The 72,089-nt window shown below is 46.5% G+C and overlaps 1 protein-coding gene across 1 annotated transcript; it reads right to left on the reverse strand.

The window, feature by feature from the left end:
* Positions 1–5,517: 5,517 nt before the first annotated feature.
* LOC147689119 (uncharacterized) lies at positions 5,518–27,514 on the reverse strand. The gene is made up of 2 exons (XM_086939870.1): positions 25,985–27,514; positions 5,518–5,715 (listed from the first exon to the last, which is right to left on the reverse strand). The coding sequence occupies exons 1-2, from the start codon at positions 27,512–27,514 to the stop codon at positions 5,518–5,520; spliced, it is 1,728 nt and encodes a 575-aa protein (XP_086795996.1).
* Between the last annotated feature and the right edge of the window lie 44,575 nt (positions 27,515–72,089).

Raw genomic sequence — 72,089 nt, forward strand, 5'->3', positions numbered from 1 at the left:
TGCTGTGGCAGGCCTGAGAAACCATTTTAGGTCTACTCATGTGGGTGGCACAATCAGTGCTGCAGGCCCACTAGTAGCATTTGAATCACCAGCCCTGGCACACTCAGTGCACTTTACTAGGGATTTCTTGGTAATACAAATATGCCAATCATGGATAACCAATCACAATAACAATTTACACAGAGAGCATATGCACTTTAGCACTGATCAGCAGTTGTAAAGGGCTCAGAGTCCTATTGCCAGCAACCACAGATCAGGAAAAATAAGGGAGGAAGAAGCAACAAGTTTGGGGATAACCCAGCAAAAAAGGACCATTACCATAATTGTCAACTTGAGTTTAAAATTAAGTCCCAAAATAGTAGAAGCAAAGACATTACTGCAAATGTAGAGAAGGGTTTGCCTGCTAAACTGGAGCTGTGCGACATTAAAATGTTGGCTATTAAGCCAAAATTTGTGGAATTCATATAGAAGCGGGCCCAAACTACCTAACAATAGCCCAAAACTGACATGACTGAGCTCGCACAAAGCACTTCTGTTCTCATTTGCCTTCTCCCTTTAGAATTGTCTCTAAATATAGCCTAAGGACCTGATTTAGAACTCGACAGATGGGTTGCGCCATCATCACAACGGTGATGATTATCCAGTCCGCCGAAATCTAAATTCCATTACATGCTATGAGAGTTAGATTTTGGTGAACGGAATACCTATGACTGTTGTAACGGAGTTACCAATCGCAAGTTCTGAATCCGTCCCTTAGTCTTTTTGGAAGGACATTGTACCCTTTGGCCTGATTATTTTTTATATTTCTCCAAGAAGAAGTCACGTGAATACTACTTGGGAGAGTTGAGCCCGCTTTCTAGACTAATGTGGCCCTCTGGTTTCAACAATACTGTACCCTTAATCCCACTTAAAAAGGCTGGACAGCACTGCATTAGGCGATTCATACAGGGCTGTCAGGAAACTTGGGGAGAGGATGTGGCATAACAGCTAGAGCTGTCGACCTCGAAGCTGGGGAACCAGGTTCGAGTCTCGACAAAACGCTCAACATCTTGTGATTCTGGCCAAATCACTTAATATCTCTGTGCCTAAAAAAAATGAATGTGTCTATCAGTAATGAAACTGGTGCTCATGTAAAGCGCTCTGATACCTGATATCTTCAGGTCAAGTTTGTGCTATTCGAAACTCTAAAAAAAACCCTAGGGACATCAGCATGTTGCAATTGCATTGCCATGACAAAGTCCAAAACTATATTGCCATTTACCTATAGTGCTTTTGCTGTACCTATAACTAAGGGAAAAATATCACTAGCCCTGGGGTAAGACTTCTGGGGTAGTGGCTGCAATTAGGCCTGAATAAAGCTGGTGCCTTCATCTACAACTAAACAAAGGCATGAGAACCTTAAGAAGGAAAAAGGGGGAAGGTAGAAAGTAAGAGAAGAAGAAAGGAAGAGAAAATGAGAGTATAAGTAAGTCATAGAGTTATGTTTGTACTTAACATGAAGGACAGAAATATGGTTCTACAATATCAATACCAAGGACTAAATGTGAAGAACAGAAATATTGTGAAGGTAAGTTTATCTAGGGAAGCATATACTTACTATTCTTATCTCTCTACCCATCTACCATGAATATATATGTATATATATTCACTGCAAAACAGAGGTTAAAGTAATGTTAAAGTTAGGTGTTGAAATGAGGTAAAAACGCTTAATAATTAAAGAAATACACGGAAATTTGCCAGTTATAGTTCAGTGAACTAACTACAACTTGCACCCTAGCCATGCACTGATATGGTCTTACATATATCAGACATACCATGTTAATTGAAACAATTGATGACATCCCTGATGACATCATCCAAGCTACTGTTCATCAAATTACTCTATAGATCGTTTGATCATTTTAGAGAAGAAAGTAAGAAGTAAAGGGCCACAGTTTCTCATGCCAGCTCCCCCTGTCACAGTTCTCCTGTCCAGCTTTCCTGCAGTACGTTACACTCTGCTGCTTGTCTACCTGCTGCCTTTTGTTTGTGCCTCCTCTGCATTTTTCTTGCTATGTTTTGCCTTTTTCAGTTCGTTTTCTGCCCTCTGTTTGCCCTGTCTGCTTGTTTTTCTGCCCTCTATTATTCTTTTGCCTCTCGTTTCCTCCCTTTTACAACAATTTCCCTCCTTCTTCCACCCAGCGCCCAGCCCGCCCTACCCGAGGATCTACTTAATGGAAGACGCTGCTCGTCTTCATTGAGCAGGTCTTCGTGCCAGCTCCCCCTGCAACAGTTCTCCTTTCCAGCGTACCCGCTTGCTTCCCCTGCCAGCCTCCTGCTCCTGTCGCCCTCCTCTCTACCCTGCTTTCTCTCTGTGTGTGTGCCTCTGCCCCATCCCTTCTGTCCTCCGAGGTCTGTTGTGCTGCCCCTGCTGGCCTTTCCTCCCTGGTCAGCTTTCTGCTTCTGCACCTCTCCATACTGCCTTTCGTTGTCCATATACATGCCCCTGCCCCCTCCCTCCTGCTCTCCATGGTCCATTGTGTTGCTACTGTCCCTCCCACCTGAGTGGTCAGCCTGCTATCCAAGCCCCCCTCCCCGTCCTCTGTTGTCTATGTGTGTGCCTCTACCGCTCCCTCCGCCCTTCTTGGTCCATTGTGCTGCCACTGCCCTTCTGCTTGTCTTGTGTGGTCTATTGTGCAGTCAATATCCAGCAGATGGACCTTTGAGGTCAGGTTGCTGTCTCTGCCACCTACTTCCTGCCCTCCATTTTCAAAGTCTGTGAAGCTACCCCATCTAACATCAGTACGTTGTGTTGTCACTGTCCTCCTTCCTGCTCTCCATGGTTCGTTGTGCTAACACAGCCTCTCTCCTGCGTGATTTGCTTGCTGCCCTTGCCCCCTCGCCCCTGTCCACCATGTTCCATTTTTCTGCCACTTCTCCTCCCTCTTGCTGTGTGTGGTTCATTGTGCTACGACTATCCTTCCAACCTGCACAGCATGATCAGTTTTCTGCCTCTGCTCTTTGTCCCCTACATTCTATTCTCTGAGTCCAGGCCCTTTTGGCTTCCTTTAAAGTGTTCTAATGAACAATTAGAGTGCTAACATTATGTATTTATGACAAAAATGTGGCACACCTGAAGTCATCTTGGGAACCAAAACAATAAAACCTAAAACATTTCCTCAAGAAATTAGAAACATAAGGGGGTTTATTCTCTCACAGAAATTATGGCTAGCACTGTAGAAAGCTAAAATGAGGACATATATTCTGTGTTTACAAATAGCGACAAAGGGCTTTGAAACGAGTTGCTTTTTTTTGTTTCTATCTGATTGATCACTTGAATTTTTTTTTATATATGTATTTATGGGTTTTTACACTTCTATCATCAGGCTGCATTTGGGTGGTATTTTACTACATTTTGAATCCTTATTTCGGTGGCCATCTTGAGAGACTTCAAGTCTTATCAAGTTCTCTCATTTCTTCACTTAGTGCAGTATTTTCCGTAGGAAATACTTTCAGTTTTACAGCTTTGACTCCACCAAGATAGTGTTCAAGTATGCCACACTTTTATCCTAAATACAGAATGTTAGCACTTTCGTAGTTTATTAGAACACTGTGGAAAATCTGCAATAGATCACCAGGGAGTTACCTGGCAGTCTGCTGCTGTTGTTGAAAGAACATGTCTGTCTGCCTGCCAGAATATTTTACTGAAATGGATGAGGAAGATATTTGTGAACTGACAGTAAATGTTTCCTAATTTTGCATGCTAGAGCCTAACCATATTTTCTATGACAAAACAAATGTCCTCATTTTGTTAATTTCTCAAGGAAATGTTCTAAGCTTTACAACCTTGATTCAATCAAGATGGCTTCAGGTGCTCCACACCTTTGTCATAAACAGGAATATTAGGTCTCTAGTTGATAAATGTAACACTGTGGGAGCTACATGGGCAACATTTTTCCCATTTGTGCGGGAAATTACTCCCCAGGCAGGATGCACAAATTTGGGCTTTATTTGCCCATTTGTGTGCAAAATACTTGAATGCAGAATGGCTTCCAGGGAAAACGTTCCTCGGGTCACTTTACGTAGTTTGGCAGTGCCGTCAATCATTGACAGCGCGAAAGCGCTACCTATGACGGCACTGCAGAGTGTGTGGCCAATGTGGTCATGAGGGGCAGGCTTATTTTTCATTTTTTGGTTAGGATTGGCCCAGCTATGGTCTGGGTAGGAAAGCCCACGAGGCACGCCACCGTGACTGTGCTTGGGATCGAGAGGAAGCAAAGCAAGCGGCCTACTGCTGCTTGGAGAACAGCTAGCTGGGCGATGACGCAGGCGTGGAATGTGTCGCACACATGCAAAGTTCTCAATTTGCTTTTGTGTGCATTTGTATGCTTCAGTTGGTGTATGTGTGACATTTCAGTTCCTTTTGTGTAACACTTTGTGTGAGATTTTACTGAGGGTAAAACAAAGCTACCATTTCTATATTTCCTTCACAAGATTGTGGACGAGAAAGTGCCTTAAAACAGCGCCAAGAATCCATTTCCATGTTGGGTGTATACTTTTTCCAGCTTTCATTTGAGATCATGTTAATATTTGGAGGATGAAATAGACAGGTGTTGAACTGTTTGTTAGCTGCAAAATATATGTGCAATCTCCAAATGTGGTGGTCCATAATCCCATAATCTTACTGATGGGAGGGGCGACTTCTGACAAGAATTACTTTAGACTTGTGAATGGTCAATGCCTCACCTTTGACAGTTACTTCTTGCTAAAGTACATGCTTGTAGCTCCTCGAGGTGTTAGGGCATACTGTGTGCACAACAGGAAGAGTATGCTATATTTATCCATGTCATAAAGGAGATTGACCACACTAGTTTATTTAGGAATATGTATTAAAAAGACATCAATAAAGGGATCTCATTGAACCACGCCTGTAACCCCCACTATCCACCCCCTAACCCCCAATGATTTTCTCTACAGTGCTATAATGGTATCTTAATGTAGAATAATCCAGAACATGATGGAAGAAGTAGCCTGCATGGAAGAAGAAGGAGAATGTGGGTGTTAGAGAGAGGGATTTTTCCATAAAGATTGGGAAACGTCCATAAAAGATGGGGCACTGGTTGAGTGGGACATGTCGCCCGGAAGAATATATAACAACAGGGGACTAAGCTTTCACTAACTTGCTGACACCTGTGCAACATAGTGAGCTCCGAGTGTCCTGCTCTCACTTTTACAGACAAAGCATGAGCGCTTCTTGGCAGGTCCCACTGGGCCAGGACCAAACCAAATGTGTACCTGCTGGTTAATAACAGACGGGGGTAGATTTACAAGCCCCTTGGCCACTTTTGTGTCACTTTCAACATGGGAAAAGTGACGCAAAAGTGGAGCAAGGGGCTTGTAAATCTGCCCCACAATGTGCTTTTTTATTTGCAGTTTGTTTTACTTAATGTATGAAGAGCCAGCTCAGAGGACACCAATGCTCCAAAAAAATGAGCATCAAGGCACAACTCGAGGAATGATTGGAGAGCCCCTCTCTGCTTATCTCGTTTTCAGCAAAGGAAAACTGAAATCTACAAACTGACCATGACTGGAGCTCAGAATGGGGCTTCTTTCTGCTGCACAACCTTTCAGCCTTTTTCTACCAGTCTCCAGATTGAGACGATCAACTCGAGCCAAATTCTGTTTTCTGAAGGCTACAGCATCTGCCAGCATTCGTAGCTGGAGCCCTGCTTGTGACTGCAGGTGGTAACACAGATCTACTAGGAACAGTACAGGTGGGGACTAGAGCGTAACAGAGTAACTGTAACCCCTGACAACCGCTTTTCTTCGAGTCCAAGAAAGCTACAGCAGCAGCTGAAGTCTGTCAGAGCACTGAGCATCAGCGCCAGGCTCTGGGAATTGACCTATGCTGACAAATCACGAGGGACCAGGCGCGGCTCCTACGCAAGGGTGGAGGTGTGTTGACCCAGTGCTCCGAGGCAGCAGATTATAATGATAAACAATTTTATTATCATTTTATTTTTCTCTGACTACTGAATCGATGCTTGTCTAGGGCACGGCGGGGCAGGTCATGGCAGGGAGGAGGAGTGGTGGGCACTGCTAGTGCGCATGTCAGTTTGGCCGGCAATCTTAGGATGGCCAAACCAACATGCACACTTTTATATGCTAATTCAGAAGCGGCTCCCCCACTAATGCAGAGGAGCATCACCCCACTGCTTTCAGAGCAGGGAAACAATCTGCGGGGCTGGGTTAGGGCGGGCGGGCCAGAGGTCACAGGGGGAGGAGTGGGGGGCGTACTCTAAGTGCCATTACTTTTTGCCCGGCCATCTTGGGACGGCCAAACAGCCATGCGTACACTGCATGTTCCCCATCAGGCTCTAATGCACAGCCTGGTGAGAAACATGCCCGGCCTCCCAGCCCCTGTGTGAGCGCTGAACCACAGCACTCAGACTAATCACAGCGTTGTGATTGGCTTAGGGGATTCTGGGAGGCTGTGTGCTTCCTCCTTCCAGGACTCGCCAGGAAGAGGAGCAACAGAGGAGTGACGACTGCCGTCAAAAGTTTTTTTTTATTAATATTTTTTTGACCCACCCTCTCCCCCTTCATGCTCGTCCCTGCCCTGCCATCCCCGTTCCCTGCCAGCCGCCACTGTACTAAGTAGCAGTCACGGATCATTAAGCCAGCTCTACAATACATTTTAAAGTGCTTTCTTGTAATATTTACGGTTTAAAGTATGTACGGACGAGGGAAGGTTTTGGCGATTGTGTACCAGCTGCAACCTCAAAATACTGCCCATGCCAGTAAAAATCAGGCCAGGCGGCAATCCTACATGTTACATGCAGATTTGTATTTTATGTAAATCGCTTAAGTCGGTTACTGCTTTTGTCAAACAGATCCTTATATTACTTAAATGTAATACAGCTCATTGAGCTAGAACCGGCATCACGGAGCCTCATGCAAACTGCAAGCCATATGATTAGAACCTTGCTTTTTTCAAGCTTTCGTTATTTCCAGGTTGCTAAAAAAAAAAAAATGTGGGTAGCAAAATGTCTTATTAGCACAAGCATCAACTGCTTTATGTTTTAGATCCAGACTTTGTTTCTCAAGAACAGGTGCTTTTCACATATAAGGTCTGCTATTTATGGATGCTATGTGGCTTCTACATCTCCTACCGCTCACTGTTTTATGTAAAAATCCCGTAAACATTGATTTATGCACTTGTATGATTTATTGTCTCTGTAGAATATTTTTGTAATATAAAGCGCTCTGAACCCCTACAATAGGACAAATAGCGTTACAAAAGAAATTAAATAAAAAAGTAAATTAGTATGTGGTATGTACATTAACAGTGTAATAACTCACACATACATACAACCCTCCTTACATTGTACATATACTGCCAGATTCATCATGCTTAATTGCGCTCGCAAAGGGCCAGAATCTGAGAATCTGGCCCTTTGCGAGTGCAATTTTTGCATTTGGGATTCATCATCCCAAATGCAAAAATCGCAAATAAAGAATTCGCACATTTGCGAGGAAGTGCATTTAAGGAATCTCTGTTTGAGATTCCTTAAATGCAATTCATGTACCTTTTTAAAATTGCGAATTCGCAATTTTGGGCCGCTATTTACCGCGAGGTGAAACCTCGTGGTAAATAGCGAAAACTTAGAAAAAGCATTTAAATGCATTTTTCTAAGTTGCTTGTTACACTCACACACATGTCCTTTGGACATGTGTGTGCGCAACACCAATGTAGATTACATTTCAGGGGTGGTACAGGGTGTCCTTTAGACACCCCTGGCACTCTTGAAATCGCATCCTTATTTGCGATTAGCAAATTGCTAATCGCAAATAAGGAATAACTCCCCATTCATTCCTATGGGCTTTCGGCCCATAGGAATGAATGGGGAGTTATTCCTTATTTGCGATTAGCAATTTGCTAATCGCAAATAAGGATTGTGTAGGAATCGTAATTTATTTAGCGATTCCTACATGAATCCCGTTTTGCAAGTCCTTAATAGTGATTCCTTAATAATCGCTATTAAGGACTCGCAAAACGGGACTATGATGAATCTGGCCGATAGCTACTAAGAAAGTTAAACAGACAAATTATCCAGGGACAAATTCAACATATTGCACTGATGCAGGCCCCGATCCAGCTCAATAATAGCTTTCTTATTCTCTCATTTCCTGCACTGATTAAAGGAAATATGTACAGAAGGAGAGGATGGAAATTGGTGCTGAACAGGAACGAGGGGACATGAAGTATGCAAATGGCAGATTTAAAAAAGATGTGGGGATGAAAGGGGCCTACAGCCCTGGCATCAGTTGCCCAGATGGGCATGCACAACTGATATGACCCAGCTTCCTGCAGCACACGTGCAGTACCTCTTTCATTAACAATTGGCATATATGTGACTATCACTCTGTGTGCTCTGCACAGAGGCCCAGGATTGCATGTACGTTTAGTCTGAACTCCTTAAAGATCCACTGGCAGGCACAGTGAGAAACTCGTACTGCTTTCAGCCTTAGGGCTCTCATTCATGCCCATCATAAATGCCCACCCGTAATTTGAGCTCACCCAGACACCAAAAGGCGACTCAGTTCACAATATTTACTATACAAGTCACGTTGCATTAAAATAAAAATACAGAAACACAACATCTGGAAAAAACAATTGAAGGACTTTGGAGTGGAGGGAAGGGAAGCGAATTCATCACAAAAAATTACTTTCTTTTCTGGCATCTTTTTAACGGGTGCTATTTACATGTGGCCGCCTTTCTGTGTGCTTTGCAGAGATGGCAAGGATAGGAAGTAGTCCAAATCCCTTAATGGCACACTGGCAAGCAATGTGAGAAACTCATACTGCTTTCAGCCGCAGGACTCAGTTGTGTTCCATGATATACACCGAACCACAATCGGAACTCACCTAGACACCTGGAGGTGAGCCAGTTCACAATGTGTACTATACAAGAGTCATATGTTACATAAAAATAAAACGCCATATATGCATCTAAAAAAAAAAAAGCAAATACTCAGGAAATAAAGGATGAAATGAAAATTAAGGTAAACTGAAAGCAGGGACTGCTTTGTTGACATGGATTATATTATGGTTTTGTACATGCACTACTTAGAAATAAATCCATGCTTTTGCCTTAAAATAAGTATCTGTGCACAGGCTCCCTTAGGGACCCATTTTAAAGTTAGTTTTACGACCTGCCCCACTTAAAACCCAAGATGGCTGATAGCTGTAAATGAGCTGTGTAGCCTAATGAGACTGTACAGGTCAGTGGTAAAAAGTGAGTGGAACAGTACTAATGAGGAAGGGGAATGGAGTGGGATGGGACAAGTGGAGTGATGATGGTGTCAGCAGAATTGAGGGAGTATTAGTGTTGAGATGTCGGGGGAGGGTATTACTAAATGTGTTGAGAAAGGGGTCTTTTTCCTTTCAGCTGCCGGGAATTACAACGCGGTCGTTACAATGACCTTTTTGTAACCAAGGATACCATTATTTCGCAAGTTGGGACAACGACTTGCAGAGGGGCAGAAGGTGTTGGTTTTAAAATCCAACACCTTCCCTACTGTTGCACATGCTGGAGTTGGAATAGTAAATTAAACTATTCCAACATCCAGCGCCCCCCTCCGCAAGTCGCTGTTATGACTTACGGGCTAATGGTATGTGGGGTTACAACGTGGTCGTTGTAACAACCGCGTTGTAATTCCCTGCGGGGGAAAAGAATGTGTTAAAAAGATGTATATTCCTTCAAAAGCCTTGCTTTCATTTGGTCGCCGAACAAACCCATCAGCTTTGTTCCATCACTTGAAGCTTTAGTCTGTGCTGAAACACAAAGTCACTAACAAGGGTCCTGTTAAATAGTAGTGTCAGAGTTAAGTGGTCACAGTGAAGAACTTTGGAGTGGAGGGCAGGGGACTCATCAGAGTAAGTGACTATATCCTTTCTGGCCTTCTTACATATTAACTGGAAGGGATGGGTGTCTTATCATACTGCGATGACCCTTTCAGCTTGCCCAACCAGTTGTGTGGAATTGCGTTAACCCCAGGGTGGTTTCTTTATATGTGTACCATTATGAGGTGTTAATCCTGCAAGATCCATTATATATACTGGTTAAACATACTGCTTAAGGAGCCACATTACTTAAAGAGTTTCAACATTTCTGCACTTGGCCTTAATTAAGATGGGTTATAGTCTGCTCTTGTAAAGTACAGAGACGGAATTTGGTGCTCACTGACAGGAGCCGTCACTGCAGTCAATTTTATCTAGTTAGTAGCAGGTGATATACATTCTCATATGAATGACAGACAAGGGCAGAAGTTTCAAAATTGTATATAATGAGTTATAGGCAGGTTTCAGAGCATGTGCCATAAGTAAAATTAGCTATAAAGTACATAATCATAAACTCGAAGAACTCAGTACGGTTCTAAGCAAAGTACGGCACAGATTTGCCCTCTAAGAGTAGGGAAAGGGATCTCCTCTACATAGAATTCTACACATCCTTTTATAGGATGTCCAGCAAAGACATTCATACAGTCCACATGAGTACAGAGTTCTCAGGATATGCACCAACAGAGAACAATCTAGAAGAAACATTTCTCTACAGAAGACATTCAAGGTTTGTATCATGGCATTTATAAAGGTAGCCTGAGACGGAGTGTCCTTGGTATAATTAAAACCCTCCAGTGGGCCTCTTAAAATTATGTGCAAGAAATATGTACAAGCTGACCTGCTGTTCCCCACAATTCAGATCCGCTTGATTCAGAGCCAAAGCGGACCCACAGTGTTACTCCTGTGGTGGTGCAGTCTTGAGCAGCAGGACCGCCGTAATATCTCATTACGAGTTCATCCAAAAACCAAAGGTGCACTCCTCAGCAGGTTCCAATATTTATTTTAGCAGGAGGTCTGGCATTCCATTTATAATAAATAACAGTTTGGCAACACACACCCACTCATGGGTAATAATTGACTTTTGTGGCACTATGATTCCCAACATGCCGTGCAACATGTACACTTATCAGAAAGGCCCACAGAGGGCAACAATGACATTGAGCCTGCTGAAAAGAGTACCAGAGAAGGAAAGTGTCAGAGCCACACTGAAGCCTGTGATCAAGGACCGGGAAGGACCAAAACGCCTTAAGCAGGAAGAAAAGTTGTTTTTTAAAGGAAATGCCAGACCTCCTGCTAAAATAAATATTGGAACCTGCTGAGGAGGGCATCTTGTTTTTTTGGACAAACGTGGAGTGTGATATATATATGTATATATAATTCACTGAAAAAACCAAAGGTTTCAGGGACGTCATAGTTAGTTGGACATTTCACTCATACAAAACCAGAGAAATTCCGCCGTTATAGTTAGTTCAGCTAACTATAACTCGCGCCCTCACAATGCCCTGCTGATGATGTCACATATTACATCACTTCATGACATCTCAAATGACATCACTGATGACATCTCAAATGACATCACTGATGACATCATTCACGTGATAATCTGATGCATCTTCTCATACCCTAATATAACCTTTGATACACCCACTCTCAATTACAGAGTGCCATTCTCAAAACCATAGACACTCCAACACCAACAACTGCAAACCCACTCACTGATCCTTAGGTCTACACATACATCCACTCATTCACCCATACAGTCACTCATACTTTTGGTCACTCATCAGTACAGGACTATCATATGCACTCATACACCTATATAGACACTCACACACCACCACTCATCCATAGAGTTACTCACACACCTAGTCAGTCGTGCAAATAATTAATCATACTCCCATTTACTCACCTATACTGTTATACACACAACACCTCACTTACACATACAGCTGCACATACTTATGATCTTATACAATCACTGATACAAGCACACACTCATCCATACAACCAATCTCATAATAACTCACTCTCACATATAGCCATTTATATACTCCAACACTCATATATACTGTCTTTCACATATGTAGTTACTCACACATATACCACTGAGACATCCATTCACTCACCAACACACCAATACACACACTCACCTACCCATACAGCCCTTCACAGACGCACTCTTGAATCCATACAGCCAGTGAATCACTCACTCACACATCTATGCACAGTCACACACCCCCTGCCACACAAACACTCAGGCACCCATACAGATACTCAGACAACCAATCAATAACCCATATAGACACTCATGTAGTTATTCACCAACCCATGCAGCCGCTTACACACAAACAGACAGACTGATAAAGACATTCACACAGTTTAATCATTAACCCATGTATTCAATAAAATACATGGAATCACTCACTTATAGAGTCCGTCACGCACCTACTAAATCATCCATTCAGACACTCATACACCCACTCATTTCTCAATACACCTTGGCCTATATTTATTAAACATATTTAAACTTTACAGAAACACACAGTCACTTGATGATATCATCAGTGATGTCATCAGTGATGTCATTTGAGATGTCATGAGTGATGTCATCAGTGATGTCACTGACCATGTCATGAGTGATGTAATATGTGATGTCATCAGCAGTGCATTGCGGGGGCGCGAGTTACAGTTAGCTGAACTAACTATAATATTTTGCTTCTTTAAATACAAAGCAACTCAGATCTTGACATTATTTGTATCATATATTTGATTAATGTATTTGTGGATTAAGTCATCAGTGTATTGGTATACACCCTTAATCTAATTGTACAAATTCTTGCTCAAGATATATTCTAAAGATGTATTGCTCTTTCCTTGCTCTTGTCAAGCTACCTCTTTGCAGGGGAACCCTTTGTTCTTTCAAATATCTAGGCTGTTATGTCCACAAGAGTCTTGACAGACTCTCACGAGAGCACCAACTTCAATATAGAGCATTCTGATTGGACCAGAGAGCTTTATTTCACTTGGGCCATCACGCTCCCATTAGAGTCAGACTCTTACAAGAGCAAGCATTCTGATTGGCTGCCAGCAACATGAGAAAAATGTTGTTGGGAGTCATTACAGGTCTTGGGGACTTAGTTTCCTGTCCTGTAGTCATACAAAAATTAAGATATAAGGGGGTACGGTAGGGGTACTCTGAACCGCTAGGCCATGTAGGGGGAACCCCCAAACCTCAGGTGACACTCTAGGCCCTGTGTAGGGACTCAGTGGGGGAACCCCATTCCTTGGGCCTAAAATACCTTATATGGGGAGGGGTGACTCCTGCCCCCCCACCTCTGCAAGCCTGCAGAGGCCCTGGGGAGCCCACCCCTGGGCTGAAATTCCTTTATATTGGGAAGGGAACTGCACAACCCCTCCCGTAGCCTCCAGAGTCCCCGGGAAGCCTACCCTAAAGGCGCGCACGTCTTTACATGGAGGGCAGGGGTCACACGCCCCAAGCCTTTAAAGATCTGGGGGGCCCATATCTGGGGCTTAAATTTAACAAAAAGAGGAGGGGGCTGCACGGCCCTCCTCCCTAAGCCGCAAAAGGCCCCATGGATCACACCCCTGGAGGTGGATCGTGGGCTATGTCTTGAGGAGCCCACCCCTGGGACATATTGGTTTCACTGCCCACAGCGATGTGCGCAGGAAAACCTGTGTTTTCTCTCAATCGGCGGGAGCACTATCAAAACTTCTGACAAGCGGGAGCCAACACCAAATCCGCTCCCGGTCAGCTAGAACTTCAAAAATGTTCTCGCTGGCTGAGAGTGAACTTTTGATCTGTCTCCCTTTCTGCAGTGATGCAGGCAAAAAAATGATCAAAATATTGCTCCCACCCACAAGAAGCAGCATTAGGAGCTACTCCATGTGGGTGGAAGCAATGGTGACTCCCGCTGAATGTGAGGAGCTAGACCCCAACAAGGGGTATATGGGGATGGGCCCCATGGTGCCAAAATTGACTTGGGGAGGGTGGCTATGTGCCACCCTCCCCCTATAAATGGTGCTAGATGGGGTGTGGCTGAACGCCGAAGAAGATGGCCACCAACAGAGCAGTTCTGTCGAAGCATCCACCTAAACACCCTAAATATCCGACCAACTGATTCGACAGTGGGGAACCAGAGCCATCAGTGTAACCAGAATTAGCACCTGAATCACCTCACGTTAATCGTGACCGCTGGGAGACCGTGTTTCCAATCTGGGAGCGGCAATAGGAACAGCCAAGGGCAGTGGGCCTTCCCAGCAAAAGGAGCCAGTGACTAGCATGGGGAGTGAAAGCAGAGCGCCGGCCTGAGTAAGGGGGTGGAGGAGACGAATCGTGAGGCGTGAAGAGAGTGACTCGCAGAACACAAAGCCTTGTCCTCCTTCACAATTCCTCCAAACGATGAAGCGAACAAAGGTAGCTGAAAGAGAGCAGGTGGGCCCCCAGAGCGGACAGTGGGGAAGAGAAGAATTGGATGTGCGGAACACGGAAGACGAGCCCAGAAACCGCAATCACCATGCAGCGAAAAATATACCGGAGAACACGATACAGGTACCTCACTCCTGACTGAGGAAGCTGATCACTGACCAGGCGCAGCACCCAAAAGAACAGGGCGAGGGGGTGAGGGAATGGAGAAGGCAAGTCATGAGACGGGGGGAGAAAGACATGCTGGGTGTGGCGCATCGCCCTCCTCTGTATGCCTCCCCCAAGGGCGACAGAGAAGACTAGGAGAGGCCCCGAGCAGGCCATGAATGTGAAGCCACTTTGTTCAAAGGGGCGAGCCTAGAGACTACAACCACTACCACCATGTAACGCAGAGATATACCCAAGGCCAGTGGGAAGAAAAGACATGCTCCAATCCTTGGACTCTGGTAAGAGGGTGTTGAATGCCGCAACCCCGCCCACACCCAATAAAACATAGCTTTCAGACAGTAAAACATGAATAAACCATAAAGTGCCTGGGAAGGCCCATCAACTTGGAGTAACATTGGGTGAAAGAACTGAAATAGTCCCACCCTAATAGTAAGAACGTGAGGGTGAGCTTTGACGCAAAATATACCCCCGGGTGGTCACAGCCATAATCAGCGGCAGCCCAGAGGCATGCTATATGATATGGGGAGTACAGCAAACTAAAAGGAAATTACCAAGGGCAGGGTTGGACTCCAAAGAAGAGTGATAAACTTGAGCTCTCTCTACAGAAATAGAAGTAACAAGATGTCTGCCACTTATTACAAGCCGAAAGGCGAGGGTGAGCTGACTCACAGCACAGTGTAAGTCCCCCTTGCCCCTAATTACTAACTTAAACAACAAGTGACCAGAAAAATAGCGTCCACCGGTTGGTAAAAGCCAACACCACGTTCAGGTCCTAGGGAATTCCCCCTAATTTAAGGTGACTCGCTGGAGAGGATTGTAATGTCGATCAAGACTTGAGAACGAGAGAAACCCGACAGGCAGAGAGGAGAGTATTCCTCCACAGGCAGGCGACAGGAAGTATCCCCCATACTGCTAAAACCTTGTGAGTCAACAAACTCTGTTTAGTTACCGGAGATGATGGTGCGAGAGGACCAAAAGTGATTAATAGACTAAACTTGACAAATTTACGACAAATAGAAGCCACACAGTGGAAACAGAGATATCACCATTGCTTACTCCACCTGCCTAGCCACACTCCGAGACTGATGAACCCTCCCTCTAGGATATTATGAAAGCAATTATGACAGCCCTAGAGCAAAGAATAGGCACAGTCACAAATGAAGTCTCCTTGCTCAGAGCAGACCTGGGAAAAATAAGAGATAAAGTAACCACGATGGAGACCATGGTGACCGGACATCAGAGCGATTCAAAAACTACACAGCACCAAGGTAATGAACTCCAAACCACCTTGTGATCTAGAAGCAACGTTGGACGACTATGAGGGAAGATCATGCCATAATAACATTTGGATTATTGGAGTACCAGAGCGCGCAGAAGGGCAGGTGTAAGAAATGGGGTTACCAAATCTCCAAGGGGGTAGCACGGAACCAAGCGGGCAGGCCAAACTTCGGAGGACATGTGAAGAATTCACGCAGTACCCACAGACGACACACCAGGCACGACACAAAAGAGGCAGGACACCAGTTTGAGTTGGAAAATTAGTAAGTAATTTAGTATATCTCCAACCTGCAAGGCAAAAATGCATAAACAGTGGTATCACAACACGGCGCCAACTGGCACCAGAGCTAAGTGTATCAGGGGGGATTATTTACATGGAAAGTAGGGCTGAGTCTGTAAGTCCGTGGCTGAAATAAAGAAGGTGATTAAACTTGTCATTTAACCGGGGGTCACTATGGCGGGGCCAACTCAGGCTCTCATCCTTAGCAGTAGACTGTAACTACAAAGTACAACTCTAACATCAGGACACCCCATGCAGTATAACTCCAACCCGACCCCTGTAAAGGAAAACTTCATGGCATCACAGCAAATCCCAACAGACGGGAGCACCTGTAATAAAGCAGCAGGTTTTCTCATAAACATGGGATGTAAACCGGGGCCTTGAATGACACGTCAGGCCAGCACAGGGGCAGGACACCTGCAGTAAAAGGGCACATCAATATCAGATATTGGTCTCATCACCTTAGGCTAGGGGGATGACCATCTCATCAGGGTAGTAGGCACCTTGTGTGCAATAGAACCTTAGGCATACGCATTACGCTGTGACATTAGGCATTTAACCATAAGCATATCAACACTGGCGCATTATTCCTGAGCAATACCCTGGGCATCCAACACATTGCGCACCTCACCAGTGCGTACTTTCGGCTCACTTAGGCAGGTAAATAACATCCGCAGGGGCCCACAACCTTATTTGTATAACTACCTGGAATCAGCGTAGGATCACCTAGCAGGCGTGACACATCAACATACATTGGCATCAGTAACGGAAATACCCGGTCACAACCAATCAAACGTTTCCTATGACCTGGTCACTGGGCAGGAATAAACATTTCATTAGGGCAACCCTAAATATCTTCTCGGGCGACTAACACTTCCCTAGAGGGGCAGTCGGCCTCAGCAGTATAACGCATGGGGATGCCCACCATTGACAGGGGCATTAACACTAGGCCATAAGCACACTGGGCGTGAAACCATCGGCCCGAACATCAACCCAGCATTAACATAAGTCCTGGCCCTAGCTCTTGGGGCTTTAATAACTCCTTGGGGGACCCAGGGGCAAAGCATTGACATCCAGCCTACACCAGTTCGCACTTCAGGCCGTCGCCCAGTTCAGGGTATGTTTACCATCCAAGTAGGCCCAACTGGGGGGGGGCCTCACACTTTGGCCTCAATCCCAAGGTCTTTAATATTCCTAGTCATGGGGGGGCGGACACCGACCCTGTGCCCCGTTGCCCTCTACCCTCCTCACAGTCTGACCAAGGCCCCACTTACCGGCTGCACTTGGTTCTCAGCTCCTCAATCCTGCGCAGGCCACTCGGGCCACACAGCTTTCAGGGCCCTGGGGCTCAATGGGCCAGCAGCATTTCCCCAGCGCTTTGAAGTTATAGCGCTTAACAGGCAGCTCCTCACAGCACAGCTCCTTGGGAGTACAATCCTCCCCATACAGCCCTTCTGCAGCACAGCGCTTTCCAGATTATAGCGCTTGGCAGGCAATCAGCAGGGCAGTCTTGGTCACAGCACTCTGGGGACACAAGCAGTCTTCTGCAGGCCAGCGCTTCCAGGCCCACAGCGCAAGGGGGGGCGGACAGTCCCAGTAACACGTCCAGGGGTCCCAGGGTAACTCTTCTCACCTCCTGGGGGGTCCAGTCCACACCACTCCTTCCCTTCTCTGTGCTTCTTGGCGCAGCGCTTGCGTAGCGCAGGGTCTCAGCAGCTCCAGGGACCTAGGGGGGCCCTCTTTCCTCAGGGGCCCAGGGGACAGAGCAGTAGCACTACTGGGCCATGTCAGCAGGTAGTGGGGGCATCATCAAAGCAGGGTGGTAGGCTTTTACCATCACCACTGCAGCGTGGCCCTCCTCCCACAAGTCAGCCTGAACTCCTGAAGTGGGGCTTTACAAGCCCTGGGGACAGTAGAGGGGTTTTAGATGGGTGCAGTGTCCAGCACACAGGCCCAAGTGGCGGTATCCCCTTGCAGCAGGTCCCTTCACATTCCTGTCCTAGCTCTGTCTCTGCTCATCACATCTCTACTGCTCTCCCTGTACCAGAAAGGCTGGAAGCTTCTAGATGGTCCCTTCAAATGCTGGGATTGCTGGGTACCAGACAAGTAGACCGTCACCCACCTCAGACAGGTGAACTAGTTCTAACTGGCTCAGAGGGAGGAGTAGAGCACCCTGGGTGCCAGGCTTTCCCTTCAAATGCAGGGGTGGCTGGGTGCCTAACAACTAGACTGCTAACCTCCTGCAGTCAGGTGGCACGATGCACAGCCATGGCAGCCATTTTAAAAACACAACATTTTACCAGGGTACATTTTACAATGGGGGAAATTGACAAGTGCTCACACCATTGCATGACATTACATATTAACAAGGTGTCTCACACCACACATGGCCTATACAGGTTTATTACCATGGGGGAGACATTTCAAATCAGGGGTGGCAAAAAGCGAAAAAGTTTGGGGGAAAAGGGCCACGTCCAACACAACTCCCCCCCAGCCAAAAGCCAGGGTAGACCAATCAATGCCTTGATGGGTTTCCCTGCTTGGGGCGGAAAAAGGTGGACGCAGGCCCGTAACTACAGGAGCACCTGCAGTTTCTTCTCCACTCTGGAACCCAATGGTTCACTCTCGCAACCCTCCCTTCACCAACCAAACCACCCCACTGGTGTTCCCTAGTGGGATGTGGCCAGGACTGGCCTCTAGACCATCCAGAAGTCTCTGGCCCTCGTTCTCTCACAGAGTGGGAGGTTTTAGCCTCAGGCCCGTAGTACCCTTTGGCCACTCTCCTCCTACCAAACTGCCACTGGTCCTCCCACCTAGAGTCTGAACCCTCAGGCTGACCAGCCACCAAGGGCGAGGTTCTCCTCCCCCTACCTCTCCTTCTGGGGTTCCGCCCTCTCCTCCTATGCGGGACACCCTCAGAACACCACTCTCTCCCCAACCTGGAGTCGAAACCCTCAGGCTGAACCGGTGACAGGGGCGAGTCCTCCCTCCCCCTGCACCCCCTCCCAGAGTTCCGCACCCTCCTAACTGGAGTAGTACCCCTGAGAGTCAAATCTAGGGGGACTCTGATCACAGATGTCCCACCCGCCAGGTCCGGCAAACCCTCAACCTGGCCACCCAACCCGGGATCTGCGCCCTGTGGCTGAGCCGGTGACAGAAGAGAGACCTTCCTCTCTCTGCACCCCCTCCCAGAGTTCCGCACCCTCCCACCGAGAGAAGTACCTGTGGGAGTCAAATTGGTAGGGACCTGAATTACAGGTACCCCATCCTCCAGGTCAGGCAACCCCTGAACCTGGAACCCCAGTCAAGGATCTAAACCCTGTGACTGGTCAGACCCCCGAACCACTGATGCTCCGGGTTCTCCTGACATAAGGGGATTCCTTCCTATGGATGGCACATCAGGACAGCCTCGGCTCCCAACCTGGAGTTCCCTAAAAGAACTCTCCAGGCCCTGTGACTGCGGTTGGGGCAACTCGGGACACCTCCCTGTCTCACTCCCTCCTATAGATGGGATGTGAGGCCCTACAACCCTCTCACTATCCTGGGACCTAGCTGGGCCATTCCTCACCTCCTCCGCCTCGCTGGGTCGGAAGATCCCTGCACCACTCCCTTCAGGATCACTCCCCTCAGCCTTCCCAGATGCTCTGGCACATACCCAGAGGTCTGCCTCCCGTGCAAGTTCCCTGGGGTCTGAGAACCCGCACTGCAACAGATGGTGACGCAGACTTGGGAAACAACTCCTCAACATGTGCTCTCTGATGACTGCATGGCACAGCCCTTCCCAATCCTCCACTGCTGTCCTCACCACCCAATCCTCCAGTGCAGTCCAACACTCCTCCTCAAACTCTCCCCAGGACTGGTGGGACAGCTTTCCCCTGCCCCTAAACACCAACCCGTTCCCCTCTTCCTGGGAATCAGGCACCGTCTCCTGGGCTTCTGGAGTGGGACTCCTTGCACTGGACCTACACTCGCTGCCACCACTGGATCCCACCCTCACTGGTGTATCCAGACTCCTAAAACCACTCTCAGGGAACAACCTACCCACCTGAGCTACTCTCTCTCTGGCATAGGCCCTCTCCGCCTCTGCCATCCTCTCCTGGGCTAGGACCAGTTCTGTCTCTAGCCTCTGCTCCTGAATCCTCAGCTGCGCTAACTCCATGGCCTGCTCAACCCTGAGCTTCTCCAGCGCTAGCTGATGCTCCCTTTCTTCCCTCCTATCTACCCACTCTTCCGGGAACAGGGAAAGGGATGGGGCAGTGCCCCTGGGACTGGACCCAGTGTGCGACTCCCCCATATCTCTGGTGTATGCATTAGCTTCTGGCGTCTCTGCCCTGTCAAACTCTTCCTCCTCTCCATCCAGGTAATTACCCTCCAGGGATATGGATTGGGAGCCCTCCGACTGGCTTCTACCGAATCCACCCTTCAAATACTTGGGGGGGGTAATCAGACAGGTCCCCACCGATCTTTTAGGGCTCCCCCCTCTTGAGGGCCTCATAAAGAAACAACTTTCTCCTAATATTTCCTACTGGGGGTATCCCTCTCTCCTTGAGGAAGTCTAACACTTCCTGTTCGGTGTACTCCATCAGTTCCACCTCATCATAAACCGACCCCATCGTGGTGAGGTTTCCCGGGACACACCCACAGTGGAACAAGGGGACACAATTCAAAACCCTTTTTCGGAGGAAGCAATACAGGAAACACAGTATTCAGCCAACAATAATCCCCACAACCAGGCTGTAAATACTCTCAAAGCTCTACTTGTGGTGTAACCTGTGGCCGCTGTGGTACTGCGCAAACACAAGTCCTATCCCACCGCTTGACACCAATGTACGAAATGGGGTTACCAAATCTCCAAGGGGTAGCACGGAACCAAGCGGGCAGGCCAAACTTCGGAGGACATGTGAAGCAATCCCGCAGTACCCACAGACGACACACCAGGCACGACAAAAAACAGGCAGAACACCAGTTTGAGTTGGAAAATTAGTAAGTAATTTAGTATATCTCCAACCTGCAAGGCAAAAATGCATAAACAGTGGTATCACAACACGGCGCCAACTGGCACCAGAGCCAAGTGTATCAGGGGGGATTATTTACATGGGAAGTAAGGGCTGAGTCTGTAAGTCTGTGGCTGAAATAAAGAAGGTGATTAAACTTGTCATTTAACCGGGGGTCACTATGGCGGGGCCAACTCAGGCTCTCATCCTTAGCAGTAGACTGTAACTACAAAGTACAACTTTAGCATCAGGACACCCCATGCAGTATAACTCCAACCCGACCCCTGTAAAGGAAAACTTCATGGTATCACAGCAATCCCAACAGACAGGAGCACCTGTAATAAAGCAGCAGGTTTTCTCATAAACATGGGATGTAAACTGGGGCCTGGAATGACACGTCAGGCCAGCACAGGGGCAGGACACCTGCAGTAAAAGGGCACATCAACATTAGATATCGGTCTCATCACCTTAGGCCAGGGGGATGACCATCTCATCAGGGTAGTAGGCACCTTGTATGCAATAGAACCTTAGGCATACGCATTAAGCTGTGACATTAGGCTTTTAACCATAAGCATATCAACACTGGTGCATTATTCCTGAGCAATACCCTGGGCATCCAACACATTGCGCACTTCACCAGTGCGTACTTTCGGCTCACTTAGGCAGGTAAATAACATCCGCAGGGGCCCACAACCTTATTTGTATATCTGCCTGGAATCAGCGTAGGATCACCTAGCAGGCGTGACACATCAACATACATTGACATCAGTAACGGAAATACCCGGTCACAACCAATCAAACGTTTCCTATGACCTGGTCACTGGGCAGGAATAAACATTTCATTAGGGCAACCCTAAATATCTTCTCGGGCGACAAACACTTCCCTAGAGGGGCAGTCGGCCTCAGCAGTATAACGCATGGGGATGCCCACCATTGACAGGGGCATTAACACTAGGCCATAAGCACATTGGGCGCGAAACCATCGGCCTGAACATCAACCCAGCATTAACATAAGTCCTGGCCCTAGCTCTTGGGGCTTTAATAACTCCTTGGGGGACCCAGGGGCAAAGCATTGACATCCAGCCTACACCAGTTCGCACTTCAGGCCGTTGCCCTTTTCAGGGTATGTTTACCATCCAAGCAGGGCCAACTGGGGGGGGCCCTCACACTTTGGGCTCCATCCCAAGGTCTCTTATATTCCAAGTCATGGGAGGGCGGACACCGACCCTGTGCCCCGTTGCCCTCTACCCTCCTCACAGTCTGACCAACGCCCCACTCACCGGCTGCTCTTGGTTCTCAGCTCCTCAATCCTGCGCAGGCCACTCGAGCCACACAGCTTTCAGGGCCCTGGGGCTCAAAGGGCCAGCAGCACTTCTCCAGCGCTTTGAAGTTATAGCGCTTAACAGGCAGCTCCTCACAGCACAGCTCCTTGGGGGTACAATCCTCCCCATACAGCGCTTCTGCAGCACAGCGCTTTCCAGATTATAGCGCTTGGCAGGCAATCAGCAGGGCAGTCTTGGTCACAGCACTCTGGGGACACAAGCAGTCTTCTGCAGGCCAGCGCTTCCAGGCACACAGCGCAAGGGGGGGCGGACAGTCCCAGTAACACGTCCAGGGGTCCCAGGGTAACTCTTCTCACCTCCTGGGGGGTCCAGTCCACAACACTCCTTCCCTTCTCGGTGCTTCTTGGCGCAGCGCTTGCATAGTGCAGGGTCCCGGCAGCTCCAGGGACCTAGGGGGGCCCTCCTTCCTCAGGGACCCGGGGGACAGAGCAGTAGCACTACTGGGCCAGGTCAGCAGGTAGTGGGGGCATCATCAAAGCAGGGTGGTAGGCTTTCACCATCCCCACTGCAGTGTGGCCCTCCTCCCACACGGCAGCCTGAGCTCCTGAAGTGGGGCTTTACGAGCCCTGGGGACAGTAGAGGGGTTTTAGATGGGTGCAGGGTCCAGCACACAGGTCCAAGTGGCGGTATCCCCTTGCAGCAGGTCCCCTCACATTCCTGTCCCAGCTCTGTCTCTGCTCATCACATCTCTACTGCTCTTCCTGTACCAGAAAGGCTGGAAGGTTCTAGAAGGTCCCTTCAAATGCTGGGATTGCTGGGTACCAGACAACTTGACCGCTAACCCACCTCAGACAGGCAAACTAGTTCTAACTGGCTCAGAGGGAGGAGTAGAGCACCCTGGGTGCCAGGCTTTCCCTTCAAATGCAGGGGTGGCTGGGTACCTAACAACTAGACTGCTAACCTCCTGCAGTCAGGTGGCACAACGCACAGCCATGGCAGCAATTTTAAAAACACAACATTTTACCAAGGTACATTTTACAATGGGGGAAATTGACAAGTGCTCACACCATTGCATGACATTACATATTAACAAGGTGTCTCACACCACACATGGCCTATACAGGTTTATTACCATGGGGGAGACATTTCAAATTAGGGGGGGGTAAAAAGCGAAAAAGTTTGGGGGAAAAGGGCCAAGTCCAACAGCAGGCAACAGACCTATTTGTAGAATACCTCATGTTGGACCAGGCCCTTTTGGCAGGTTCACCCCGAGACTTTTTTTTGCTTTTTCCTAGCCGGTTTCTGGTACCTGGTGTTGGTGATTTTAGGCTTCTGCGCACTTTTTCACTGTGGTACAGTGTAAAGTGATTGAGCTCTCTGTGTATGTGTGGTGAGTGACCTGCCCTCTCATAGGAATGAATGGGGAATATGTATGCCCATGGTAGTTCCTGATGTGTGGGGAGTGCAGGGTCGTGTTTGGTATGTGCGAACTCGGGAGATTGAATGCTGCGTAATGATATATGCGGCATGAATGTGTCTAGTGTAGAAGTGCCACTTTTAGAAGTTGGCATGTTTGTGTAATTTGTGTCTGGTGTGTGATTGGCTGGTGAGCCTGGCTCCAAGAGTCTAGGAGGGTCTGCCCCGGTGGTGGATGGAGTGTTTAGCATGCTGATGTGAGGGGAGGAGTGAGCCTGGACCTGCTTGTGGATTGACCGTCTGGTTGAGGGTCCTGAATGAGGCTGGGTTTTCCCCACACAATGCTGGCTCCACCCCTTGGGGTGCGTCTGATGTCCCTAGCCTGTGAAAGGAATTCCCTATAACCAGTTCTAGCTGGTTCTCACACTGCCTGCACCCTTTAGACAAAGGATTTTGGGTATAAAAAGGGTGCTGTGACACTCTAAAATGTTCTTGTTTCTGACTTGAAACCTGCCAGGGGCGTGCTGCTGCTTGGGCCCAGGGGAATCCCTGGGCCCTGCCCAGCCCCTGGATATATGAGGGACTGCTGATGTCCTGGACTCTGGAGACCTTTTACTAGGTCCCCTTTGCTTCCCTTTGTTATGTTATGTTATGTTATGTTATGTTAGTAGTATTTCTAAGGCACGCAGCTGCCCCAGCCAAGGGGCGTCCCGGCGCCTGATCAGGTACCACAACACAACAAATCGATGCTGGGAAGGAGAAGAGGAATCAGTCAGCAATTGGGAACAAAAAAGTTTTTATGGCACGCCTAAAGGAAGTGAGGCTGTTCAAGGCTCGAATATGGACAGGGAGAGAATTCCATAGTCCTGCCGCTAGTACTCGAAAGGAGCGACCTCCCATCCTACTCAGTCTAAACCGCGTACTAACCACCAGATGGAGAAATTCCGATCTAAGAGACAGCGTAGGAACATAGGAGGTAACAAGCTTAGCAAGGGTTGGGGGAGAAGAGAGCTTCAAGATTTTAAATGTCAGGCAGAGAGCCTTAAATTTAATTCTCTGTCTGACCGGCAGCCAGTGGAGCGAGGTCAAAACTGCAGAGACAGAGCACTGTCTAGGAAGGCCGACGATGGCACGCGCCGCGGCATTCTGCACCCTTTGCAGTCTAGTAGCCTCCGCCTGATTCACTCCGAGCAGCAGCGCACTCCCATAGTCCAGCCGAGAGAGAATGGAGGCTTGGACCACCAGTTGCCGAGTAGGGGGGTCGAAGAATTTGAGGACCGGTCTCAGCCCTCGCAGAATACCATAGCAGGTAGCTGCAACCTTCTTTGTGTGACTGGTGAAGGAGAGTGTAGGATCCAGCCAGACCCCCAAGTTCTTAACTTCGGCAGCTGGGATGGGAGTCACCCCCAGTTCTGGAGGCCACCACTGGTCTCCCCAAAGCTCCGCCTGCTTTCCTAAAATCAGGACTTCGGTTTTTTTAGCATTTAACTGCAGACAGTTAGTTCGCATCCAATTTGCCACGGCTATGAGTCCTGCACGGAATCTGGGAGCGTTCACCTCGGGATCACCGCTGAGTGTCACTGCCAGCTGCGTGTCGTCGGCATACGATGTCATGGTAAGGCCACATTGTCTGACGACTGCAGCCAGCGGCTTCACATATAGGTTGAACAAAGTGGGGCTCAACGCAGAGCCCTGCGGAACCCCCAGCCCCAGTGGATGGAAAGAGGACTGACCAGGTGAAATAGCCACTTTAAAAAACCTGTCCGAGAGGAAAGAGCGAAACCATTGGAGAGCAGTCCCCTCAATTCCCACTTCCTCCAAACGCCGTATCAGAATGTCATGAGACACCGTGTCAAACGCGGCGCTCAGATCTAACAGAAGGAGCGCCGCTGTCTGCCCAGCATCTAGCACCGTTCGCAAGTGCTCGGTCATAAAGAGCAGTGCAGTTTCAGTGCTACGTTGTGCACGAAAACCATTCTGGCTCTCGTCTAGAATGTTGTTTCGAGAAAGGTGGGCGGACAAGATGGAATTTACGTGTGCCTCAGTAACCTTAGCGGTCCAGGGCAGGAGGGAGATGGGACGGTAGTTTTCTGGTAATAGGGGGTCAAGGTTAGGCTTCTTTAAGATTGGGCTGACCACTGCCTGCTTCCAGGAAGAAGGGACCACACCCGAAGTGAGCGATAAATTGATCAGATCCAGGATAGGCTTACGACATAGGGGAGGAAGAAGTCTGAGTACCTCTGGCTTCAGCGGATCTAATGGAGAACCAGATTTAATTTTGAGGCTCAGAGTATCAAAAATCTCGTCAGACATTACTGGCAGGGAGGATAGGGTTTCATGAACCGTAGCCATCACACCAGTTTGCTCAGTACCGGGCACAGATGACGTAAATCCTCGGTAGATTGCCTGCACTTTCTCCACGAAAAAGGATGCCAGACTTTCACAGTGAGAGTCCGTGCAGATTTCCACCGAGGTGGCCCGTTTCCCCATAAGGTCTTTGAGAACCTTAAAGATTAATTTAGGTGGGTTGGGGCTATTCTGAAACTCAAAAGCATAGTGTGCGGCCCGGGTTTGACAGATTGCCCTGTGATAGATCTTAAGCTGGGCAAAATACAAAGATTTCAAAGTGGGATCAAAGGATTTCCTCCAAGCCCTCTCAGCTTGCCGGCACGTTCTCTTAAGCTCGGCAAGAGTATCATTATACCATGGGCTGGGAACTTTAGCATGGCATTTCAACCAGCGCATCGGTATAAGAGAGTCAAGGGCGGCCAGGACCCAGTTACGAAACTGCTCATATCCTTGTTCCACATTCAGCAGATTGCCCAGGGGATGTGCCTCCAAGATCTTAAAAAACTCCTCCAGTTTGAGCTTATGCCAATTTCTTTTAAGGATCAGTCTGTCCACGGGTTTAAATTGTGGGTCATCTATAGGACATGAAACTTTAACCAACAGATGATCAGTCCAACCTGCCACCATCGGGTCAGAGACCCTAGCCCGCTCCAGTGTGGTAAAGAAGGGGTCAAGGATACGACCTCCAATGTGGGTAGGGGAGGTAACTAGTTGGTTCATTTGCATGGCTTCAAGGTCCGCTAGCAAGGTATTGATAGGTGCTGATGGCCTCTGATCAAAATGAATATTGAGGTCACCTACGATGTTAAAATTGGCACATCTTGGAGCTAAAGAGCTGACCACGTCAACCAGAGCGGCCTTGAAGACAGTGTCGTTCCCTGGCGGGCGGTGGATAAGCATACAGCTAAGAGTAAACTGATGACTGAAGGCTACCTTAAAAGAAGCGCTCTCACACGCTGGTAAATCAAGAGCTTTCCATTCAGCCGGGAAGCAAGATTTTAACACCATAGCTATGCCACCCCCTCTAGAGGTGCGGTTAAGAGTGAACACTGTGTAGTTGGAAGGGAATGCCAGATTGATTATTGCAGTATCCGCATCCTGAAGCCAAGTCTCAGTGAGGAAAATGAGGTCAGTAGAGTCCTTTTCGATCATGTCACGTAAGGACTGATGGTGCTTGACCAACGATCTCACGTTCAGACTCCATATGCTAAGTACACGCTCAGAGATATTAATACGTGTACTTGGGGCATCCCTTTCCCCAGAGCGCACCCCAGAGGGGGTATCAAGTGACAAACTGCCACAGGCACAGTCATAATGACCCGACAACGGGTGCACAGGTTCATGAACACACACCAAAAGCCTCTGTCTAATAGAGAGAAGGGCGGCGCGATTGTACCTGAGCGTCAAGGTATTCTGCATGATGGTATAATGACTATATGCCAGAGTCCAGGCCCCGCTCACGCTTCCTCGACGCGGACGAGCGCAGACGGGCAGGACTCTGGCACAACTGCGGCTAAGCGACGGCGTCCCACTGCGCGTTCCCGCTGCGCGGTAGAGGATGACTTTAAGTAGGCGTCGCAATGAACAGCTCGAGCGTTGGGACGCTCCAAGATGGCGCCCGCCTAAATGTCCACTCACCCAAGCCAAGATGGCGCCCACAAGAGTCCAACCCCGGGACCCGGACCCGCCAAACGGCGGTGCATTTTCCGAAAATTAAGTGCAGGTAAGGGGACGAGTGCCCTTTGCTGAAGGACCTTGCTGGACTTGTGGACCTTTACTTGTCCCTAGCGCTGGGAGTGCTTTGCTTTCACCCCTAGCGCCGCTTTATCTCTGGTTTAAGCACAGGGGTCGCTTTAAATTTCCTTTAGCGCTTGAGAGTGCTTTATTCTGCCCCTAAGCGCTGGGTAGCGCTTTGCTAGCTGTGCAGGTGCCCACCCTGCTGGGGGTGCCATGGCGAGTGCTTCCCTCGCTTATTTTTTTATGATTTGGTCTCCTGGCAGGGGCTCACCCCGCCAGGGGCCTGGCCGCTATTTTTATATTTGTAATTTAACTCGAGGGAGCCCACCCCTCGGTTAATTATCCCCCAGCCTAAAAGTGCCTGAAACGGGCCGCCGCGCTGCCCGCGACGACCCGGAAGTGGTTGGCCGGCCGGCCAATGGCAGCACGGCCCGGCCATAAGTCCCGCCCCCGCAGCCCAAGAAGGAGAGAAGAAGGCACCCGGGAGATGGTGGCCGGTGCCGCCGGTGCGGGGCTCCCATTGCTGAGGGAGAGGGCGGAGGGGGCCCGGGGCACATTGCCGATGCCTTCACCCTGGGCGGCCCCACTTGATAGTGGGCCGCTCCAACATGGGGAGAGTTGTTCCTGAAGAGCCCTGAGAGGCTCCATGCCCGCAATATTGTTTTAGAGCCCTGTGAGGGCTCCGGGGGCATTTGTTCTTTTGAGTCCCCCGGGGGGAGGCTCCACCGAAGGCACCAACATTTGCTGTAGAGCCCTGAGAAGGCTCTGGGGGCCATTTTTAGTTAGAAGGGGGCGTCGGGGCACATTGCCGGTGCCCGCCCCCTCCTGCCTGCGAGATATTTGTGCAGAGCTCGAGAGGCTCCATCCTATATTGTTTTAAGAGTCTGTGGGGCACTTGGGGGACACAAGTGATGTCCAGGGCCCGTGTGGCTCCAACGTGCGCAGTTCAGAGCATGTGTGGCTCCAGCAGTGGGCGCAGTTTGCGCCTAAGGGTCAGTGAGGACCCTGTCGCAGTTTTGACTCACAGCTGCCCAGCAATCAGTAGGCAGCTGCACCGTTTAGGTCTTGTGGTGTTCCCAGGGGCCCAGCAAGTAGTGGGCACCTGCAACGTTTAGGTTTTGCGCCAGTGGCGCACCCCTGACTGGCGCTGCAAGGCAGCGCGCCCTGACATTCTGGACACAGGGCTCTTTAGTCCCTTTATTAGATGGGTGCTGGTATGTGATTTTATTTAGGCGCAATGTGATTATCTATGTGATGGTAATTGCCTAATGTGTTTTTGTGCTATTGAGTTATGTCCTGGCACCTCTGAAAGTTTTTATGCATCATGTGTCTTCCTTGATTTTACACCTCTGAATGTGTTGGTTTATGCATCATGTGTTTTTCTTTCCTTACACCTCTGAATGTTTATGCATCATGTGTTTTTCCTTCCCTGCACCTCTGAATGTGTTTTTGATGCATCATGTGCCTTGTTATGACCCCGCTGAATGTATGTTTTATGCATCATGTGTTTTCCTTTCCCTACACCTCTGAATGTTGGTTTTGCATCATGTGTAATGTGTTCTTACCTATACCCCTAAAATGTATTTTATTCTTTGGTGGTTGTTCTTTCTAATACAGGTGGTCCTAGTGAAGTCCTGGTTCCCTGCGTGACATTCTCCTAAGGTGTTTGGGGTTGCGTAGGTGGTACTTACCTGTTCCCAGTAGTTACTGGTTGTGATTTATAACTGTCATTTTGTGCTATACTTATTCTAATTTCTACTAAGTGCTGATTCTGACAGTGGCCCATGTGGCCCTGTCCTGGTGTAAATAATCCCTTGTGAATATTGCCCGTGCCAGTTGGCACAATGTACATGTGTGATTTCTATCTGATGTGTTTTGACAATACAGAAGTTATTTTTATATAACCATGTGCTGTGTATGTTTGTTTAGATGGACGTGCTCTCCCACAGCACCTCCCACTTCCGACTTCACCTCGCCGGGAAGCCGCAATCAGCAATGCAGCTGCACCACCACAAGGAACGCCGTAAGGAAACTCCGCACGTAAGAAGCCTCGGTCTTCATGAACACAGCGGAAAGCGCTGAGACGCGTTAAACTTAACATATATTGCCAAGGGTTGTGAAGGTGTGTGTGGCCAGTGGAGAAGTAACGCGTGAAGGGCGAGCCGTGAGCCCGGTCTCGGGTGGAGCGGGAGGCGCGGGCCGCGAGCTGCAGTTTGGCCAGTTGGCAGCCTGTGGCAGCCTGTGGAGAGCTGATGTTTCTGGAGCTGAGCTGAGTTACGTGCTGCGAAGGGGCACTGTGTTGGTGGAGGAAAAGAGAAGCGCCCTATGAGGAGCTAACCAATGCATTGAAGGCTCTGTGTGCAATATATAGCTGCTGTAAGCCCCAGGTGGTAGAGTGGCTGACTAAAACGTCTGGAGACAGACCAGAGTATGGATTAAGTGAAGTAGTGGCTGATAAGAGGTGGAGGTGAGAGCGAGTGTCCGCGGAACAGAGCGGCCGGGCTTGGCTCCGCCATTCCACTGCAGTTACCGACCGGCCGGGCTTGGCTCCGCCGGCCGGACCACATCCCCCAGCATCCTTTGGGGCCAGCAACGACGCCTGTAACCAGCGCGCCAGGAGGCGCATAAAGCACCCGCAGGGGCTGAGTCCCCTGTCTTTCTTCTACTCACGCTTGCTGTTTCCTGTTCTTCCTGCACAGCGGCCGGGCTTGGCTCCGCCATTCCACTGCAGTTACCGACCGGCCGGGCTTGGCTCCGCCGGCCGGACCACATCCCCCAGCATCCTTTGGGGCCAGCGACGACGCCTGTAACCAGTGCGCCAGGAGGCGCATAAAGCACCCGCAGGGGCTGAGTCCCCTGTCTTTCTTCTACTCACGGTTGCTGTTTCCTGTTCTTCCTGCACAGCGGCCGGGCTTGGCTCCACCATTCCACTGCAGTTACCGACGGGTCGGGCTTGGCTCCGCCGGCCAGACCACATCCCCCAGCATCCTTTGGGGCCAGCGACGACGCCTGTAACCAACGCGCCAGGAGGCGCATAAAGCACCCGCAGGACCTTCGTCCCGCGAGGACGCGCGCGGGGTCGCGCCGGACGAAGCCCGGACTAAGGGCGGACAGTCTAAGACAGTCCAAGACAGCCAGAGACTGGGCTGGGCCTGTTACTCTGCCCAAAAAACTTTGAGGTGAGACTTTGACATTGTCGTGGGTTATTCTGGTCAATATCATTACTGTTCCTATCCAATTGTGGACAAGTTGTACTGAGGGCTTGTAACTTTTCCTCCCGACGCACCCATAGAAGGCTTTTTTGGGTAGGCACTGCTCACTGGTTTAACGTGTGTTATGTCTTGTAAAAAGATATCCCCTGTTAAAAACACTATGGACAACTACTTAGTCCAGGTAGTTGCTAAAATCAACAGTGAAAGGAGATCCTCACATGGGCTGGGTGTATCACCTACATCAACTACACCGATTGTGCCGTTACCAGACCTGGCCCAATTTCCTGAGCTAGTCAACACTAGTAGTAATGCAGCTGTTATACCTGACCAGGCTGATAACGTCGCAACGATCCAGTTAGACTGTGTAGCATTAGACAGTGATAACGATGAGGAGGTTGAACAGCATTTATCTGAGGAAAAAGCCCCCACTCCAGTGCCTGCGCCACGTACCACTAGAGGTGCCAGAAAGGGACAGCCCAAGCGTGGAAGGTTAAGATCAAGCCGGAAAAAGCCTGCTTCCTTTCCCAGTAAGTCCTTGGTGGAGGATGATGGATTAATTGATGACGATGTTTGTATGTCTATAACTAATGATCAATTTAAGGATCTGTTGGACATGATAGTGACCAAGATACAGGGAATTGTAAAGCCGTTGGTAGGTAAAATAGAGAAGGTCACTAAAGAGGTCAATCGTTTAGGGGTTTTACTGAATAACACCTTAGCTGAAGTAGGTAAACTGCCCGATGAAGTTGCAAACAAGGTCGAGCAAAAGAAGGGCCCCTCTATACTGGTGGGTGGTGGGGTCTTCCCTATATTTGATCACCCAGTGGCTCCCCTGGTATCCACATTGGATGGTGTGCAAGAGAAAGCTGTCCCCCAAGTTGTAGCTTCTGCTCCAGAACCTGTGAACGGCTCGGTTGAGCTGATAGTCGAGGCCTCTCCTTTGGTCTTGGTACTAGCTAACGTCCCCAAATTGGCCGAAGGCCAGGATTAAACTACTTCATCTTTGTGGTCTAAAGCCCTACATTGGCTGACAAACAATATGGTAATAACTCCCTGGGGTAAGCAACAGTTGGCAGAAGAACTAGTCAAGGCCAGGAGGGTCGAGTGGATAGGAATTAGTGTAAAAAGATTCCGGGGTGATTGTGTTGTTTTACATTTCTCAGAACCAGAGGTATTATCCAACATACTGCCCAATCTCCTACCCCCACAGCGAAGATCCACTGAGATCGTCCCACTCACCTTAGATTTCTTTTACCATCGCAGTGGGAGGTTTTCATAATCATGTGTGGAGTTCCTTTTGTGGTGTGCCTTGTAATTTGTTGCTGTTGTGTGCTGGCGCAAATGCTTTACACATTGCCTCCGAGTTTAGCCTTACTGCTCGTGCCAAGCTACCAGGGGGTGAGCAGGGGTTATCTTGGCGTGTGACTCACTTGCCCTGAATAGAATGGTGGTTTCTGCCTAGCTTTGGCGTCAGCCTTAGCCAACCAGAAATAGCCAGTTCTAACACCTCATAACTACACAAATGTAACCACAAGATCTCTCAATCTTTTTCCCGGTAGAGAGGGCACGCTGGGTCCCAGGAGGTAGGTCCAAACCCAGAGCCTCACTGAGACCTTTCCTGGCCTAAGTGTTCAGCTTTCGAGACAAGGATGTTTTTCCACAGGCAGCAAGGAATGGACCACCAGTTCACTTTGAGAACAGCGAGATAACCTTCTTCCCTGACTTCACTGTCAGAGACCAGCAACAGCATCAGTCCTTCAATGAGATCAAGTAGGAATTGTGCAGTCATGGAACGAAGTATTCCATGATATTCCGAGCGAAATTAAGGATTGAGGCAGAGTGCAGAAAATGGCTCTTCGAGACACTGGTGTTGGCAAAGGAGTGGCTGGAGGGATGGATGGTGGTAGCAGGCAGGAGCCTGAAAGACCGGCAGGAGAAACACAGACAACCTCTACAGGAGCCTAAGGAACAGATGCAGCAGGTCACTGGAAACTGCCGGACTCCAGAGGAGGATCATTAAAGAGGGCCTACACGGTCTAGGAAAACAATAAGGGCACAGCTGAGTATGTGGTTATCAGGTGAGCCAGGCATCTCAAAACGAAGGAACATTAAGGCAGAGACAAATGGACATAGACTTCAACCTAGTAAAGAATCATTTCAACTGGTACCCCAGTGATATAAGTGTCGGATGGTGGATACAGGGAATAGGACCAAATCCCCCTGCCCGATGACATAGAATGGGAAAGGGCAAAGGCACACTGCATAGTTGGAACTTGGGCAGTTTGAAGCCCAGATTGCAGGGAGGGGGGGCATTTTATATATTGTGTTAAATTGTGTTTTTGTTTATAGAAGGGAGGGTATGGGAAGGTATGGGAAGAATAGCAACTCCAGGTTAGTTGACAGGAATTCTCAGTTTGACAGGAAGAATACAATGTGTTAGACAGGTTAAACCAGTTACAGAAAAATGAAACATGGGTGACCCAACACATCGCAAGAGTAGGATACAATCACATTAGAGGGCAGAGGGGAGAAAGAAGGGTAAACTCCACAATAAAAATGTTCGATACATATAATGGCTCGCGACTGAGACTTCTCTCCTGGAACATAAATGGGCTGTGAGATAGAATCAAGAGAGGAATAGTACTCTAATACATTAAGTGCACTCCCCTCACATAGATTTACTTCAGGAAACACGCTTGATCAGTAACTCCTATAAAGCTCTAGACTGTTTGGGGTACAAATTGATAATACATGCAAGCTTTAGTACTGGTTCAAGAGGGGTGGGGATACTGCAGAGGAAGACATTTCTGTTGGCCATGGACCGAAACTGGGTGGACGCCCTGGCAAGGTATGCGGCAGTGTCAGGGACATAGAGGGGGAGACCAGTAAACATTATGTTGGTCTATGTCCCCAAAACCTGCACACACAAGCATTCTAAGACATAGGTGACATACTGTTAAATTTTCCTGTGGGGGAACTGTTGATTGGGAAGACTTCAATACTGCTCTGTCAGCTCAGCCAGCTAGATATCCACCGCGGACAACACAACAAGCTAATTCACGACTACTTGACTTCCTGAAAGCTTTGGGGCTGGTGGATACGTGGCAAACTCATAATCCAACAACACACTAGTACACGTTTCACTCTGGAGCACACAATAGTCTCTCCACAATCGACCACATAATTACACTGTTGGGCCTGGTGGGGAAGTTGTGGAAAATACACCACCCGACAAAGGGAATATTGGACCACTCACCACTTTGGGCGGTCTATTCGGAGGGGGTACTCCGGAAGGGGGAAGGACAAAAATTGCCCCAAGGTGGCTCAAAATCCCGAAGATAAAAAAAGGACTGCTTCAAGTGATGAAAAACTAATTTACAGAAAACGTGGGGTCAGTCCAATCCGGACAGACATTATGGAAGGCATACAAACCTGTGATAAGAGGGCAATCCATTTCCTCGGTAGCAAGACACAGAAAAGAGAAAAAGTAGCGATCGAAAAACTCCAGTGTGAACTCCTGCAGATCGAGGAAGCCCTTACTAACAGTAACACAGATGAGACCAGACACATCCTAAATCTAAAAAAAATAAAAGAATACTGTGAACCGGTTACAGACGCAGCAAGGGCCCACTATATGGAGACCAGACACAAAATATATGAATTGGGAGACAAGACAGGGAAACTGCTCGCCTGGTTTGACCGGCATCAACAAGTCAATAGACAAATAATCTCAAGAGAAGTAGAGAAGCTTAGAGACCCACAACAAATTTCAGATGCATTCACTGCATATTATAGTGAGGGATACTGACCCTCAGGGGAATCAACAACAGAGGAAGCCAGGGAACTGCTTGCAGACATTCTCCTCCCCACTCTCAATACAGAGGCTTTGACAAAAACAGAGGGTGAAATAACAGAGGAAGAGGTAATGCAAGCGATCCGAAACATATGATCGGGTAGAGCATCAGGCCCATTTGCCTTCTGATTGAGCTAAATAAACTTGCAACAACCACAATAGTCCCCACCTGAAAACATTTACCTGGAAAGCCGGGATCAAGGGATAATGCCCGAAGACCAACATCTCGCCTCCTTAATAGTGATACATAAGGTGGGAAAACAAAAGACAACTGTGCGTCCTATCATCCTATCTCGTTAATTAATGCCGAAGCCAAAATCCTAGCCAAACTACTCACAGATCGCCTTGTCCAGGTCATTCCACAAGTGGTTCACTCAGACCAATCAGGAATTATGCCTGGAAGAAATACAGCGCTTAATCTACATAGACTCCATGGAATGCTAGGAAGGGTAAACGCACTAAGAGAAGACGCAGTGGTTATGTCAATCGACGCCCGTATGGCCTTCGACTCTGTGGAATGGCCATACATGTTTGCAGTATTAAAAAAATTGGGATTTGGTCCCAACGTCAGGGCATGGATTAGACTGCTCTAGTCAAGCCCAATAGCACAAGTTGTGGTTAGCAATACAACATCTTGCAGATTTCCACTGAGGAGGGGGGTAAGGCAGGGATGCCCCCTATCACATCTGGTGTTTTCCTTGATATTGGAACCATTGGCTTCCTGGGTCCAGAGGGACCCATTGATTAGGGGATTGCAATGGACTGATGGATGGGAAGGCATAATATTCCTATATGGGGATGATGTCCTCCTTTAGTTAGCATTCCCCAAAACCTCAATTCACAGGGTGTTGAATATATTCAGAAACTTCTGTAGATATTTAGGCTATAACATAATTTGGACTAAATCCACCATTCACATACTGCATGGACAGTCCTCCAGAATTCCCAGGGAAAGTGAGGCAGAGGTGGTGACACAGAGTTTCCGATACCTGGGGGTTTTCTTAACAGTAGACCCAGATCTCTTCTATAACCGCAATCTCTTGTCCCCCTACAGCGCCTATGGGGAGATGTACATTACTCAAGGACACTGTCTGTTCCCCTGCTGGGGAGAGCAGCCCTCTTCAAAAATATGGCACTTCCCTGATTCCTCTATATCCTACAGAACACACCATATACTGTGCCACCCAAGTACTTAAAAATAATAGAAAGTGAACGAAGACTGCTATTGTGGGAGGGAAAGCCTTTGACAATCGCGCACCAAAAATTTGTTTGGGGATGGTACGATGGGGGTATTGCACTGCCCAACATACGTATATATTAGTGGCCATTGCAATTGGTGGCCATTAATCAATGTACACACAAATCACCGGAGGAGCCAGCGTATCACATGGATAGACATGTTTTAGGCAAGAGGGGATATACTAAAGAACTTTATACTTCACCCGGTCGCCTGCCCCTGACGGGCCCAAACACAATTGCGGTGCAACTCTGGCATATGGTTCAGAAACAGATGGGATGGGAAAACAAGAACAACAGACCCCATTGTGGGATGCAGAAACTTTAGGGGCTATGGGCAAGTATCAGGGGTTCGATAAATGGGACCTAATAGGCATATCGCATGTGGGCGATCTGTGGGCAAAGGAAGACATAAGATATTTTGAGATGCTCCAGCAAGAATACAAGCTGTCCAATACTGAAGTGTTTCGCTATCTACAGATTAAGCATGCACTGCAAGAAGCAATTCCTAAGGGGACGTAACTCCCAGAGTCTTCCCTACTAGAGGACAGAATCCTAATAGACCGCATGAGCAAGATAGCCATAACCCTAATGTACCAGAAACTGGTTAATAATTTCCCAGACCCCTCACTAAGCTCAGAGGAAGGTGGCAGGCAGACATATTAGAGTTAAAAGACAAAGAATGACAGGATGATCTGTCATCCCCGAAAGAAGTAGCCATATCAAGCAAATTCATACAACTAAAAATACTCCACAGAATATACTAATTGCACAGCAGTCTGGTCAAAGTGGGAAGAGTAGAAGACTCTACTTGTAGGAGGGGGTGTGGCAAAGAGGGGAGATACTATCACATACTATGGGACTGCCCTTTCATACAACAATATTGGCCCACCATTCTACAGAAATTACCAAGGTCACAGGGATAAAAATGACCCCGCTCCGAGCTGGTGACTCCTTAATGTATTGAAACTCACAGACCTCAGCGAGAAAGGGAGGATATGGGTAACAATGGGACTGATAATCGCAAAGCGCAATGTAGTTAAATACTGGGGGGGGGAAAGCGCCAGAAATACCAAACTGGCGAGAGTGGATGAGGGACCTTGATTGGTGCATGATAGCATAAAAAACAGTGTACGGAAGCAGGGGAAGCCCCAGGAAGTGGGAGCAGATCTGGACCATGTTGAATACTTACTGAGGGAACTTGTGTGTAAACCTGGGTGGGGAAACGCAGTGGAGGACCGACCAGATGGACGATTCCCCGTGAAACCAAGACACAAAAGCAAAGAGGTGGGAGGCTGGCGGAGGAATGAGGGTACACCCATGAAAGTAAAATATGTATATGATCTTGTAAAATGTTCTGAGTAAATCGCAATAGGTCCTGTCAAAAATCAATAAACAGATTTTTTTTTGTTAATGGCCCTGGATCCCAGGGAATGGGGTCTCCAGGGCTGAAGTAGTACCCTTCCCCCTCAAAACAACACCAGACCCAGGGGGATGGGGTCCCTGCCGAAGACATAGGTGGGGCCTTGTGCCACCCATCCCTCAAAAAGACCCCAGGCACAGGGAGATAGGGTCCCCAGGGTCAAAATTGGTCCAGGGAAGGGGGCCACGCATACCCCCCTACCCTTTATTTACAAGTAAGGCAGGGGGATTCGGTCCCAAGGGCCTAACAAGGGTCCAGGAAGGTGGGTCGAAGGCAGTCAGTGGCGGTGAATTTCATTTATAAATAGTGATTAAGTACTAATTCACGTTAAAAAAACACAGAAATTAACTGAAAAAAACAAAGTTTAAAGTAATGTTATAGATAGGTGTAGTAAAAATAACTGTTTTTGTTTTTAAAAAACTGAAAAATGTACTGAAAATACAAAGGTTAAAGTAGTGTTATAGTTAGGTGAATTCGTCAGTGACAACATTAATGGTTTGAACTAAAAATAACACAGAAATTCATCAGCTATAGTTAACAGCATAAATTATAATTTGCGCCCCGTCGGGGGGGCGTGGCCAGGAGCATGATCGAGTAAGACGTGCTCGGTGTCGGCTCCTGCGACCATAGTTAATCCTGTTTAAAATCGTAGCCAAAACGGGCTCAAATTGACCAAATCGGCGCACAACTAGTCTGAGATCCCCTGGGTTGCCGCGGACCCGAGAGACGAGTGCCACGACCTTCCATTCGGGCAGAAAACAGAAGCAGTGCGGACGACCACGGACTTCCAAAATGGCGGCCGCCAACCCCCTATGAGCTCCGGAGCGAAGCCCTTCACAGCTACCTTGGGAAAGCGACGGAGCTAAGGTGATGGGGGAGACTTACCAACACGCAGGTATCAGGAGCGCTGCAGGGCTCTGAGACTGACCGGCTACCCGGGAGCCCCGAGTACATCAGCGCCTGGACCGGCCCCCTCCAGGCGAGATCGGCCTGAGAAGCTCTGGGCGGGTGGAGACAGCCGCCGTGGGAGGTGGATCGCCTACAGAGGTTTCGCCGGCCCGGACGAGGGAAGAGACCCTGAGGCAAACACCCGAGACCCGCGGGAGAGTGGCGGCCGTGGGCTGGGGCCCCTTCCTTAGGTGGTGAGTGAGGAGCTGGAGGGGCGTTGAGAGTCCTGGGGGGAGCTGCTGGCTCGCGCAGAGGGCCCAATCGCACGGAGGAAGGCGGCCGATCATTCACCGGCCACCGGAGCTCATCACATGGGGCAGGAGCACCTGATTCCCTCTCCTCCTCCCCCCCCCCGAGGCTGCGGCAGGGAGACGGGATTGGAGCCCAGGCCACGACTTGTGCTAGATCATTCACTGAGGGGACAGACTTTCCCTCCTGCATTAAAGCGGCCGGGCATATCTCTCCCCCCCGCCTGACCGCCTGCATAGACGAGGGGGGTGCCTACCGCCTGCAACACCTCACCTGAGCGGGCCACGTGGATCTGCCACCCCAAACAGGACGCCTGGTGGGCGGTTCGGCTCTGGGCCACGCCGTCGGACGGGCACCGGGGACGTGGTCTGGCCCCCCGGTGGGCGCTGCGACCTGCCTGGCGCCGGGGTACAGAGCACCAGAACTTGAGGGGGTACTTGCCTGACACTGCCACCCCGCCTGGGCCAGAAACCTGGGGGTGCGCCCGGGAGGGCTTGACCTGCCTCTAGAGACCGGCGCAATCAATCATGACGAGAGATAAAGCGCCCAGGCAAAGGAAGATGGATAAATTTACCACACAGCAACAATCGCCAGCCCAAGATCCGCCGCAGCGGAGCGCTGAGACCCTCCTTCACGCCATAAGGGACCTGAGGCAGGCCTTGGAGGGGAAAATAGGTGAGGTCAGTTCGGAGGTCTCGCTCCTCCATCAAGACATGAGAAACATGGCCGCTAGGATGACCGAAACTGAGACAAGAATAAGCGAGGCAGAAGATGGGTTGCGGGACCTGCGGGCAGGCCTCTCGACACTCCAGGCCACCACCAAGGACTTACAATGGCGGGTAGACGACGCCGAAAACAGGGCACGACGGAACAACCTCTGCTTTGTGGGATTTACAGAGGGAATCGAGGGGACAAACATGACGGCATTCCTCCACAAATGGCTCCAAGATACCTTCGCCACTGACAAGTTCTCAACCTGTTTCGTGATTGAACGGGCTCACAGGGCCCTACAGGAGACACCACCGGGCACGGCGCCCGAACGGTCATCGCCCGGTTCCTAAACTTCCTCGACAGGGACATGATCCTCCAAGAAGCCAGGAAACTGGGAGACATTAAAATAGACAATACACGTATCATGATATTCCCAGACTATAGTTGAGAGGTGCAAGCCAGTAGGAGATCATTTCTGTCCGTCAAAGCAAAACTGCGTGAGAAAGGCATACAATATATGCTACTGTTCCCAGCCAAGTTAAAGGTGGTCTTCAGAGAGAAAACGCACTTCTTCCAAACCCCAGAGGCTGCATGGGAGTGGCTGTAGGAGCGTCCACTCCTCAAGTGGACAGAGGACCGAAGATGCGGAAGGAGCCCCCCGGGTGCGCTCAAGAGACAACCAGAGAGGGAACAGGGCAGGATGTTGCGATCCAGAGACCCCACTGGACAGGGGCGGAACGTACACACTCCCACCCCAACACAGATCCAGTCCCGGCCAGGGACCAGCCCCTGAACTCCCAGCCCCTACTGCGCTCCGGCACCCTGCCACTCCCAACGGGACCGGATAGTAACGCCGAACCGGACACACGAGGAAGAGCATCAAAGGACGATGAAATTGCAGACGATGAGGTCCAAAGCACGACGTCAACACATCCTTTGGTGGCAGAGATTGCTGCAATGGAGCAAGACATTAACATGGAACACGCACAGGAAGAACCGCCGGACTCTCACTCGTGAATCACAATTCCAGTCCGGTTGGCACCAGTATCGCTGTGCCCGTCAGTGCCAACAAGGGATGGCTACAAGCCCCTTCTTCTTCTTTCCCTTTTCTCTTCCTAGCTCACATCTTCCTTTATCTCGTCTTCTCCTTCTTACCCTTCTCTTTTCTACACTCTGCTGTCGGCTCTCCGGCTGACAATATACGGACCCCCGCCTTGCGGGATTTAGTTTTATAAAAAAAGGTCGTGGGCCGCACTCCTGGGTGTTTTGTTGAACCTGTACTGCTAGGGGTTACGACCATGGGCGGGCAACAGGCCGCACCTGCAACTGCAAGGGACCAACAGCATCTGGCGACAGAGTCTCAGCGGGGGAGGGATGGGGCAGGGAGGGATCCGGGGAGGGTTGTGGTCAGTTTGTTCTCACATGTTGGTGAGTTTATTAAGTTTATACGAGGTACAGTCACACTGATAGCGGATGATGCATGGATTGCCAAGGGAAAATTCAGGATAGATTACCACCACGCGATTGGCCCCGCCAGGATCACTTAATGGACAACACTCTGTAGCCCCTTACTCGGTCTACACTTGGAATGTGAATGGCCTGGGTGACAGGATTAAAAGAGGTTTATTGCAGGCTCATATTAAACGTGCCCACCCTGACATAGTGCTCCTCCAGGAGACTCACCTTCGAGGGAATAAATGCAGTTTCCTGGGTAGGAGACCCTACACTGTCCTAGCCAATGCGGGATACACAACAGGGTCCCGAGGAGTGGCGATTTTAATAAAAAGGGCCACCCCCTTCCAGATCCACCGCACATGGATAGACGAACAGGGCACCTATGTGGGAGTCAATGGACGATGGGGCAGGACTGAATTCACGATAATATCTGTGTATGCCCCCCCCAACCCCAGCTGCAGGCCAGAACTCTGGCAAGGATCACTGACATACTGCTTGATACGCCGAACGGCCTTCTGGTGGTAGGAGGTGATTTTAATGATGTGATGCACCCTGCCCTAGATAGATCTGGGACCCCCCCCCCGGTCAGAGACAGAGACGCCCTTATCGCACCTCACCAATTCCTTGGGTCTTGTTGATGTGTGGAGGACATTGCACCAGAGAGACTCCTGCTTCTCATACTACTCAGAGGCACATAAAGTATACTCTAGATTGGCTTATATCTTTGTGACGCAGGGCATGAAGGGGCAGATAAGGGGGGCTGAGTACCGAGCTCGTGGTCTGTCGGATCATTCGCCGCTTGAGGCCATCATAGGAATAGGCGCAGCCAGACCCAAAGAAATACTGAACGGAATACGGGCAGATACGAAAGTGTATTTTGCTGAGAATGTAGGCACGGTCCAGTCAGGGGTGATGGTATGGGGGGCGTACAAAACGGTTCTTAGAGACCAGGCCCAGAGTAGGGTGTCATGGGGGAGAAGAAGGGAGAGGGAGGAGTTGGAAGGATGCGAAGCTCAGCTTCTCCTACTGGAAAGGCTGTGCCTGACCCACAAGGATGACCTACACAGGCATCGCCTGAACGACGCGCAACTTCCTTACAGGGCCTTAGCAACACAGGAAGCGAAGACACAAAGATTGGCTACGCTCCACAGACTCTATGAAGTCAGTGATAAATCAGGAAAACTACTGGCATGGCTGAGCCGTAGGGAAGTGGAAGCTCGCTGGGTTGAGAAAATACTAGACGAGACAGGCGTGATGATACGCCAGGATGAGGGAATAGCGGAGGCGTTCGCCACTTATTATGGTAAATTTTACGAGGCCCGGGACCTGCGGGAGACCCCGGCCATAGTGCAATACCTGGAGACGGTCGATATGCCTCTCCTGTCGGAGGAAGACAGGGATAGCTTAGACACAGATCTTACACTCGAAGAAATTCTCGGGCCATTGCTAGACTCCGACCTGGTAAAACACCGGGGCCCAATGGTTTGCCGGCAGACTTTTTTAAAAAGGGGTCAGACCTGCTGGCCCCCCATCTCCTATCGATGTTTAAGAGCGCACTAGAGGAGAAGACCCTCCTGCCGGATCTGCGCAAAGCCACCATCGTGCCTATCCATAAAACAGGGAAGCCCCCGGTAGAATGTGCATCCTATCACCCCATCTCACTCTTGAACATGGAGGCTAAGATCCTGGCAACTGTATTGGCCCAACGCATGGTTATTACCGGCCTGGTAGACAAAGATCAAACCGGCTTTATGCCAGGGAGGGTGACTCGGATGAATTTGCGCAGAGCACACAACTGGATGATGGAGACATTGTCCCGAACGCCTCCGCACCTCCTTCTTTCCTTAGACGCAGAAAAGGCGTTTGACGTGGTCCATTGGCCCTTTCTTGAAGCGACTTTAGTCAGATTTGGGTTTGGACCGCGATACCGCAGCTGGATAAGATTACTATATACGGCACCGATGGCGAAGGTGAGGGTAAATGGCAGGCTGTCCTGGGAGTTCCCAATCCAGAGAGGCACCCGGCAGGGCTGTCCCCTCTACCCGCTCCTTTTCGCTCTAACGATAGAAGTGGTAGCCTGTGTGGTGAGGCAACACCCAGGTATAAGGGGCTTCAGACTGTCTGAGACAGATACGACAGAGGAAAAAATCTCCCTATACGCAGATGACATACTGCTGTCTGTCACCGAACCTGAGACTACGCTCCCCATTCTTTTTGAGGTACTGAACACCTATGGTACTTACTTCGGATACACCCTTAACTGGCATAAATCGGCCATTTTCAGTCCAAAGATGGGTTACGAATGGCCATCGCTACTCCACACACTACAGGTAGCCACATATGGTTTCAAGTACTTGGGAAACTACCTCACGCCGGACAAGCACCGGTCCTATAATGAAAATGTACACCGCATCCTGCTTGCATTTAAAGAAGATGCCCAACGATGGAAGGCACATCCCCTTACCATATTAGGCCGAGCGGCCATGTTCAAAATGATCACGCTCTCAAAGTTCTTTTATGCCCTCCAAAACGAATATTTCCCCCTTTCACAGCAGGTGTTTCAGGTGATCAACACGGAGCTGCGGTCTCTGCTATGGCTGGGAAAACAGCCCAGAATCGCCCTCACAACGCTATGCCGCAACCAATATAATGGGGGAATATCCCTTCCAGACATAGAGGCTTACCACATGGTGGCACATCTCCCCCCAATATCTGATTGGCTCCATGTGGAAGCAACCCACCCCACTTACAGACTAGAACGTTATAAAATGGGTAAGCACTCGCCACTTCATTATCTTTACGGTGGGAAACAACACGTGGGATTGCCCCAGGCCACCCAGACAACAATCGGACTGTGGCATAAAGCAAACAAAACGATGGGTTGGCACCGCAAACCCACGAGACAAACTACACTATGGAACTGCAAGTGGCTACGAGAAATACACAAGCTGTGCGGATTCCACACATGGGACAACTTGGGCATATCCACTCTGGGTGATGTAATGACGGACACCTCCTTTAAGCCCTTTCAGAAACTTCAAGCAGACTTTGGACTTAGCATCACACAATACAATAGATATTTACAACTGAAACACGCGTGGCAGGCAGAGGGCCCCTTCCCCTCCCCATTGCCAGATTATGCACCATTGAAGGGACGACTCCTCCAGGAGCACCTGCAAGAAAAAGCAGTGTCATACACCTATAGAACCCTGATTAATAACGCCCCAGATCACCTGATGAAATTGAGAGAGACATGGGAGGGTGACGTGGGGACCTACGACACCCCGGACTGGGACTTGGCCCTTATGCATCCCCGGGAAGTGGCAATCAAGTCCAGATTAAGACTTATACAATATAAATTACTACATAGGATCTACTATGTTAGAGCCAGACTACACAGGATGATTAAACAACAGGGGGTGGTGATGGACAGAGTTTCTGAATTAAGCAGAATACTCTCACCCAGTCAAGAGAACAGGGCTTGATCCAACACCGTTTTTTAGCTCACTGCACCATCCCAGCTCAGTACCTGGCTATATGCAAATTAGTCTGTCCCTGGCCCAGTGCATCATGGGAACAGGGCAGACCAAACTACCAAGCCAATTCTTTCACTGGGAAGGAAACAAGCTTCCGGGGACCGGTTTCTGGCATTACAGCTGTCTTGGGCCCGGCTTGCTTGAATCCTGATGGTGCAATGAGCAAGGGACTCACGTCTGAGTATACCCTTCCACGCTTATGGTGGACAAAATAATTAAACAACAGACGTGATTCCCTTGCTCATTGCACCATCAGGATTCAAGCAAGCCGGGCCGAAGACGGCTGTAATGCCAGAAACCGGTCCCCGGAAGCTTGTTTCCTTCCCAGTGAAAGAATTGGCTTGGTAGTTTGGTCTGCCCTGTTCCCATGATGCACTGGGCCAGGGACAGACTAATTTGCATATAGCCAGGTACTGAGCTGGGATGGTGCAGTGAGCTAAAAAACGGTGTTGGATCAAGCCCTGTTCTCTTGACTGGGTGAGAGTATTCTGCTTAATTCAGAAACTCTGTCCATCACCACCCCCTGTTGTTTAATCATCCTGTGTAGTCTGGCTCTAACATAGTAGATCCTATGTAGTAATTTATATTGTATAAGTCTTAATCTGGACTTGATTGCCACTTCCCGGGGATGCATAAGGGCCAAGTCCCAGTCCGGGGTGTCGTAGGTCCCCACGTCACCCTCCCATGTCTCTCTCAATTTCATCAGGTGATCTGGGGCGTTATTAATCAGGGTTCTATAGGTCCCCGGAAGCTTGTTTCCTTCCCAGTGAAAGAATTGGCTTGGTAGTTTGGTCTGCCCTGTTCCCATGATGCACTGGACCAGGGACAGGCTAATTTGCATATAGCCAGGTTCTGAGCTGGGATGGTGCAGTGAGCTAAAAAACGGTGTTGGATCAAGCCCTGATCTCTTGACTGGGTGAGAGTATTCTGCTTAATTCAGAAACTCTGTCCATCACCACCCCCTGTTGTTTAATTATTTTTTCCACCATAAGCGTGGAAGGATATACTCAGACATGAGTCCCTTGCTCATTGCACCATCAGGATTCAAGCAAGCCGGGCCGAAGACGGCTGTAATGCCAGAAACCGGTCCCCGGAAGCTTGTTTCCTTCCCAGTGAAAGAATTGGCTTGGTAGTTTGGTCTGCCCTGTTCCCATGATGCACTGGGCCAGGGACAGACTAATTTGCATATAGCCAGGTTCTGAGCTGGGATGGTGCAGTGAGATAAAAAACGGTGTTGGATCAAGCCCTGATCTCTTGACTGGGTGAGAGTATTCTGCTTAATTCAGAAACTCGGTCCATCACCCCCCCCTGTTTAATTATTTTGTCCACCATAAGCGTGGAAGGGTATACTCAGACGTGAGTCCCTTGCTCATTGCACCATCAGGATTCATGCAAGCCGGGCCGAAGACGGCTGTAATGCCAGAAACAGGTCCCCGGAAGCTTGTTTCCTTCCCATTGAAAAAATTGGCTTGGTAGTTTGGTCTGCCCTGTTCCCATGATGCGCTGGGCCAGGGACAGACTAATTTGCATATAGCCAGGTTCTGAGCTGGGATGGTGCAGTGAGCTAAAAAACGGTGTTGGATCAAGCCCTGATCTCTTGACTGGGTGAGAGTATTCTGCTTAATTCAGAAACTCTGTCCATCACCACCCCCTGTTGTTTAAATATTTTGTCCACCATAAGCGTGGAAGGGTATACTCAGACATGAGTCCCTTGCTCATTGCACCATCAGGATTCAAGCAAGCCGGGCCGAAGACGGCTGTAATGCCAGAAACCGGTCCCCGGAAGCTTGTTCCCATACCAGTGAAGGAATTGGCTTGGTAGTTTGGTCTGCCCTGTTCCTATGATGCACTGGGCCAGGGACAGACTAATTTGCATATAGCCAGGTTCTGAGCTGGGATGGTGCAGTGAGCTAAAAAACGGTGTTGGATCAAACCCTGATCGCTTGACTGGGTGAGAGTATTCTGCTTAATTCAGAAACTCTGTCCATCACCACCCCCTGTTGTTTGACTACACAGGATGGGCAGAGCGAGTGACCCTTGTTGCTTACGATGTGGCCATGAACAAGGGGATTTTTATCACACGGTGTGGAGCTGCCCGGTAATACAAAAGTATTCGGAAATGGTGACGAATGAACTGGGGAAGGTTTTGAATGAGACATTACCCCTAGACCCAAAATTTATCCTCCTGGGTATCTCCTGTGATGTGGATCTGAGCCGTCCCCTGGCCCTGGTGGTTGCTAAACAAGATGTCGCTAGGAGGTGGGGCTCTGCACAGGAACCACTGTTGGGGGAGTGGAAGTCAGGGATGGACTTATACATGGCAGCTGAGAGGGTCACTTATAGAGCAAGAGGATGCCCTAAGCAATTCAAAAGAGTATGGAGTAAATGGAGGGCGTACTATGGTATGGATGGGGAGTTGGACCAGTGAACACAGATAGATGGACATGCACTACTGGGGTGGGACAGTGTATAGGGGCTGTTCTCTCGAGGGACGAGAGGACCGGAAGGGCCGAGGCACAAATACCACATGGAGGGAGGCAGGATCAGGTTTCGCATGAAATATGCGCTATATAACTGTTGAATCACAGAAAGGATCTGATGGCGATGTTGTGTATCCAGCTCGAATGATTGACTTTATGATATACCTCGATTGTTCACAGTTTAATTTAAGATGTACACAGAAAATCAATACAAATATTTAAAAAAAAAAATTGCACCCCGTCATGCACTGTTTATGACCTCACATATGACATCACTCATGAAATGTTCTATGACATCATTTATGCCATCTCAAATTACATCAGGGATAACATCACTGATGACATCATTCAATCAGTGTGCAGTTTGTTTTATAGTTCACATAGTGGCGGATAGGTTCCATATTACATGTCTACCTATTTTGTACAGCCTAGGTCCAGCTAATGAAAACATATGTGCTCCTAATGCACCATAGGTGTCTAGAGGTACTTAAGACGTTATTAATCTTATTATTCCAGAGTTACTCTATGTGCAGGTGACAGTTGACTTGTGTTAATTATATCCCACATAAGTTTTTTGGTTCTGGAGTAATATTCCACGTCTTAGATACTAACGTTTGGAAGCAACATTGAGTAATTAGAAAGAATCAAATCAGCATGACAATTTCTATATAACATAGAAGACTGTGTGCACCAGGTACTAACATATGCACATGCAAATGTGGGTATTTTGCTTGAGAAGATGGGCTATCTGTAAAGTTTTCACCAGAGTATGAAGGTTGCAGACCGTATGATGTTTAGCACCTTAGGATCTTGGTTATTTAGAGCAAACTGTCTTTTTTGACAACTGTTGCATAGAGTGTACACTGTTCTTAATAGATTATTTTTAATACTCTGTTGTGTATTTCTCATGAAGGTTACACTAATTGCAAACAGTGTGGTATTGAATAAGCTTTTTCCATAGAGTAAACACTGATTACAATGCCCAGTTCACTACAGATATCAACTTGATTTATCAATGTAGGTTCGGGAGGTTTCAGGGGGTCTGATACAGATAAAAGCTGTCTGTAATAGGTCATTCTTGAACTGACATTTACTAGTTTAAGGAACTTGGCTTTCTGTTAACAATTGTATACGGGTTGAACACTATACTCAATGAGGGTTTTCAATATATCTGTGGTTGATTGGCAATGTCAACTATGCAAGCTATACAACATATGGTATGGGGTCAATGTTGCACATAATGCATGCTTTCTATACCTAAGGGATTTGTATCTGTGATGGCAGTAATGATGGCTGATATTCTCCAGAGCTATTTTGCACTTACTGTCAGGCATCTAATGCCATGGTAATTTATAGAGCAATAGGGGGGGAAACAACGCTTCAATCAATCAATCAATCAATCAATCAATCAATCAATCAATCAATCAGAGAATTGTGAAGCATACTACTCACTTGTGCAGGTCTCATGGTGCTGGAGGAGAGGGTGCAGTTCTGGGTCAGTCGAAGAGCCAGGTCTTGAGGCTCTTCCTGAAGGCTTGCAGAGCAGGGGAGCGTCTGATGTTGATAGAGAGCTCATTCCAGGTCTTTGTCGCTATGTAGGAGAAGGCTCTTCCACCCGTTCTTGCTCTGCAGATGCGTGGGGTTTTGGCGAGGTCGGCGGATTGGATATTTATCTTGGGTATGTGGAAGGAGATTCTTTCATTGAGATATTGGGGTCAGTTGTTGTGGAGGCATTTGTAGGCATGGGTGAGTATTATTAAGGTTACTTTCTTCTTGACGGGGAGCCAGTGGAGATTTTGCAGGTGTTGGGTGATGTGTTCATGTCAAGGGATGCTGAGGACAAGTCTGGTTGCGGTGTTCTGTATGGTTTGGAGCTTGCGGAGCAAGAATTTGTTGGTTCCGGCATAGAGGGTGTTTCCATAGTCCACTCTGCTGGTTATGAGTGCATGGGTGACTGTCTTTCTGGATTCGGAGGAGATCCATTCAAAGGTCTTGCGGAGGATGCGGAGGGTGTTGAAACAAGTGGAGGTGACAGCGTTGATCTGTCTGTTCATGGTGAGGGAGGAGTTGCGTATGATGCTGAGGTTCCAGGCATGGTCAAGGGGATGTGGGGGCTGCCAAGTGCACTGAGCCATCAGGAATTGTCCCATGCCAAGGAGGAGGGTCCAGGACGAGAACTTCTGTCTTCTTCGAATTGAGCTTCAGACAGCTGCTGCTCATCCAGGATGTGACGTCTTTCATTCCTTCCTGGAAGCTGAGTCTGGTGGTCCTTGGTGAGGGAGAGAATGAGCTGGGTTTCGTCGGCGTAGGATACTATGCTGAGTGCATGCTGTCTGACGATGGCAGCGAGGGGGGCCATGTAGATGTTGAAGTACGTGGGGCTGAGCAACGATCCCTGGGGCAGTCCGCAGTAGATCTCTGTGGGTTCGATGAGGAAAGGCGTGAGTCTGATTGTTTGGGTTCTGCTGGGGAAAAAGGAGCGGAGCAAGTCGAGGGCGGCTCCCTGTATGCCAGCATCGAGAGTCTGGCGGTGAGAGTGTGGTGGGACACAGTGTTGAAGGCTTCAGAGAGGTCAAGCGGTATCAAGGCTGCGGTGTGGCATTGGTTGAGGATGGTGCGGATGTCGTCTGTGGCGGCCGGTCTCTGTGCTGTGGTTGCTGTGGAATCCGGATTGGGAGGGGTCGAGAATGGAGTTTTTTTTTGTTCAAAACAGTAATATTGTATTGTCACCGAAGGTATAACATTACTTTAACCTTTATTTTTTGCAGTAAAATATATATATATATATATAAATATTTATATGTTTGTGTTATAAATATATATATGTATGTATAGATATATAGATTCACTAAAAAACCATTGGTTTTACACACGTTTTAGTTAGGAATTAGCATTTTAAAAACCTTTGAAATTCACTGAAAAAAACATAGGTTTCGCACCAGTTATAGTTAGCTGGTCATTTTACTCATACAAGACCTTTGAAATTCCCCTGTTATAGTTAGTTCAGCTAACTATAACTCGCGCGCCCGCAATGCACTGCTGATGATGTCACATATTACATCACTCATGACATGGTCAGTGACATCACTCATGACATCACTGATGACATCTCAAATGACATCCCTGATGACATCAGTGATGTCATGACTGATGTCACTGACCATGTCATGAGTGTGGAGAAGTGTGGCTCACTGGTTAGAGGAGGCAGACCTGGAAGCAGAGGTCAGCCCGGGAACAGGGTTCAATTCCCGGCTCGGCGGGGTCTTGAGTCCTAAAAATGTCCATGGACTCGACAATTCTCGCTCCGGTGCCTACTCGATTCACGGGTTCAAACTCTGCGACTCTGGGCAATAGCTTGCTTAATCTCCACAACGGCCCCTCGCGGCGGGATGCCTGGCTTTCACCTTGCGAATACCCTGCCGGGGTTATCTCACAGGGGAATACCAGGACGGGTTCCCTAAGCAAGCGCTTAATAAATCAAAGCATTTATATAGCGCACTACTCACCCGGAGGGTCTCAAGGCGCTAGGGGAGGGGGGGTCCGCTACTGCTCGAACAGCCAGGTCTTGAGCTGCTTCCTGAAGGCAAGGTGGTCCTGGGTCAGGCGGAGGTGGGTCGGGAGGGAGTTCCAAGTCTTGGCGGCCAGGTAGGAGAAGGACCTTCTTCCTGTGGTGGCTCTTCGGATGTGGGGGACAGCGGCGAGGGCGTGGCCGGTCGATCGAAGCTGGCGTGTGGGAGCGTAGAAGTTGAGGCGGCTGTTGATGTATCCTGGGCCTTGGTTGTGTAGGGCTTTGTGTGCATGGGTGAGGAGACGGAAGGTGATTCTCTTGTTGACCGGGAGCCAGTGCAGATCTCTCAGGTGTCCGGAGATGTGGCTGCGACGGGGGATGTCCAGGATGAGTCGTGCTGAGGCGTTCTGAATCCGCTGGAGTCTCTTCTGGAGTTTGGCGGTGGTTCCGGCGTAGAGGGAGTTGCCGTAGTCCAGACAGCTGGTGACAAGGGCCTGGGTGACCGTCATCCTGTTCTCGGTGGGGATCCACCGGAAGATCTTACGTAGCATGCGCAGGATGTTGAAGCACGACGAGGAGACGGCGTTGACTTGTCTGGTCATGGAGAGGGAGGAGTCCAGGATGAAGCCCAGGTTGCGTGCGTGGTCTGTTGGTTTGGGTGCGCTGCCCAGGGCGGGGGGCCACCAGGAGTCGTCCCAGGCGGAGGGTGAAGATCCCAGGATGAGGTCTTCCGTCTTGTCAGAGTTCAGTTTCAGGCGTCTGTTCATCATCCACTCGGCTACGTCTGTCATCCCTTCGTGTAGAATGGCTCTGGCGGTGGCGGGGTCGTTGGTGAGGGAGAGGATCAGCTGGGTGTCTTCGGCATAGGAGATGATGTTAAGGTTGTGTTGGCGTGGGATGGCTGTGAGGGGGCTCATGTAGACGTTGAAGAGGGTTGGGCTGAGCGAGGAGCCTTGAGGAATGCCGCAGATGACTTTGGTGGCTTCTGATCTGAATGGGGGGAGGCAGACTCTCTGTGTCCTTCCGGCGAGGAACGAGATGATCCATTCCAGTGCCTTCTCCTGGATTCCAACGTTGCTGAGGCGCCGTACTAGGGTACGGTGGCAGACAGTGTCGAAGGCCGCAGAGAGGTCTAGGAGGATGAGGGCCGCTGTTTCTCCGTTGTCGAGCAGGGCTCGGATGCCATCGGTGGCTGCGATCAGGGCGGTCTCGGTGCTGTGGTTGGCCCGGAAGCCAGACTGCGAGAGGTCGAGGGATCCGTTTGTCTCGAGGAAGGCGGCCAGCTGCTTGTTGACGGTCTTCTCGATGACTTTTGCAGGAAACGGGAGCAGCGAGATGGGGCGGTAGTTCTTGAGGTCGGTGGGGTCGGCTTAGAAACCGCTCGGTGATTTGCGCTATATAAATTCCTGTACATTTACATTTACATTTACATGAGTAATGTAATATGTGATATCATCAGCAGTGCATTGCGGGCACGCGAGTTATAGTTAGCTGAACTAACTATAACAGGGGACTTTCAAAGGTTTTGTATGAGTAAAATGACCAGCTAACTATAACTGGTGTGAAACCTATGGTTGTCCTTGGGGGCCAACTAGCCCACCTGGAACCTCCAGTATTTGCCAGGGGGCTGCATTGCAGAGAGGTGTAATGAGGCCACACCTTTTTTTGCACCTCTCTGCAATGCAGCCCCCGGGGGCGTTTGCAGAGGGAGAACTAATTCCCCTTGCATACTGGGGGTCCCTGGGAGCCAACTAGCCCACCTGGAACCTCCAGTATGCGCCAGGGGCTGCATTGCAGAGAGGTGTAATGAGGCTATGCCCCTTTTTACACCGCTCTGCAATGCAGCCCCCGGGCATGTATGCAGAGGGGGAACTAATTCCCCTTGCATACTGGGGTCCCTGAGAGGCAACTAGCCCACCAGGAGACTCCAGTATGCGCCAGGGGACTGCGTTGCTTTGCCCCGGAGGGCGGCGGTCCCCGGGGCAGTGTGGGGGGGTTTGGGCTCCCCCCGCACTTCTTTGTCACTATGCCCCCACAATTTGGTCCCCCTGGGGGGTAATTTTTAAATAAACATATCAGGTTTAAAAAAAAAACATTTTTGGCCTTGGGAGTCAGGGTGCTTCTACCCTGCCCCTTTTTGAGTTGTACACTTTTTATTTTCAGCTTCATGTGCCTCAGTCTACTGAGGCACAAGATGGCGGCCATCAATTTCTGTTTTGGAGTGTTAACAGACAGTGGCAGCCAATCAGCATGAAGCTCGTGCACGGCAAGGTGGGCGCACGTTGCGCGCACGGTGCGCGCACTGTGGGCTCTTATAGATATATAATTGATTTCAATTTTAATTTTCTCAGCAACTACTGGAGGGATTTACACCATTTAAACAAAATCGTGATCTGGGTACCAGACCCTACCATTTTTCCAAATTCCGTTCAGCGGTTCGGGCTGTAGCCGTGTCTAATCGTCCTATGGAAATTAACATGGGGAAAACACGTTTTGGGACCCCCCTTTTTTCTTGGCCCCCGCTTGACGAATCTTCCCGAGACATCTTCTTTGAGAAATTCGCGGAGATTCATCAACCAGCGCCAAAGTTATTCCCAATAGAATTTTGCGGATTTCCTATGGAAACTAGGTCCTAACTATAACTACCTACTGGCGACCGCCAGTAGGTAATATATATATACATATATACCCACATATATCTATATATATAGATACATAGATATATATGTATCTATAGATAGATAGAAATATGTGTGTGTGTATATATATATATATATACATATATATATGCACGAAAATTCGTCACTAGCCAAAGCAGCCGCCTCAGCCCAACACTCCAACAATGACGAAGGAACAGACCCAGTTCTTGGTGCTTTAATCGAGGTGTTTTATTTCCAGCAAGCCTGCCGCCGCCATTACGCGTTTCGCCTTACAGCTTGATCACATGGCCAGTTGCTGAGAGCCAATGCCGAACATTTAAAGTGCTAATGCGCGCGCAATTTTACAAATGTATTCAACAACATGGAAAAAATACTTCATCCTCATGTGCTAACATTTGTATGCATAGTTGTAAACGTACCATGTCAAAAGTACAAGTGGCTTAATTTATAAAATATATAAATATATATTTACACATTAAAAACCACAGATTTAAATAACTGTATGAATACGTGTTATTTACAAAGTGAACGCGAACCAATGAGAATTATCTCTTGGAATCACAAGGTAATGTTGTTCACATAATTACTCTCTCCCCAAATGTACAAGGCACTGAGCAGAAGAAATAAAGGTTTTTTAAATGCTAATTCCTAACTATATAAGGCCAGATTTTTCAAGTGATATATATATATATATATATATATATATATATATATATATATATATATATATATATAAATATATATATATATATATATATATATATATATATATATGTATATAATATGTATATATATATATATATATATATATATATATATATATATATATATATATATATATATATATATATATATATATATATGTATATAATATGTATATATATATATATATATATATATATATATATATCACTTGAAAAATCTGGCCTTATATAGTTAGGAATTAGCATTTAAAAAACCATTGAAATTGCTCCTATATAGTTAGTTGTACTAACTATATTTCGCGCACCCGCAATCCACTGATTATGATGTCACATATTACATCATTCATGACATGGTCAGTGACATCACTGATGACATCTCATTTGACATCACTGATGACATCATCCAGTGACTGTGTGTTTCTGTAAAGTTTAAATATGTTTTACATATTGAAGAATGAGTGGATGTATAATTGTCTGGATGAAGGATTTAGTAGGTGCGTGACTGACTGTATGAGTGAGTGATTAAATGTGTCTTACTAAATGCATGGGTTAGTGACTAAACTGTCTGAATGTGTGCATCAGTATGTCTGTTGTTGTGTAAGCTGCTGCATGTGTTGATCAGTAGCTATATGAGTGGCTATATGGGTTATTGATTGGTTGCCCAAGTATTTGAATGTGAGACTGAGTGTGTGTGTGGGTGGCTGGGAGGTGTGTGACTCTGTGCATAGATGTGTGAGCAGTTGATTCACTAGGTGTATGAGTTCAAGAGTGCATGTGGAAACAGCTATATGGGCGGTTGACTGTGTGCATGTGTGTGTTGGTGAGTGAATGGATATCTCAGTGCTACATGTCCAAGTAAGTACATATGTAAAACACAGTGCATGTGAGAGTTGGCATATATAAATGACTATACATGAGAGCCAGTGAATGTGCGAGTGGCTGTATGGATCATTGTGTACTTGTATCAGTGAATGTATAAGAGAGTAAGTATGTGTTAGTATATGTTGGAATAAGTAAGGTGTTGTGTGTATAACTGTATAGTTGAGGAAATGGAAGTGTGATTGATTCTTTGCATGACTGACTAGGTGTGTGAGTAACTCCATGGATGAGTGGCAGTGTGTGAGTGTCTGTATAGGTGTATGAGTGCATATGATAGGGTTGTATTGATGAGTGACTGTATGTATTAGTGATTCTATGGGTGAATGAGTGAATGTGTGTGTAGACCTAGGAATCAGTGAGTGCGTATGTAGTAACTGGTATTGGTGTGTCAATGGTTTCAAGAATGGTAGTCTGTATTTAACACTGGGTGTATCAAAGGTTATATTAGAGTGTGAGCAGGGTCATCGTATTATCACATGAATGATATCATCAGTGATGTGATCAGTGATGTCAAATGAGATGTCATCAGTGATGTCATTTGAGATGTCATCAGTGATGTCATCAGTGATGTCACTGACCATGTCATGAATGATGTAATATGTGACATCATCAGCAGTGGATTGCAGGTGCGCAAAATATAGTTAGTACAACTAATTATATTGGAGCAATTTCAATGGTTTTTTAAATGCTAATTCCTAACTATATAAGGCCTGAAACCTATGGTTTTTTTAAGTGAATTTGCAAGGTTTTTAAAATGCTAATTCCTAACTATATAAGGCCTGAAACCTATGTTTTTTTAAGTGAATTTGCAAGGTTTTTTAAATGCTAATTCCTAACTATATAAGGCCTGAAACCTATAGTTTTTTAAGTGAATTTGCAAGGTTTTTTAAATGCTAATTCCTAACTATATAAGGCTTGAAACCTATGGTTTTTTCAATGAATTTGCAAGGTTTTTTAAATGCTAATTCCTAACTATATCAGGTGTGAAACCTATATTTTTTTCAATAAATTTCAAAGGTTTTGTAAATGCTAATTCTATTATCGGATAACGTTTATATATGTTATTATCCTTCTGGGACCACCTGAGCAGCCATCTTGTTTCTCAGGAGAATTGAGGCACAAGAGAGCACAAAACAAGAGTGGAAAACACAAAAAGGGGGCAGGGTTGAGACCCCCTGACCCCCTAGCCCTTCTCAGGGGTCCCAGAAGGACCACCAAGTTAAAAAAAAGTCTTTTTTTTTTAAATCGCGGGGTACGCGCACGGTACGTGTACCGTACGCGTACGGTGCGCGTACCCCGCGATTTTTTTGAATTTCGTGTTTTCCATTCTTGGTTTGGGCTCTCTTGTGCATCAGTTCTCCTGAAAAACAAGATGGTGGCCAACACTTCCTGGTTTGGACGGTTTGGAATGTTGACAGTCGACTGCCAGCCAATCAGAAACTCGCTCGCGCACATAAGGGTATGCGCACGTACAGTGAGAGGATATAGATATATAATTTGCTCAAATTCAATTTTCTCAACAACTACTGGAGGGATTTTCACCAAATATAGAAAAGGCACTACAGCATACTTGTCCCTACCTTTTTGCCAAGTTTGGTGTAATTCCGTTCAGCCGTTCGGGCTGTAGCCATGTCTAAACGTCCCATAGAGAATGCCATTTGAAAAAATTCAAATTCAATTTTCTCAAGAACTACTGGAGGGATTTTCACCAAACATAGCTAAGGCACATCTTCATACCAGGCCCTACCATTTTGCCAAGTTTGGTGTAATTCCATTCAGCCGTTCGGGCTGTAGCCGTGTCTAAAGGTCCCTATGGAAATTAACATGGGAAAACATGTTTTGGGACCCCCCCTTTAGGCCCCCGCTTGACGAATCCCCTCGAAACTTTCAGGGAAGGAGCGGAGCGGAGCTGGCCAAAATTCTGGAAAATTACACACAGATTCCTCAATCAGCGCCAAAGTTATTCCCAATAGAATGTTGAGCGCATATAGATATATAATTTGCTCAAATCAATTTTCTCAACAACTACTGGAGGGATACCTGTCCCTACCATTTTGCCAAGTTTGGTGTAATTCCGTTCAGCCGTTCGGGCTGTAGCCATGTCTAAAGATCCCATAGAAAATGCCATTTGAAAAATTTCAAATTCAATTTTCTCAAGAACTACTGGAGGGATTTACACCAAACATACAAAAGGCACTGCTGCATACCAGTCCCTACCATTTTGCCAAATCTGGTGTAATTCTGTTCAGCCGTTCGAGCTGTAGCCTTGTCAGAATGTCCCTATGAAAATTAACATGGGGAAAACACGTTTTGGGACCCCCCTTTTTTCTCGGCCACAGCTTGACGAATCCCCCCAAAACCTTCAGGGAAGGAGCGGAGCGCAGCGAGGCAAATTTAAGGAAAATTACAGGCAGAACCCTCAATCGGCGCCAAAGTTATTCCAAATAGAATGTTCGAAATTTTCTATGGTAACTAGGTCCTAACTATATATTCACTGAAAAAACCATAGGTTTCACACCAGTTATAGTTAGCAGAACATTTTACTCATACAAAAATACAAACTACCATTCCTAAAACTATTGACACAGTAACACCACTTACCACATACGCACTCACTGATTTCTAGGTCTACACACACATCCACTCATTCACCTATACAATCTTTCATACATGCAGTCACTCATCAATACAAGACCAACATATGCACTCATACACCTATAGAGAGACTCACACACTGCCACTCATCCATGGAGTTACTCACACACCTAGTCAGTCATGTAAAGAATCAATCACACTCCCATTTCCACAACTATACAGTTATACACACAAAACCTTCCTTATTTAAACATAGACTAACAGATACTTACTATCTTTTACAATCACTGATACAAGTACATATTGATAGATACAGTCACTTATGTAATCACAGGCTGTTATATATAGTCATTTATATATGACAACTCTCACATGCACTGTGTTTTACATATGTACTTACTTGTACATGTAGCACTGAGATATCCATTCACTTACCAACACATCCATGCAAACAGTCAACTGCCCATATAGCTGTTTCCACATGCACTCTTGAACTCATACACCTAGTGAATCAACTGCTCACACATCTATGCATAGAGTCACACACCTCCCAACCACCCACACACACACTCATTATCCCATTCAAATACTTGGGCAACCAATCAATAACCCATATTGCCACTCATATAGCTACTGATCAAACATGCAGCAGCTTACACAACAACAGACATACTGATGCACACATTCTAACAGTATAGTCACTAACCCATGCATTCAGTAAGACACATTTAATCTCCCACTCATACAGTCAGGCACGCACCTACTAAATCCATTATCCAAACACTCATACATACACTCATTCTACAATATGTTAAACACATTTTTAATTTACAGGAACATACATTTACTGGATGATGTCATCAGTGATGATATTTGAGATGTCATCAGTGATGTCATCAGTGATGTCACTGACCATGTCATGAATGATGTAATATGTGACATCATCAGCAGTGGATTGCGGGTGCGCGAGTTATAGTGAGTCCAACTAACTATAACGTGGGAATTTCAATGGTTTTGTATGAGTAAAATGTTCTGCTAACTATAACTGGTGTGAAACCTATGGTTTTTTCAGTGAATTTGAAAGGTTTTTTTAAAAGCTAATTCCTAACTATAATGTTTGTGAAACCTATGGTCTTTTCACAGAATTTCATAGTTTTTTTAAAAGCTAATTCCTTTGTATATCGACTTTGTAACCTACGTTTTTTTTTAGCTGTTTTTTATAACTATTATTTTTTAAAAAATTATTATTTGTACACTGTATATATATTTTTTTTAATCATATTTTCCTGGTGCGCTCAGGGTGCACGCACCGGTAAGCTTACCCGTATCATTTTGTCTTGTAGCGTTCTCGGTGCGCACACCGGTGAGCTCTTCCAAGAGTGTAGCGAGAGCGCTAATTCTGCCTTCGTAAAAAAAAATATGTATGAAAACTAAATAATAATGCAAGACATTCAGTACCATACTTAAAAAAGCAGTATTTTTAATTTACGAAATGAAAATGATTTAGCATTTCCGTACAGCTAGCAAAACGTCACTTAAGCGCCCCGGAAACGCCTACGTTCGCGCCGCGTAAGCGCCACCCGGAAGCGCTCCGGAGCGCGCAGCGTAAGCCCGTCAAGTCATATGACCTTAAAATAACAATTTTATTGGTTGCTAACAGTTTTTTTTGCAAAGAATGAAATCCCCACCCTTTTCCTTCACTTCTTCTTTCACTTTTGTGACTGCAAGACCTGTCTTTTTGCTGCTTAATCTTTGTTTGAATATCATGGCTGCCAGAGAATCCAGCAGCAGTGATGACCCAGATAGATTTTTAGATGAGAGGTTCCACAGCCTAAAAAAAAGGAGCATTTTATCTGGAATTTTTTTTTAATACCAGCAGACCAAAAAAAAGTAAATGCTCCAAAAGTGAAGTGTCGAATTTGTCAAACTGTCCTGTCACGGGGTGACCCTTCCAAAAAATATTCCTTTGGAAATTCAACTATGATCCGGCACGTCGAGAGGAGGCACCCTCAGAACTATGCCCGAGAGAGTGTCAGGGCTCTGGCACAAGAGGCTCCAGGAGACGGTGCTTCTACCTCAACTGGAGGAGCAACTGCATCAACAGTGAGGGGGTGACCAGACCAGCTGATCCCTAACATTCAGCCTGCTTTTAATGAAGCCACACTTAAGTGCAGAAAATGTGATCAGCTACTTTGTTATGGGGAACAAAGTGTTATGCTCATGGTTCGAGCAATAGAGAACCACCGCTGCTATCCCCAGCCCTAATTTTAATTTTTTTATTTTGCTCCTGTTGAGCAGTTTCCCAAGCCCTGTTTTTGTTTTTGTTCATAAAAAAAGAAAAAAAAAGAAAAAAAAAGTTCTTTTCAGAACTACCTCCAATTCTCATCAAAGAGCTGTATTCTTAAAAAAATGAAAAAGAGTTTTTCCCTGTGGTGCGCTCAGGGTGCACGTACCGGAGAGCGTACCCGGGAACGCACCCAGCGCTTACCCCAGGAAAATATCAACAAAGAAAAAAAGGTTTTTTTGCCCTTCAGGGTCCTTCTAGGCCTCCCTCAGAAAACATAGGGGGTCCGGGGGTGTCTACTCTGCCCCCTTTTAATTATTTCCCCCTTTCTTTTTAACCTCTTGTGTCTTGTTTCTACTGAGACACAAGATGGTAGACTCTCCAGACTGTTTATGTGTTGAAAGACAACCGACAGCCAATCACCTTTCTGCTCGCGCACTCCCGTGGCGTGCCTGGTGCTCTCCCTGGTACGCATACTGGTGAGCGCCCGGAGTGCGCCTATAGATATATATGTGTTTTTGAAGTTAATTTTCTAAAAAAACACTGGAGCAATTTCCACCAAATATAGCAAAGGCACATCTGCGTACCAGTCCCTACAATTTTGCCAAGTTTGGCGTAATTCCATTCAGCGGTTCGGGCTGTAGACTTGTCAGACCGTCCTATGGAAATTAACATGGGGAAAACACGTTTTGGGACCCCCCTTTTTTCTCAGCCCCCACTTCACGAATCCCCCCGAAACTTTCAGGGAAGGAGCGGAGCAGAGCTGGCCAAAATTTTGGAGAATTACACACAAATTCTTCAACCGGCGCCAGAGATATTCCCAATAGAATGTTGCGGATTTCCTATGGTAGCCAATCCTAACTATAACTACCTACTGGCGACTGCCAGTAGGTAATACCTACTGGAGACTGCCAGTAGGTAATATATATATATACATATATATATATAAGTTGGTTAAGTTCCATAAATTAAAGAAAGCTAATGTTAAAGCAGCAGTTATTAATGTTGAAAACCAGCCTAGTGCTCGTTTTCAAGTAGCTGATGTATCTGCACTTCGGACTGTGAGTAGTTTGGCAAGTGATAATGATGAGACTGTATTAAATACACAGGAAGATCTTCAAAGTATGGGTGTATCAACTTCTAATGCTGCACTCACTCCTTTTCGGCCTACATCTACATTTATGCCTGTTATGGCAAGAGATGCCATTGACATCTTTGGTGACTGTGTAATTAGTGACTTAAAAATCCTGCATAAAAAATGTATTACAATGAACAAAAAAAGTCATTTCAGAGAACAACAATATTTTCGTCTTATGGAAAAACTTACTAAGGAAAAGAACATTATAATTAATAAAGTAGATAAAGGCGGAAATATTGTTTTATGGCCCAGAGATGCTTACTTGGAAGAAGCGAAAAAACAATTGAGTGATGCCCGTTGTTACAAGCAGGTAGCTTTTCCAATTCTTTTGAAAGTAAAGGATCAAACTTTTAAAGAATTATCAAAGTAGAAAAGGGAAAGTCTAATTGACAAGGATGAATATAACTTTTTAAAAACAGAATACCCAATTACCCCAACCCTATATCTACTTCCTAAAATTCATAAAGAGATATCCCCAGTGCCAGGACGACCCATTATATCGGCCCAAGGTAGTTTACTTGAATCAATGTCTAAATACATTGATTTTTTTCTTCATGACTATGTAGCTGCCCTGCCATCTTTTATTCGTGACACAGGACATTTTTTGGAAAGACTTAAGGATGTTACTTGGGAGGATGGTTATCACTTATTAGTGATGGACATTTGTTCCTTATACACAAGTATTAACCATCAAGATGGCTTGAATGCTATTAAATTCTTTCTGTCTAGTAGAAATATCTGCTACAATGAGCATAACAAAATGTTACTCCAGATGACAGAAATGTGTCTAACCAACAATTTCTTTATTTTTAATAAGGAGTTGTTTCACCAATTAAGGGGTGTAGCTATGGGGGCGTGCTTCTCTCCAAGCTATGCGTGCTTGCACGTTGGCTGGTGAGAGAGGCACGTCCTCATGCAGACCCATGGTGATGATTATTCAGAACATGTCATCAGATGGTGGCGTTTCATTGATGACGTGTTCGTCATTTGGAGTGGTACAAAAGAATCAGCCATTGATTTTGTCAGGAAGATTAATACTAATTCCCTTAATCTGGAATTTACGGCACAGGTCAGTGATTCTAAGGTAGAATTTTTAGATGTTGAGGTATTTATTGACCAAGGTAACATTTGCACTAAATTACACCGCAAAGTTACAGCTGGTAATTCTATTCTTCATGCCAGCAGTGCTCACCCTAGGCCCCTCATAAAAAGTATTCCCTATGGTGAGTTTTTACGTATAAAAAGGATCTGTAAAAGAAAGGAAGATTTGGACATTTGTCTACATGAAGCTAAGGAAAGATTCCTGAAGAGAGGCTATAGTCTAAAAGATCTCCAGTTGGCTCTAGACAAATTAAATACATCCAGCACAATAGAGGTCAGGGAGGTGTCTAATGATAGTCAGGTCATAACAACTGCTCCTATACCAGTAAGACTAATCACCACCTATAGTAGTCAGGAACATGATATTAGGAGAATTGTCAATAGACATTGGCCTATTCTCCACACTGACATTATTTTGTCGCCTGAATTACTGAACCAGCCTACTGTCACTTTCAGAAGAGCTCCATCTATGCGAGATGCTCTAGTTAAAACCAGTCCTGAGGTAACAGAAATGAAGAACTGGCTGACTGACAAGAGAGGCTTTGTTAAATGCTTCTCTTGTCGGGCTTGCAAATTTGGTGTAAATAAACAATTTTTTACTGACCCCTTTTCAGGAACTCCTAATAAGATTAATGGTTATTATACCTGTAAAACCGATTGTGCGGTATATGTCCTAGAATGTACATGCCAATTATCTTATATCGGTAGTACTAAACTCCCTGTGTTTAATAGGATCCTCCAACATTTGCGAGCAATTGTGAATTCGGATCCATCTTATCCGGTTGCTCGGCATTTTAAACTTGTACATCAAAATAAATTGGATGACCTAAAATACTATGTAATCGACTCTGTTCCAAAATCAATACGTGGCGGAGATAGGGAGAAGAAAGTCCGTCAGTTAGAGAGTAAATACATTGTAAGACTAAACACCAAGATACCTAACGGTTTGAACACAGGAGAGGATATAGTTAATTTTCTATGAATACAATTTATAACATTTAGTTGGGACTAATAATAGCTTTATATGTATATCTGATATTGGGCTCAATATCAGATTAATGAATTTATAAGAATATGTTTACTTCTTGTTGGTTTATGCTCCTCTGATACAGATATGCTATAGATGTGTATATATATGAATTTAGATTTTATATAGATGTGTAAAACATATTATGAATTTGTTGGATATAATGGATTTTAAATGGAACCTTTTATTGTATATTACCTAGTTGGTCTTCTAGTATGTTCTGGTTTGACTATAGGGTTTTCTAAAGAGAGGGTTATCAATCTATTATGAATTCGTCAATGTTGATTAGCACTTTATTAAGAATCCACGGAAATATCTAATCTATTTTCTAATTTTATATACAATTTTATACATATTTATATATATATATATATATTTATTTGCTGTGAATTGATCCTTTTTAATAGAATATATCAACTTTTCTAGTTTCAAGTTATAATACCATCAGTATATTTAATAAGAAATGTATCTCTGGGTGGTTGTATGCATGATTGCTTGATAAAATGCATCCGTTCATTCTCTAATTAATTTTTAACTTATCAATCATGAAAGGTTGTGTTCAACCACATGTTTTATTTGCACTAATGGGTTTTACTATGATCAATTGTTTTCAGATTTGTACAAGATGAATATTACATTTCATAGAATAGTATCGGGCACTTGCCCCGGATTTTTCTAAATTATTGAAGTTCATTGACCTTTATTAATTTTTGACATTTAAATTATGTCGAATAATATATAAAACTAAATGGTTGAACTTCAGCAACAAGAAATGTTTTTGCACATTAGCACTATGTACTTTTATAGTCTGTTTACCCTGTTCATGAAAAGAATGGGAGGGTTTTACATTGATTCATAGTACTTAAGGGTGGAGTTTTTCCTGACACGTCATGTGATCAAGGCCGGGGCAACCCGGTTGAAACGCGTCATGTTGTGAGAGGCTGAATAAAAAGCACTGTAATTTTCGAAAACCTGAGTGGTGGTCCGTTCCTGGTGGAGGAGTTCGCTTTTTCTGTTCCAGGAGTCCATATATATATATTACCTCCTAACTATATATACCTACTGGCGACTGCCAGTAGGTAATATATATATATATATATATATATATATATATATATATATATATATATATATATATATATATACACATATATATATATGGTGGAGGAGTTCGCTTTTTCTGTTCCAGGAGTTGTTTTCCATATATATATATATATATATATATATATATATATATATATATATATTCAATGAAAAAACCATTGGTTTTAGGCCATATATAGTTAGGGATTTGCATTTAGAAAACCTTATTTTACTCGCATAAAACCATTGAAATTCCATATATAGTTATAAGCGCTAACTATATATCGCGCACCCGCAATCCACTGCTGATGATGTCACATATTACATCATTCATGACATGGTTAGTGACATCACTGATGACATCACTGATGACATCTCAAATGACATCACTGATGACATCACTGATTACAACATCCAGTGACTGTATGTTTCTGTAAAGTTAAAATATGTTTTACATATTGAAGAATGAGTAGATATATAAGTGTCTGGATGAAGGATTTAGTAGGTGCATGACTGACTGTATGAGTGAGTGATTAAATGTGTCTCACTGAGGGCATGAGTTAGTGACTAAACTGTCTTAATTTGTACATCATTATATCTGTTGTTCTACAAACTGCTGCATATGTTGATCAGTAGCTATATGAGTAACTGTATGGGTTATTGATTGGTTGTCCAAGTATTTGTATGGGAAACTGAGTGTGTGTGTATGGGTGGCTGGGAGGTGTGTGACTCTGTACATAGATGTGTGAGTAGTTGATTCACTATATGTATAGATTCAAAACTGCATGTGGAAACAGCTGTATGGGCGGTTGACTGTGCATGAGTGTATTAGTGAGTGAATGGATATCTCAGTGCTACATGTCAAATTAAGTACATATGTAAAACACAGTACATGTGAGAGTTGACATCTATAAATAACTGTGCATAAGAGCTAGTGAATGTGTGAGTGGCTGTATGGATCATTGTGAACATGTATCAGAGATTGTATAAGAGAGTAAAGTAAATATGTGTTAGTATATGTTTGAATAAGTAAGGTGTGTATAACTGTATAGTTGAGAAAATGGAGGTGTGATTGATTTTTGGCATAACTGACTAGGTGTGTGAGTAACTCCATGGATGAGTGACTGTCTGTTTACACTGATTGTATCTAAGGTTATATTAGAGTCTGAAGAGATTCATGGTATTATCACATGAATGATATCATCAGTGATGTGATCAGTCATGTCAAATGAGATGTTATCAGTGATGTCATCAGTGATGTCATTTGAGATGTCATCAGTGATGTCATCAGTGATGTCACTAACCATGTCATGAATGATGTAATATGTGACATCATCAGCAGTGGATTGCGGGTGCGCGATATATAGTTAGCGCTTATAACTATATATGGAATTTCAATGGTTTTATGCGAGTAAAATAAGGTTTTCTAAATGCAAATCCCTAACTATATATGGCCTAAAACCAATGGTTTTTTCATTGAATTTTCAAGGTTTTGTAAATGCAAATTCCTAACTATATATGGAGTATAACCTATGGTTTTTTCTGTGAATTTCAATGGTTTTTTAATAGCAAACATCAAAAGCTGTCAAATGTCAAGTACGTGATAGGTAAAAACGTTTTCGTGTTTATGCACGCTGATGTGCTTTGAACGCTGCCCCCCCTCCCCACTCCCCTCTTTTCTCTTAGTAGTACTCTCTCTTTGCAGATAGTGAACGGTAGTTAACGCAGACCTTTACCCCTGTTGTAATCCGTCGTACCTGCTTGTCTCTCCATTTGATTGATTATTATCCAAGCATTTACTGTTTTACAATTGGTTCTCTTTGGATCATTCTCTATTTACAAACAAGCACAAAGTCGCAATACTCTGTTTAGTCTTTGCAGATAGTGAAAAATCGTGTAAAAAAATAAAAGTAATCGAGCAAAATCAGTAGGCCACTAATTGGATCTCTTTTTAACCTCGGTAAAATACAAACATTAGGAATAACCCTTCATGAGAAATACGAAAATAGTGAAATGAATTGAGCTCCACACCATGAGGGCTGCAAAACAGCTCGACTCCGCCACCCACACCGCCCAAAATAACGGCAAACCCTATGCAAATATTATAAATATACACAACACACCACCAAAGAAACAGAATAAAACATTTTATTAAATAACTATTTACATAACTATTTTATACTTTTTATTGCCCGATCCGGCTAGCTCAATCGATCGAGCATGAAACTCATGCACTGATAACAAGCGTTGAGAGTTTGTAGAATGATGGCTTCAGATTTTCCACATACGGTGTAGTGGCGCGAACTGGCAGGGGCCGTTTGGATTCTACCCCTTCTCCAAATAAGATTTTCATACGTGAATGTTCGTTCATGCTTTTTGTCCCTGAGTTGCTTCCATGTCACTGCCTTACATAAATGGCATAAGTCTTGGTTATTGAGTGCCATACTTCAGAATTCTAAGCAGGTCTTGTAACACTGTTTAAACCTTATTGGCACCTGCTGCAGCTTCACTATTCAAAGTAAGTGGGGTCCATTTGTGGACCTGACTGCATTGGAAAACAATGTGATACGGTGCCTCCCTAAACCGCTTGACGGAGGCCCCCGAGGGGCGGTGAGATGGCGCGGACTGAGAGGGGGCGCTTGGCTCCTGCCCCCTCCCCAAGTCGTGTTGCCCTGGTGAGGCCTGAGATCGCCCCCGGCATAGGCGGCCGGCTCCCGGGGTCCGGCGGAATTTTTTCCCTTTTGAAGAATCTTTCATTCTGGACCTTGTCCCACAATCCGTTTCACCTGAAGACACGCTGTCGTAGGGCGCCCCTTTACCGTTTTAGTTGCCATTCCGCCCGCTTTTGGTACTCTGTGCCTCTTCCGCCATTCAGCTGTTTACCGCTCGCTCTTGCGACTACAACGTCTCGCTCACCATGTAGTTGAGTTGCTCCCGCTCTTAAGATTTGACCGAACTTTTTGGACTGCTGAAAGCGGTGGAATTCCGACCGCTGGTTGGTGGAGACATTTTGACTATATTCTGCACCTGCATTGTCGCGTAATGCGTCATATGACGCGACGCGTTAGCGCACCCGGAAGTGCTCCGGTGCGCAAGGCGCAGCTTCCCGGAAACGATCCAGAGCGCGCCGCGCAGCGCGTAACGTAAGCATAACAGGTCATGTGACTTGTTAATAAAACTTTTCATTGGTTCATTTTACTTTTCTTTTCCTAATTATGTAAGACTAGGTCATGTGACCTAAAAATAACACTTTTCATTGGATTAAAACATTTTTTTTCCCCAAACGATGAAAGCCCCACCTTGTTTCTGGATGTTTCAGACTGAAGCTGGCGTCACCATGAGAGCACCACCATCTCGTAGCTCCGTCGTGGCCATTCCGCAAGAAATCATGGCAGCCGCTCCCCACCGGAAGCCTGCGGGAGTCGAGGGCCCCCAAGACTTTTGTACAATCTTCAAGGCTGAGGGGACGCTTTCGAGAATGGAACCCAAGCCCTGGCAGACAAGCGTCCGAGTTCCAAGGTGTCCCAGGGCCATTTTACTGGACCAGGCCCAAATCCGAAGAGCCGGCCGCCATTTTAAGAGTCCTGTGGCAGCCGCCTACCGCTGCACCGCAAGAGTGGGAACAACTCAACTACATGGTGAGCGAGACGCTGTAGCCGTAAGAGCGGGCGGTAAACAGCTGAATGGCGGATGAGGCACAGTGTAGCAAAAGCGGGCGGAATGGCGACTGAAACGATAAAGGGACGCCCCACTACAGCAGACAAGCCTCCGCCATGTGCTTCAAAACTGCATATGTATCTCGTGATATCAAGGTTGGGCAACCAGTACAGAACAAGCAGTTACGAGTCCCATTTACACCGGCGCCATTTTGGGCGCGGCCGGGCAGGTCCAGGATCTACTGAAACATAAAAAATGAGGCTGACGTCTCTGAAGCAGTTCACGAACAGCAAGACATAGCAAATAAACATGAACTCTCTAAAGCTGTTAACTCACTGCAGAACAAAACAAGTGAACCTGAAACCTCTGGAATAATTGTCGCTCAAAAGAACAACACACAAAACTCTGTAGAGCCTGAAGAAAAAAAAACAGAAGGGCACTGTAGTTTCAGACACACTTAACACTAATGACGAAACAAAGATATCGTCTGTTTATAAAGCAGTTATCATCTTGACAGAATTGACAAAGAAGTGTACAGACACCAATGCATCAGCATTCTCGGAGATAACATCTTAAGGAACAAAGAAAGACCTGTTCACTCTTGACACCCCAGGTGCTGTGTATATTGCACTATAGTGCTGCATCGAGAAAACGGGCAACCCTATTGATGTGGATTTTTCATTATTGATTATTGTAAAGAAATGGCGACTCCCCCCTTTAGCAGATTAGCTAAATGTTTGCGTAATTTAGGCATAAAAGTTATATTATTGTTGTTGTTGTTGTTATCGTTATAGTTCTGGTTAATTTCAAAAAATGGTTAAATATATTTACAGTTTTTGTTGCGTTCGTTATATTTAAATATTAATAAAGTTTTAAAATGTAACTGTCTTGGAGTACTATATTTTTTTTAAAAATCGGGAGAATGGGGCCTTGAATCGGGTTATTGTCATGTGTGGGCTTTGCAAGTGTACTACTACAAGATCGGACATTTCAAACTCAAATGCACGTTCTTTTTCTTACCTTTCCGAAGAATGGAGCGCAATAGCAGGCAGAGAAAAGGTGATGCACGTGTTGAACACTGCCTGGCCTGCAAATTGCTGCCAGTGCCCCCCCGCCCGCTCCTGAAAGAGGACACACACACACCGCCGCCCCGAGTACTTCACAAATCTTTAAAAGACCATGCGCTTGTTCAATGGGAAGTGGATAACATGGCTAAGAGCATTTGCTGACTAATGCATGAATATCGCTGACTTTTCAGCGATATTCATGCATTGCGGCCGTTTTTTATCGCATTTGCGATAAACCTTGCTAATAGCAAGGTTTATGTGCGATAAAATTCGCCGAAGTGCGGCGATAATTATTGTCTCTAAACAAGTTAGAGACAAAAATTACCGCTAGCTGTTGGAAATATGCCCCCGGGTTTTTCCTTGCAGGAATCGGGAAGCGAAAGACTAGCACTGAAATCAGTAGTCTCACACCTGAATCGGGAGGGTTGGCATGTCTGGATACTCTACAGCTGGAGCCATAAACTACATCCGCAGGGCTAGGTGATAGCCTAGGTCCGGCCTGGACAATCGGACACAGAGGAAGAGAAGTGTCAGAGGGTGCGGTAGTGAATAGGGTGAAAGGGAGGTGTCGAGCGGGCACAGGGTGTGATTCTCAGAGAAGAGCAGCGCAGATGGGGGGAAGTATATGGCCCATGCATGAGAGAGAGAGCGGGGTGACCAGTGCGTGGGGGAGATTCTTGCGAGGGTGGGGAGCCATGCTGAGAATCGACGGCGTGCAGAGAGTGGCCCTGGTCAAGGCATCTAAAATGGCTGCCGTGCACGACAAAATTGTGGCATTGGACAAAAACGCAAGATGGCGCAGACAATGTTTATCAATAAGGATTCATTTATAACAAAATATTTACTCGCAGTGACAAAATGGTGTTCAACACTTCCTGATTTCCATCGAATCGAACGTTAACAAACGTCACGCAGCAAAAAAAAAAAAAAAAAAAAGCTCACGCACAGAGCGGTTTTTAGCCATGTTATCCAATGGAAGGTGGATAACATGGCTAAGAGCATTTGCTGGATAATGCATGAATATCGCTGACTTTTCAGCGATATTCATGCATTGTGGGCGATGTGCGGCGATAATTTTTGTCTCTAAACAATTAAAACGAAGCACAAAATGGCGAATTCCCGTTTCGCTACCAGTTTGCGGCCCAGTTCGCGGCCCGTGAAGCGCTTCTACCGTGAAAAATCAATTTTTTTTTATTTTCCCCACGGGACCCTTTAATAATCCCAACAACATTCCTAGGGGGTCAAGAGGGGTATACCTTGCCCCCTTTCAATAAATTCCCCCTTTGTTTTTCACCTCTTCTTCTCTCTCAATCCTACCGAGAGATAAGATGGCGGCCGCTCCGGACTATTTAGAATGTTGACAGACACCGGAGAGCCAATCAGCTTTCTGTTATCCAATGGAAGGTGGATAACATGGCTAAGAGCATTTGCTGGATAATGCATGAATATCGCTGACTTTTCAACGATATTCATGCATTGTGGCCGATGTGCGGCGATAATTTTTGTCTCTAAACAATTAAAACGAAGCACAAAATGGCGAATTCCCGTTTCGCTAGAGCGGGGTGACCAGTGCGTGGGGGAGATTCTTGCGAGGGTGGGGAGCCATGCTGAGAATCGACGGCGTGCAGAGAGTGGCCCTGGTCAAGGCATCTAAAATGGCTGCCGTGCACGACAAAATTGTGGCATTGGACAAAAACGCAAGATGGCGCAGACAATGTTTATCAATAAGGATTCATTTATAACAAAATATTTACTCGCAGTGACAAAATGGTGTTCAACACTTCCTGATTTCCATCGAATCGAACGTTAACAAACGTCACGCAGCAAAAAAAAAAAAAAAAAAAAGCTCACGCACAGAGCGGTTTTTAGCCATGTTATCCAATGGAAGGTGGATAACATGGCTAAGAGCATTTGCTGGATAATGCATGAATATCGCTGACTTTTCAGCGATATTCATGCATTGTGGCCGATGTGCGGCGATAATTTTTGTCTCTAAACAATTAAAACGAAGCACAAAATGGCGAATTCCCGTTTCGCTACCAGTTTGCGGCCCAGTTCGCGGCCCGTGAAGCGCTTCTACCGTGAAAAATCAATTTTTTTTTATTTTCCCCACGGGACCCTTTAATAACCCCAACAACATTCCTAGGGGGTCAAGAGGGGTATACCTTGCCCCCTTTCAATAAATTCCCCCTTCGTTTTTCACCTCTTCTTCTCTCTCAATCCTACCGAGAGATAAGATGGCGGCCGCTCCGGACTATTTAGAATGTTGACAGACACCGGAGAGCCAATCAGCTTTCTGTTATCCAATGGAAGGTGGATAACATGGCTAAGAGCATTTGCTGGATAATGCATGAATATCGCTGACTTTTCAACGATATTCATGCATTGTGGCCGATGTGCAGCGATAATTTTTGTCTCTAAACAATTAAAACGAAGCACAAAATGGCGAATTCCCGTTTCGCTACCAGTTTGCGGCCCAGTTCACGGCCCGGGAAACGCTTCTACCGTGAAAAATAATTTTTTTTTTATTTTCCCCACGGGACCCTTTAATAACCCCAACAACAATCCTAGGGGGTCAAGAGGGGTATACCTTGCACCCTTTCAATAAATTCCCTCTTCGTTTTTCACCTCTTCTCTCTCGATCCTACCGAGAGATAAGATGGCGGCCGCTTCGGACTGTTTAGAATGTTGACAGACACCGGAGAGCCAATCAGCTTTCTGCGCGCAAAGTTCCGTTTCGCGAAAAGTAAGCGGACCGGATCGCTGCCCGGAGCGCTGTTACAGATATATATCTTGTTTTGAACGTTAATTTCTCAAAAACTACTGGAGCACATATATTGAGACCTAGCAAAGGCACATCGGGCTAACAGTCCCTACAATTTTGCCAAGTTTCGTGCAAATCCATTCAGCCGTTCGGGCTAAAAGTGAGTCCAACCGCCCTATGGAAAACTCAATGTTAAAAACGCGTTTTGGGACCCCCCTTTTTTCCCAGCCCCCCCTTGACGAACCCCCCCCAAATTTCCAGGAGCTGCTCAGAAACAAAATGTGCCATTTTCCTGAAAATTTCAGCCGATTCCGTCCACAAACGCCAAAGTTATTAGGCATAGAATTTTCAGAAATCCCATAGGGAAAAAATCCTAACTATATATACCTACTGGCGATAGCCAGTAGGTAATATATATATATATATATATATATATATATATATATATATATATATATATATATATATATATATATATATATATATATATATATACATATATATATATATATATATATATATATATATATATATATATATATATATATATATATATATATATATATATATATATTACCTCCTAACTATATATACCTACTGGCGACTGCCAGTAGGTAATATGTATATATATATATATATATATATATATATATATATATATATATATATATATATATATATATATAT

The sequence above is a fragment of the Lissotriton vulgaris genome, chromosome 10, assembly GCF_964263255.1.
Source record: "Lissotriton vulgaris chromosome 10, aLisVul1.2, whole genome shotgun sequence".
NCBI classification, from domain to species: domain Eukaryota; kingdom Metazoa; phylum Chordata; class Amphibia; order Caudata; family Salamandridae; genus Lissotriton; species Lissotriton vulgaris.

Excerpts from the sequence above, each read along its gene's own strand:
- LOC147689119 (XM_086939870.1), bottom strand. The coding sequence starts at position 27,514 with ATGCAGAATACCTTGACGCTCAGGTACAATCGCGCCGCCCTTCTCTCT. Across the intron at positions 5,716-25,984 it reads TAGATCCGCTGAAGCCAGAG|TCACAAGCAGGGCTCCAGCT; the intron begins GTACTCAGACTT and ends TACCACCTGCAG.